General features: G+C 43.5%; 2 protein-coding genes across 2 annotated transcripts; both read left to right on the top strand.

The window, feature by feature from the left end:
* Positions 1–10,031: 10,031 nt before the first annotated feature.
* LOC115200694 (uncharacterized) lies at positions 10,032–15,592 on the top strand. The gene is made up of 2 exons (XM_029763905.1): positions 10,032–13,714; positions 13,805–15,592. Exons 1-2 carry the CDS (start codon positions 10,076–10,078, stop codon positions 14,807–14,809), a joined length of 4,644 nt encoding a protein of 1,547 aa, XP_029619765.1. The 5' UTR covers positions 10,032–10,075; the 3' UTR covers positions 14,810–15,592.
* Positions 15,593–29,970: 14,378 nt separating this feature from the next.
* Positions 29,971–32,667, top strand: LOC115200693 (uncharacterized). Its single transcript, XM_029763904.1, has 2 exons — positions 29,971–30,972; positions 31,063–32,667. The coding sequence occupies exons 1-2, from the start codon at positions 30,037–30,039 to the stop codon at positions 32,065–32,067; spliced, it is 1,941 nt and encodes a 646-aa protein (XP_029619764.1). The 5' UTR covers positions 29,971–30,036; the 3' UTR covers positions 32,068–32,667.
* Positions 32,668–70,054: the final 37,387 nt, after the last annotated feature.

Below are 70,054 nucleotides of genomic sequence, written 5' to 3'. Positions count from 1 at the left end.
TAACTCTACAGTAACCCTATAGTAACTCTACAGAAACCCAAACTCTACAGTAACCATATAGTAACTCTTCAGTAACCCTATAGTAACTCTACAGAAAGCCTAACTCTACAGTAACCCTATAGTAACTCTACAGTAACCCTATAGTAACTCTACAGTAACCCTATAGTAACTCTACAGTAACCCTATAGTAACCCTGTAGTAACTCTACATTAACCCGAACTCTAACAGTAACCCTATATTAACTCTAACATAACCCTATAGTAACCCTATAGAAACCCTATAGTAACTCTACAGTAACCCTATAGTAACTCTACAGTAACCCTATAGTACTCTACAGTAACCCTATAGTACTCTACATAACCCTAGTACTCACATTAACCCTACAGTAAACCCTATAGTAACTCTACAGAAAGCCTAACTCTACAGTAACCCTATAGTAACTCTTCAGTAACCCTATAGTAACTCTACAGTAACCCTTTGTAACTCCTACAGAACGCCTATAGTAATCTACAGTAAACCCTATAGTAACTCTACAGTAACCTATATAACTCTTCAGTAACCTATAGTAACTCTACAGTAACCCGAACTCTACAGTAAACCTATAGTAACTCTACAGTAACAATATATAACTCTACAGTACCCTATAGTAACTCTACAGTAACTATAGTAACTCTAACAGTAACCCGAACTCTACAGTACCCTATGAAACTCTACAGTAACCCTATAGTAACCCTATAGATCTCTACAGTAACCCTATTGCAACTCTACAGTAACCCTATAGTAACTCTACAGTAACCCTATAGTAACTCTTCAGTAACCCTATAGTAATCTACAGTAACCCTATATAACTCTACAGAAAGCCTATAGTAACTCCAGTAACCCTATAGTAACTCTACAGTAACCCTATAGTAACTCTACAGAAAGCCTATAGTAAACTCTACAGTAACCCTATAGTAACTCTACAGTAACCCTATAGTAACTCTACAGTAACTCTATAGTAACTCTACAGTAACCCGAACTCTACAGAACCCTATAGTAACTCTACAGTAACAATATAGTACTCTACAGTAACCCTATAGTAACTCTACAGTAACCCTATACTCTACAGTAACCCGAACTCTATAGTAACCCTATAGTAACTCTACAGTAACCCGAACTCTACAGTAACCCTATAGTAACTCTACAGTAACCCTATAGTAACTCTACAGTAACCCGAACTCTACAGTAACCCTATAGTAACCCTATAGTAACTCTACAGTAACCCTATAGTAACTATACAGAAAGCCTAACTCTACAGTAACCCTATATTAACTCTACAGTAACCCTATAGGAACTCTACAGTAACCCTATAGTAACTCTACAGTAACCCTATACTAACTCTACAGTAACCCGAACTCTACAGTAACCCTACAGTAACCCTATAGTAACTCTACAGTAACCCTATAGTAACTCTACAGTAACGCTATAGTAACCCTATAGTAACTCTACAGAAAGCCTAACTCTACAGTAACCCTATAGTAACTCTACAGTAACAATATAGTAACTCTACAGTAACCCTATAGTAACTATAAAGTAACCCTATAGTAACTCTACAGCAACAATATAGTAACTCTACAGTAACGCTATAGTAAATCTACAGTAACCCTATAGTAACTCTACAGTAACCCGAACTCTACAGTAACCCTATAGTAACTCTACAATAACCCTATAGTAACCCTATAGTAACTCTACAGTAACCCTATAGTAACTCTACAGTAACCCCTATACTAACTCTACAGTAACCCGACTCTATCTACAGTAACCCTATTAGTAACCCTATATCGTAACTCTACAGTAACCCTATAGTAACTATACAGGAAAGCCTAACTCTACAGTAACACTATAGTAACTCTAGCAGTAACCCTATCGTAACGTCCTACAGTACCCCTATAGTAACTCTAGCAGTAACCCTATACTAACTCTACAGTAACCCGAACAATCGACAGGTAACCCTATAGTAACCCTAAGTAACTCTCACAGTAACCCCTAATAGTACTATACAGAAAGCCTACTCTACAGTAACCCTATATTAACTCTACAGTAACCCTATAGTAACTCTACAGTAACCCTATAGTAACTCTACAGTAACCCTATACTAACTCTACAGTAACCCGAACTCTACAGTAACCCTACAGTAACCCTATAGTAACTCTACAGTAACCCTATAGTAAATCTACAGTAACCCTATAGTAACCCTATACTAGCTCTACAGAAAGCCTAACTCTACAGTAACCCTATAGTAACTCTACAGTAACCCTATAGTAACTCTACAGTAACCCAAACTCTACAGCAACCCTATAGTAACTCTACAGTAACCCTATAGTAACTCTACAGTAACCCTATACTAACTCTACAGTAACCCGAACTCTACAGTAACCCTACAGTAACCCTATAGTAACTCTACAGTAACCCTATAGTAACTCTACAGTAACCCTATAGAAACTCTACAGTAACCCTATAGTAACTCTACAGTAACCCTATAGTAACCCTATAGAATCCCTATAGTAACTCTACAGTAACCCTATAGTAACCCTATAGTAACTCTACAGTAACCCTATAGTAACTCTACAGTAACCCTATAGTAACTCTACAGTAACCCTATAGTAACCCTATAGTAACTCTACAGTAACACTATAGTAACTCTACAGTAACTCTATAGTAACTCTACAGTAACAATATAGTAACTCTACAGTAACCCTAACTCTATAATAACCCTATAGTAACTCTACAGTAACAATATAGTAACTATACAGTAACCCTATAGTAACTCTACAGTAACCCTATAGTAAACTCTACAGTAACCCGAACTCTACAGTAACCCTATAGTAACTCTACAGTAACCCTATAGTAACTCTACAGTAACCCTATAGTAACCCTTTAGTAACTCTACAGTAAGCCTATAGTAACTCTTCAGTAACCCTATAGTAACTCAACAGTAACCCTATAGTAACTCTACAGAAAGCCTATAGTAACTCTACAGTAACCCTATAGTAACTCTACAGAAAGCCTATAGTAACTCTACAGTAACCCTATAGTAACTCTACAGTAACCCTATAGTAAACTATACAGTAACTCTATAGTAACTCTACAGTAACCCGAACTCTACAGTAACCCTATAGTAAACTCTACAGTAACAATATAGTAACTCTACAGTAACCCTATAGTAACTCTATAGTAACCCTATAGTAACTCTACAGTAACAATATAGTAACTCTACAGTAACCCTATAGTAACTCTACAGTAACCCTATAGTAACTCTACAGTAACCCGAACTCTACAGTAACCCTATAGTAACTCTACAGTAACCCTATAGTAACCCTATAGAAACCCTATAGTAACTCTACAGTAACCCTATATTAACTCTACAGTAACCCTATACTAACTCTACAGTAACCCGAACTCTACAGTAACCCTATAGTAACCCTTAAGTAACTCTACAGTAACCCTATAGTAACTATACAGAAAGCCTAACTCTACAGTAACCCTATATTAAACTCTACAGTAACCCTATAGTAACTCTACAGTAACCCTATAGTAACTCTACAGTAACTCTATAGTAACTCTACAGTAACCCTATAGTAACTCTACAGTAACCCTATAGTAACTCTACAGTAACCCTATAGTAACTCTACAGTATCCTTATAGTAACTCTACAGTAACTCTATAGTAACTCTACAGTAACCCTATAGTAACTCTACAGTAACCCTATAGTAACTCTACAGTAACCCTATAGTAACTCTACAGTAACCCTATAGCAACCCTATAGTAACTCTACAGAAAGCCTAACTCTACAGTAACCCTATAGTAACTCTACAGTAACCTTATAGTAACTCTACAGTAACCCGAACTCTACAGTAACTCTATAGTAACTCTACAGTAACCCTATAGTAACTCTACAGTAACCCTATAGTAACTCTACAGTAACACTATAGTAACTCTACAGTAACCCTATGGTAACTCTACAGTAACCCTATAGTAACTCTACAGTAACCCTATAGTAACTCTACAGTAACCCTATAGTAACTCTACAGTAACACTATAGTAACTCTACAGTAACCCTATAGTAACTCTTCAGTAACCCTATAGTAACTCTACAGAAAGCCTAACTCTACAGTAACCCTATAGTAACTCTTCAGTAACCCTATAGTAACTCTACAGAAAGCCTAACTCTACAGTAACCCTATAGTAACTCTTCAGTAACCCTATAGTAACTCTACAGTAACCCTATAGTAACTCTACTGTAACCCTATAGTAACTCTACAGTAACCCTATAGTAACTCTACAGTAACTCTATAGTAACTCTACAGTAACAATATAGTAACTCTACAGTAACCCTAACTCTATAATAACCCTATAGTAACTCTACAGTAACAATATAGTAACTCTACAGTAACCCTATAGTAACTCTACAGTAACCCTATAGTAACTCTACAGTAACCCGAACTCTACAGTAACCCTATAGTAACTCTACAGTAACCCTATAGTAACTCTACAGTAACCCTATAGTAATTCTACAGTAAGCCTATAGTAACTCTTCAGTAACCATATAGTAACTCAACAGTAACCCTATAGTAACTCTACAGAAAGCCTATAGTAACTCTACAGTAACCCTATAGTAACTCTACAGAAAGCCTATAGTAACTCTACAGTAACCCTATAGTAACTCTACAGTAACCCTATAGTAACTCTACAGTAACTCTATAGTAACTCTACAGTAACCCGAACTCTACAGTAAACCTATAGTAACTCTACAGTAACAATATAGTAACTCTACAGTAACCCTATAGTAACTCTATAGTAACCCTATAGTAACTCTACAGTAACAATATATTAACTCTACAGTAACCCTATAGTAACTCTACAGTAACCCTATAGTAACTCTACAGTAACCCGAACTCTACATTAACCCTATAGTAACTCTACAGTAACCCTATAGTAACCCTATAGTAACTCTACAGTAACCCTATAGTAACTCTACAGTAACCCTATATTAACTCTACAGTAACCCTATACTAACTCTACAGTAACCCGAACTCTACAGTAACCCTATAGTAACCCTTAAGTAACTCTACAGTAACCCTATAGTAACTATACAGAAAGCCTAACTCTACAGTAACCCTATATTAACTCTACAGTAACCCTATAGTAACTCTACAGTAACCCTATAGTAACTCTACAGTAACCCTATAGTAACTCTACAGTAACCCTATAGTAACTCTACAGTATCCCTATAGTAACTCTACAGTAACCCTATAGTAACTCTACAGTAACCCTATAGTAACTCTACAGTAACCCTATAGTAACTCTACAGTAACCCTATAGCAACCCTATAGTAACTCTACAGTAACCTTATAGTAACTCTACAGTAACCCGAACTCTACAGTAACCCTATAGTAACTCTACAGTAACCCTATAGTAACTCTACAGTAACCTTATAGTAACTCTACAGTAACACTATAGTAACTCTACAGTAACCCTATAGTAACTCTACAGTAACCCTATAGTAACTCTACAGTAACCCTATAGTAACTCTACAGTAACCCTATAGTAACTCTACAGTAACACTATAGTAACTCTACAGTAACCCTATAGTAACTCTTCAGTAACCCTATAGTAACTCTACAGAAAGCCTAACTCTACAGTAACCCTATAGTAACTCTTCAGTAACCCTATAGTAACTCTACAGAAAGCCTAACTCTACAGTAACCCTATAGTAACTCTTCAGTAACCCTATAGTAACTCTACAGAAAGCCTAACTCTACAGTAACCCTATAGTAACTCTACAGTAACCCTATAGTAACTCTACAGTAACCCTATAGTAACTCTACAGTAACCCTGTAGTAACTCTACATTAACCCGAACTCTACAGTAACCCTATAGTAACTCTACAGTAACCCTATAGTAACCCTATAGAAACCCTATAGTAACTCTACAGTAACCCTATAGTAACTCTACAGTAACCCTATAGTAACTCTACAGTACACCTATAGTAACTCTACAGTAACCCTATAGTAACTCTACAGTAACCCTATAGTAACTCTACAGTAACCCTATAGTAACTCTACAGTAACCCTATAGTAACCTATAGTAACTCTACAGAAAGCCTAACTCTACAGTAACCCTATAGTAACTCTTCAGTAACCCTATAGTAACTCTACAGTAACCCTTTAGTAACTCTACAGAAAGCCTATAGTAACTCTACAGTAACCCTATAGTAACTCTACAGTAACCCTATAGTAACTCTACAGTAACTCTATAGTAACTCTACAGTAACCCGAACTCTACAGTAACCCTATAGTAACTCTACAGTAACAATATAGTAACTCTACAGTAACCCTATAGTAACTCTACAGTAACACTATAGTAACTCTACAGTAACCCGAACTCTACAGTAACCCTATAGTAACTCTACAGTAACCCTATAGTAACTCTACAGTAACCCTATTGCAACTCTACAGTAACCCTATAGTAACTCTACAGTAACCCTATAGTAACTCTTCAGTAACCCTATAGTAACTCTACAGTAACCCTATAGTAACTCTACAGAAAGCCTATAGTAACTCTACAGTAACCCTATAGTAACTCTACAGTAACCCTATAGTAACTCTACAGAAAGCCTATAGTAACTCTACAGTAACCCTATAGTAACTCTACAGTAACCCTATAGTAACTCTACAGTAACTCTATAGTAACTCTACAGTAACCCGAACTCTACAGTAACCCTATAGTATCTCTACAGTAACAATATAGTAACTCTACAGTAACCCTATAGTAACTCTATAGTAACCCTATAGTAACTCTACAGCAACAATATAGTAACTCTACAGTAACCCTATAGTAACTCTACAGTAACCCTATAGTAACTCTACAGTAACCCGAACTCTATAGTAACCCTATAGTAACTCTACAGTAACCCTATAGTAAACCCTATAGTAACTCTACAGTAACCCTATAGTAACTCTACAGTAACCCTATAGTAACTCTACAGTAACCCGAACTCTACAGTAACCCTATAGTAACCCTATAGTAACTCTACAGTAACCCTATAGTAACTATACAGAAAGCCTAACTCTACAGTAACCCTATATTAACTCTACAGTAACCCTATAGGAACTCTACAGTAACCCTATAGTAACTCTACAGTAACCCTATACTAACTCTACAGTAACCCGAACTCTACAGTAACCCTACAGTAACCCTATAGTAACTCTACAGTAACCCTATAGTAACTCTACAGCAATGCTATAGTAACCCTTTAGTAACTCTACAGAAAGCCTAACTCTACAGTAACCCTATAGTAACTCTACAGTAACCCTATAGTAACTCTACAGTAACCCAAACTCTACAGTAACCCTATAGTAACTCTACAGTAACCCTATACTAACTCTACAGTAACCCGAACTCTACAGTAACCCTACAGTAACCCTAAAGTAACTCTACATTAACCCTATAGTAACTCTACAGTAACCCTATAGTAACTCTACAGTAACCCTATAGTAACTCTACAGTAACCCTATAGTAAACCTACAGTAACCCGAACTCTACAGTAACCCTATAGTAACTCTACAGTAACCCTATAGTAACCCTATAGAAACCTTATAGTAACTCTACAGTAACCCTATAGTAACTCTACAGAAAGCCTATAGTAACTCTACAGTAACCCTATAGTAACTCTACAGTAACCCTATAGTAACTCTACAGTAACTCTATAGTAACTCTACAGTAACCCGAACTCTACAGTAACCCTATAGTAACTCTACAGTAACAATATAGTAACTCTACAGTAACCCTATAGTAACTCTATAGTAACCCTATAGTAACTCTACAGCAACAATATAGTAACTCTACAGTAACGCTATAGTAACTCTACAGTAACCCTATAGTAACTCTACAGTAACCCGAACTCTACAGTAACCCTTTAGTAACTCTACAGTAACCCTATAGTAACCCTATAGTAACTCTACAGTAACCCTATAGTAACTCTACAGTAACCCTATAGTAACTCTACAGTAACCCTATACTAACTCTACAGTAACCCGAACTCTACAGTAACCCTATAGTAACCCTATAGTAACTCTACAGTAACCCTATAGTAACTATACAGAAAGCCTAACTCTACAGTAACCCTATATTAACTCTACAGTAACCCTATAGTAACTCTACAGTAACCCTATAGTAACTCTACAGTAACCCTATACTAACTCTACAGTAACCCGAACTCTACAGTAACCCTACAGTAACCCTATAGTAACTCTACAGTAACCCTATAGTAACTCTACTGTAACCCTATAGTAACTCTACAGTAACCCTATAGTAACTCTACAGTAACCCTATAGTAACTCTACAGTAACCCTATACTAACTCTACAGTAACCCGAACTCTACAGTAACCCTACAGTAACCCTATAGTAACTCTACAGTAACCCTATAGTAACTCTACAGTAACCCTATAGTAACCCTATAGAAACCCTATAGTAACTCTACAGTAACCCTATAGTAACTCTACAGTAACCCTATAGTAACTCTACAGTAACCCTATAGTAACTCTACAATAACCCTATAGTAACTCTACAGTAACACTATAGTAACTCTACAGTAACCCTATAGTAACTCTACAGTAACCCTATAGTAACTGTTGCGTCAAAAGACTGGTATTGATATTCAAGGCGTTCAGATTTTCAACTGATTTCAAAGATAAAACACCAGCAGGGGGCGAAAGAGTGTATGCATTGTGGAACCCATCATTAGCTTGTGTTTCCCTGGGGAACATATATACTGGTGCACCTTTGTGATAGCAGGTGGTGAAATGTTTGGTGGAAAAGCATTTCACTGGAAGTCCTTCACAGAAGAGGAGACTCATCCATACACATTCAGCTCATTTAGGATTCTGGAGACTCAACCGGTAGGCACATGGACATTGTTGTGTAAAATTGTTGCAACTTAGGTGTTTATTTGTGTTGAGAATTGAGACCAATTGTCTAATTTAGTATATAGTATAATTTAGATAATATGACTACATTGAGATTATGTATTTAATTTGAAATGACCTTACTTGAAGTAATGTATATTTATTTTTGTGTTTTGCCTTTAAAGGTTATCAACCTAATTAACTAATTATCAAGCTAACTAAAGAACTAATTAACTAACTAACTGACTAAAGAAATAAAAGAAGTTAGAAGAAAATTGAGTTGTCCCTTGCGTCCTTCAGTCCTTAAAGGCCTTTTTCAAGTTTGGGCAAAGAGCTGCAGTGTGAACCATACACAACTTGACAGTTGAGAACCGCGTGGCAGTGAAGACAAAAGGATTAACGGCCTGAAGTCAGGAAAGCTGTCGTCGCAGAGAGGAATATTGACTGACGTCTCAACATGGCGGAGGAAGCTCTTGGAATAACAGTGAAGGAGCTGAAGCAAAAAAGAACTTTAGCTAAAAGCACTTTTACCAAGCAGGCAAACTTCCTCAGCAGAGTCGCAAAGCACATGACTAAAAGAGAACTACAAGAGGAGTTCAAGAAGCTCAAGTCGGAGGCGAGGACGGTCAGTGAGACAAATGACGAGTACAGGGCTGGCCTTCTGGCAGACATTGAAGCTGGAACCGATGAGGGTGAAGAAGCTGAACTGAGCAAGGAGAAGCAGAATGAAGTTGAGAAGACGTTCCAAGAATGCGAAGCACGATTGGATGAGGTCAGGGAGATGGTCCAGTCCAATCTATGGCCTAGATATGGCGAAAATGAGGTGAAGTCTGCAATCCATGAAGCCGAGACAGCCTGTGATGGAGTTGCTCAGATACCTGTTTACCGCTGTAAACAGAGATGGCTTTGAGCTACGGTGGGATAGGGTGAAAACACAAGTCCAAAATGCAATCGCAAGCCTAGCAGAGTGGGAGATGTGGATTCCGGTGGCAGAAAAGGAAAGGCTCGGAGGGAGAGTGAAGGATCTGAAGGCATTCGGCAACAACCTTGAAGCAAGGAGGGCAGGATTTCTCACAGCACAAGAATTGCAGAAGAGGAGAGAGTCGGAGGGAGAGTGCCGCAGGTGCCCATGGCAGCTCCACAACCGACACTGAGGATAAAGCCAATCTGTCTACCCAAGTTCAGTGGGTATAAAAGGAACTTCCATCGATGGAGAAGAGACTGGGAGAGTCTGCAAAAGCAGGGGGAACCAACAGGCTCAGTCGAGGTAAAGAGGATCCAACTCATTGACAGTATAGATGAGAGGATATGCAGAGGCCTCCGTTTGTCTTCCTACAACACTGCTGAGGACATGTTCAGGGTGCTGGAGAACAGATATGGAAACAAGTCTACAATTGCCTTGGAGATAATGGAGGATCTGGAGAAAATTCCTGCTTTAAGGGCAAATCAGCCTAGGAAAGTTATCGACATGATCCAAACTATAGAGAAGGCCCTGGATGACCTCACGGAGCTTGGAAACACAGGAGCCATCAACAACCCTCTAGTGATCAGATCCATAGAAAGCAAGTTACCTGACGACATCAAGAGGGAGTGGCTTGTCTTCATGGTTAATCCGAGGAATAATGTCACACCAGATAATCACTTTGAGAACCTTCTTAAATTCCTGAAAACACAAGAGGAAATTCTTGAAAAACTGGAGCAGCTGGGAGTGAGTGAAAGGCCAGAAAAGAGAAATGCTTGCATGGAGAGGAAATATGCGTCCACGCGGTCCACAACGAAAGGAGGCTGTGTTGTGTGTGGTGATGAAAAGCACAGAGAAAAAATATTCTTTTGCAAGCGTTTCAAGGAACTGAAGCCAGTGGAAAAGTTGGCTGCTGTAGAAAAGCTGGGGGCCTGCAAGAGGTGCTTGGTCTGTCATGGAGAAGATGATGAATGCAAAGAGACATACCTGTGCAGGAACAGAAACTGTAAAAAAGACCACCATTTCTTTCTATGCCTGAAGGGAGACTTCAGGAGGAGTGACTCAGAAAGAAGACAATTCAATGTGAGAACGCGGACTGAGGAGCAGGAAGAATTTGTATCTAAACTCTCCCCAGAGATGGTAGACAAATTCAAGAGAGCGTTCACCAACATCACCGCAAAGACAAACTGTGGTGAAAAGATCCAGCTTGGAGAGATTGTGTCAAGTGCAGTAGAAGAATTGCCAGTTATTCTAATGCTGCTCGAGGTAACTGCCAATGCAGGACAAAAAATTGGAACCCTGATCGACTTGGCATCGGACACAAATTATATCACCCACAGAGCTGCCAGGAGATTAAATCTTCGAAGTGAAAACATCACTTTAGTCGTCCATGGAGTTGGGGGGATGGCCATGAAGGTTAAAACCAGAAGATATCTCCTCAGAGTGAGGGTCAAAATGCCTAGAGGCACAGAAAGAGCCCATGAGCTTGTCTGCTATGGTTTGAATGAAATTGCCAACATCCACAGAGTCATCAAACCTGAGCAACTCAAGAAGTTCTTCCCAGAAGTCAGTCTAGGAGATCTGAGGAGACCGGAGAGCATTGAGCTACTGATAAGCCACCGCGAAGGAAGACTTGCTCCGCAAAGAGTGAAGGTGATTGGAGACCTTGTCTTATGGGAGAGCCCGCTAGGAAAGATTGTTGGTGGAGCACATCCAGATCTGTTTGAAGAAGTCGATATGGCCGCGCACAGGTCTGGAACGCACTTTGCTCGATCCATGAGAGCAACCGCTGTCAAGTATCAAGAGATAACTAAAACACAAGAGTTCACAGCTGAAACCAAAAGCACAGTAGCTCGCAGAAAGTTCTTGGATTGGTGGAAATGGGATAGCATTGGAGCAGCTTGCGAACTGAAGTGTGGAGGATGCCGGTGCGGCAATTGTCAACCAGGAGGCAAGGAAATGACTCTGAGTGAGGAAAGGGAGCTGGAGATCATAAGGAAAGGCCTCACCTACATCAAAGCAGATGCTCACAGCGATAAACCGCACTGGGACACAAAATACCCCTGGATTCAAGATCCAAGTTCCCTTCCTTACAACAGGAGTGGGGTTGAAGCCACCTTCTTAAGAACAGAAAGACAACTCAAGAAAGAGCCAGAGTGGAAAATAGCATACACAGCTCAAGTGCATGAAATGGTGGAGAGAAGAGCAGCAAAGAAACTTACCAAAGAGATGATCGCCAGCTGGAAAGGACCAGTATGGTATGTCAGCCACTTGGTGGCGCCAAACCCACACTCTGTCACAACACCTGTGCGACTGGTATGGAACAGCAGCCAGAAGTTTAAAGGGGTCAGCATGAATGACCTGCTGCTGAAAGGGCCTGATGTCCTCAATCCCATCCGAGCAGTACTACTCAGGTTCAGAAGAGGTGTCCATGCTGCTCTTGGCGACATCAGGAAGATGTACAATTCGGTGTGGTTAGAAAACCTGGAGATGCATCTCCACAGATTTCTCTGGAGAAACACTGAGGAGGAAGAGATTGAAGAGTATGCCATCACCAGAGTCAACATTGGCGATCGACCAGCAGGGTGCATTGCACAACTGGCCATGAGAGAGACAGCAAAACTGCCCATGTTTGCTCACCTGGAGGAGGAACGTAGGATCCTTGAAGAGGATGCCTATGTCGATGACATCCTGACTTCCCATAATGACTTACAAAAGCTGGACAAGGACACCAAAAGAGTTGAAGAGATCCTGAGGACAGGCAGATTCTTCCTCAAACCCTGGATCCGGTCAGGCCAAAGTGAGAGGCAGGAGATCGTACCAGGAGAACAAGGAGCGGTGTCAGGGACAGTACTTATTCTCCCAAACCAGATGAGGAAAGGAGACAATAAAGCCCTTGGAGTTGGATACCTTGTTGAAGAGGACAAACTGTACCTAATGACTTCAATCAATTTCTCAAAGAGGAAAAAGAAGATGAGAGTCGGACAAAATCTCCTTGAAGAAGAGGTGAGAGGGAAAACTCCAAACCCACTGACGAGAAGAGAACTGCTAAGCCAAGTAGCTAGCCTGTATGACCCAATAGGCCTCGTCACACCTGCCAAACAAAAGGGCGCCATTCTTGTCAGAAAGGCGTTTCAAGAAGCTGGAGGCAAAACTCTGACCCGAAACACGTGGGACAAACCTCTGTCTGAACAATTGAGAGAAGAAGCCATCAAACTGTTTGAGGAGTACACACGTCTTAGCCAAATCACCTTCCACAGAAGCCTCACATCAGTCAACTGGATTGGTAAACCTTGGGGAATAACATTCTCTGACGGAAGTGAGAAGAGCTATGGAGCCGTAGTGTACTTCAGATGGGAAACCGAGCAAGGCATCCAAGTCAGGTTGGTTGAGTCCAAAGCAAAACTCACACCTTTGGACCAAAAGGGGGAGGCAGTGAAAGCTGAAATCTGCGGTGCTGTCTGCGCAGCACGACTTCGAAAGTACGTTGAAAAACACAGTCGTATAGAAATTGAACGATGGATCCATCTGCTGGACAGTCAAACTGTGGTGGGAGCTATCCAGAGAGACAGTTATGGGTATCAATCTTTCTTCGCGAACAGAGTTGGAGAGATCCAGAAATCCACATCTGTCGAAGACTGGTGGTGGATCCCGGGAGGCCTGAACAGTGCTGACATCATAACAAGAGGGGCAGCCCCGGAAGACCTCCAAGAAGATTCCATGTGGCAAAATGGACCAGCGTTCCTGCGGCAACCCATGGAAGAGTGGCCACAGAAGTCAGCCAAAGAAATTGCAGCTTATGCCAAGGAAGGCATAAACAAACTTCAAAGGAAATATTTCTCTGCAGCACTGACCAGAGCGCAGGCCAAGAGAAACAAGAATGATGTACTTCCTGAAGTGGGAGTTCAGAAGGAAAGTCAGAGTGATGCACAGCAAAGCAGGCAAAATAACCCAGATGAACTTAAGACTAAGATCCGAAGACCACCAGCTGGCTCTGCGGTAACAAAACTGATTGACATCAGGAAATTCAGCAGCCTGACCAGGCTGATCCGAGTCATTGCCTGGGTTTGGAGAGCTGCAACGAAATGGAAAGAAGTGTTGACCAGGAATTCAGCCTCAGATAAACCAAAGTGGGAGGAAATTCTTTCAACAAACTGGAAGTCCAGAGGCAAACAAGCTGTACTCACTGTTGGGGAGTGTGAAGATGCACTAAGAGACCTGTTCCTTGCAGCTCAAGAAGGTATAACCTTTCAAGGCACCACTCTCAACAGACTCGCTGTTTACAGAGATGAAGAGACTGGGCTCTTGGTTTGTGGAGGGAGGTTCAAGATCTTTGATGAGGACGAGACTGCTGTACCAATTCTACCATATGAGGCATGGATATCCACTCTCCTAGCCCAAGAGGCTCATGATGCAAACCATGAAGAAATAGCAGGTACACTCCTCCGGATGAGGAAGAAAGCCTGGGTGATAAAAGGCCGGAAGCTGGCTAAAAAGAGAGTTGACAACTGTGTGGTGTGCAGAAAGGCTAGGGCCAGAAAGTGCCAACAGATCATGAGTGACCTTCCACCCGAGCGTATAACACCAGCCAGACCATTTGAGTATACAACAGTGGACTTATTTGGACCATATGAAGTCAAGGACGAGGTGAGAAAGAAAGTCAAGCTCAAGGTGTGGGGAATTGTCTTCTGCTGTATGGCATCCAGAGCTATACACACAGATGTTATCAGTGACCAGTCAACTGAAGGCTTCTTACTGGCCTACCAAAGATTCACGGCACTGAGAGGGCATCCAAAGAAACTGTGGTCAGATCCTGGAAAGAACTTTGTGGGGGCCAGACCTGCCCTCAAAGAGCTCTACCACTTCCTGGATCAACAAATTACATCTGAGCTTGAAAATTAAGCTTCAAAGCATGGAACAGAGTGGAGCTGGAAGATCCACCCAGCAGACTCCCCTCACAGGAATGGTGCTGCAGAAGCAGCTGTTCGCACTGTGAAGCGGGCCTTGCACAATATGAGAGGCGAAGGACTCTTCACATGGAGTGAGTTTCAAACATTTATGTTCATGGCTGCTAACCTTGCCAATGAAAGGCCCATAGATGCCAGGACTCAGAGCCGGGAGGACTGCATAGAATACATCAGTCCTAATTCTCTTCTGCTTGGAAGGACTGGACCTAGCGGAGACTTAGGAAGCTTTGAGTTTGAAGACTACTCCTACAAACGGTTAAGAGTCATTCAAGCAGAAGTTAACTGGTTCTGGAGGAAGTGGAGTCAGTTGGCTGGACCTAACCTGTTTGTGAGGAGTAAGTGGCACACAAAGCAGCGAAACGTGGCCGTTGGAGACGTCGTCTGGCTTGCAGACCAGAACGCTTTGAGGAGTCAGTATAAGCTTGGTAGGGTCGTCAATGTCAACGCTGACAAGGAGGGCATTGTGAGAGATGCAAATATACGAACCTTCCCAAGTTATCCCATCTCAACTTTGAAGCATGTTTGTGGAGACAAAGCAAAGAAACGTTCAACCAAAATCCCTGCTACAATTCTTCACAGGGACGTCAGGCGATTGGTTGTGTTATTACCTGTAGAAGAGCAGAAGTAAAGCCATCGAAGATGGAGCCGATGTGACCTCCTTGGGTTCAAGAACCAGGAGATCAAGTGGGAGGTGTTGCGTCAAAAGACAGGTATTGATATTCAAGGCGTTCAGATTTTCAACTGATTTCAAAGATAAAACACCAGCAGGGGGCGAAAGAGTGTATGCATTGTGGAACCCATCATTAGCTTGTGTTTCCCTGGGGAACATATATACTGGTGCACCTTTGTGATAGCAGGTGGTGAAATGTTTGGTGGAAAAGCATTTCACTGGAAGTCCTTCACAGAAGAGGAGACTCATCCATACACATTCAGCTCATTTAGGATTCTGGAGACTCAACCGGTAGGCACATGGACATTGTTGTGTAAAATTGTTGCAACTTAGGTGTTTATTTGTGTTGAGAATTGAGACCAATTGTCTAATTTAGTATATAGTATAATTTAGATAATATGACTACATTGAGATATGTATTTAATTTGAAATGACCTTACTTGAAGTAATGTATATTTATTTTTGTGTTTTGCCTTTAAAGGTTATCAACCTAATTAACTAATTATCAAGCTAACTAAAGAACTAATTAACTAACTAACTGACTAAAGAAATAAAAGAAGTTAGAAGAAAATTGAGTTGTCCCTTGCGTCCTTCAGTCCTTAAAGGCCTTTTTCAAGTTTGGGCAAAGAGTTGCAGTGTGAACCATACACAACTTGACAGTAACTCTACAGTAACCCTATAGTTACTCTACAGTAACCCTATAGTAACCCTATAGTAACTCTACAGAAAGCCTAACTCTACAGTAACCCTATAGTAACTCTTCAGTAACCCTATAGTAACTCTACAGTAACCCTTTAGTAAAACTACAGAAAGCCTATAGTAACTCTACAGTAACCCTATAGTAACTCTACAGTAACTCTATAGTAACTCTACAGTAACCCGAACTCTACAGTAACCCTATAGTAACTCTACAGTAACAATATAGTAACTCTACAGTAACCCTATAGTAACTCTACAGTAACCCTATAGTAACTCTACAGTAACCCGAACTCTACAGTAACCCTATAGTAACTCTACAGTAACCCTATAGTAACCCTATAGTATCTCTACAGTAACCCTATTGTAACTCTACAGTAACCATATAGTAACTCTACAGTAACCCTATAGTAACTCTTCAGTAACCCTATAGTAACTCTACAGTAACCCTATAGTAACTCTACAGAAAGCCTATAGTAACTCTACAGTAACCCTATAGTAACTCTACAGTAACCCTATAGTAACTCTACAGAAAGCCTATAGTAACTCTACAGTAACCCTATAGTAACTCTACAGTAACCCTATAGTAACTCTACAGTAACTCTATAGTAACTCTACAGTAACCCGAACTCTACAGTAACCCTATAGTAACTCTACAGTAACAATATAGTAACTCTACAGTAACCCTATAGTAACTCCATAGTAACCCTATAGTAACTCTACAGCAACAATATAGTAACTCTACAGTAACCCTATAGTAACTCTACAGTAACCCTATAGTAACTCTACAGTAACCCGAACTCTATAGTAACCCTATAGTAACTCTACAGTAACCCTATAGTAACCCTATAGTAACTCTACAGTAACCCTATAGTAACTCTACAGTAACCATATAGTAACTCTACAGTAACCCGAACTCTACAGTAACCCTATAGTAACCCTATAGTAACTCTACAGTAACCCTATAGTAACTATACAGAAAGCCTAACTCTACAGTAACCCTATATTAACTCTACAGTAACCCTATAGTAACTCTACAATAACCCTATATTAACTCTACAGTAACCCTATAGGAACTCTACAGTAACCCTATAGTAACTCTACAGTAACCCAAACTCTACAGTAACCCTATAGTAACTCTACAGTAACCCTATAGTAACTCTACAGTAACCCAAACTCTACAGTAACCCTATAGTAACTCTACAGTAACCCTATACTAACTCTACAGTAACCCGAACTCTACAGTAACCCTACAGTAACCCTATAGTAACTCTACAATAACCCTATAGTAACTCTACAGTAACCCTATAGTAACTCTACAGTAACCCTATAGTAACTCTACAGTAACCCGAACTCTACAGTAACCCTATAGTAACTCTACAGTAACCCTATAGTAACCCTATAGAAACCTTATAGTAACTCTACAGTAACCCTATAGTAACTCTACAGTAACCCTATAGTAACTCTACAGTAACCCTATAGTAACTCTACAGTAACCCTATAGTAACTCTACAGAAAGCCTATAGTAACTCTACAGTAACCCTATAGTAACTCTACAGTAACCCTATAGTAACTCTCCTGTAACTCTATAGTAACTCTACAGTAACCCGAACTCTACAGTAACCCTATAGTAACTCTACAGTAACAATATAGTAACTCTACAGTAACCCTATAGTAACTCTATAGTAACCCTATAGTAACTCTACAGCAACAATATAGTAACTCTACAGTAACCCTATAGTAACTCTACAGTAACCCTATAGTAACTCTACAGTAACCCGAACTCTATAGTAACCCTATAGTAACTCTACAGTAACCCTATAGTAACCCTATAGTAACTCTACAGTAACCCTATAGTAACTCTACAGTAACCCTATACTAACTCTACAGTAACCCGAACTCTACAGTAACCCTATAGTAACCCTATAGTAACTCTACAGTAACCCTATAGTAACTATACAGAAAGCCTAAATCTACAGTAACCCTATATTAACTCTACAGTAACCCTATAGTAACCCTATAGTAACTCTACAGTAACCCTATAGTAACTATACAGAAAGCCTAACTCTACAGTAACCCTATATTAACTCTACAGTAACCCTATAGTAACTCTACAGTAACCCTATAGTAACTCTACAGTAACCCTATACTAACTCTACAGTAACCCGAACTCTACAGTAACCCTACAGTAACCCTATAGTAACTCTACAGTAACCCTATAGTAACTCTACAGTAACCCTATAGTAACTCTACAGTAACCCAAACTCTACAGCAACCCTATAGTAACTCTACAGTAACCCTATAGTAACTCTACAGTAACCCTATACTAACTCTACAGTAACCCGAACTCTACAGTAACCCTACAGTAACCCTATAGTAACTCTACAGTAACCCTATAGTAACTCTACAGTAACCCTATAAAAACTCTACAGTAACCCTATAGTAACTCTACAGTAACCCTATAGTAACCCTATAGAATCCCTATAGTAACTCTACAGTAACCCTATAGTAACTCTACAGTAACCCTATAGTAACTCTACAGTAACCCTATAGTAACTCTACAGTAACCCTATAGTAACCCTATAGTAACTCTACAGTAACACTATAGTAACTCTACAGTAACCCTATAATAACTCTACTGTAACCCTACAGTAACTCTACAGTAACCCTATAGTAACTCTACAGTAACTCTATAGTAACTCTACAGTAACAATATAGTAACTCTACAGTAACCCTAACTCTATAATAACCCTATAGTAACTCTACAGTAACAATATAGTAACTCTACAGTAACCCTATAGTAACACTACAGTAACCCTATAGTAACTCTACAGTAACCCGAACTCTACAGTAACCCTATAGTAACTCTACAGTAACCCTATAGTAACTCTACAGTAACCCTATAGTAATTCTACAGTAACCCTATAGTAACTCAACAGTAACGCTATAGTAACTCTACAGAAAGCCTATAGTAACTCTACAGTAACCCTATAGTAACTCTACAGTAACCCTATAGTAACTCTACAGAAAGCCTATAGTAACTCTACAGTAACCCTATAGTAACTCTACAGTAACCCTATAGTAACTCTACAGTAACCCTATAGTAACTCTACAGTAACTCTATAGTAACTCTACAGTAACCCGAACTCTACAGTAACCCTATAGTAACTCTACAGTAACAATATAGTAACTCTACAGTAACCCTATAGTAACTCTATAGTAACCCTATAGTAACTCTACAGTAACAATATAGTAACTCTACAGTAACCCTATAGTAACTCTACAGTAACCCTATAGTAACTCTACAGTAACCTGAACTCTACAGTAACCCTATAGTAACTCTACAGTAACCCTATAGTAACCCTATAGTAACTCTACAGTAACCCTATAGTAACTCTACAGTAACCCTATACTAACTCTACAGTAACCCGAACTCTACAGTAACCCTATAGTAACCCTTAAGTAACTCTACAGTAACCCTATAGTAACTATACAGATAGCCTAACTCTACAGTAACCCTATATTAACTCTACAGTAACCCTATAGTAACTCTACAGTAACCCTATAGTAACTCTACAGTAACCCTATAGTAACTCTACAGTAACCCTATAGTAACTCTACAGTAACCCTATAGTAACTCTACAGTATCCCTATAGTAACTCTACAGTAACTCTATAGTAACTCTACAGTAACTCTATAGTAACTCTACAGTAACCCTATAGTAACTCTACAGTAACCCTATAGCAACCCTATAGTAACTCTACAGAAAGCCTAACTCTACAGTAACCCTATAGTAACTCTACAGTAACCTTATAGTAACTCTACAGTAACCCGAACTCTACAGTAACCCTATAGTAACTCTACAGTAACCCTATAGTAACTCTACAGTAACCCTATAGTAACTCTACAGTAACACTATAGTAACTCTACAGTAACCCTATGGTAACTCTACAGTAACCCTATAGTAACTCTACAGAAAGCCTATAGTAACTCTACAGTAACCCTATAGTAACTCTACAGTAACCCTATAGTAACTCTACAGTAACTCTATAGTAACTCTACAGTAACCCGAACTCTACAGTAACCCTATAGTAACTCTACAGTAACAATATAGTAACTCTACAGTAACCCTATAGTAACTCTACAGTAACCCTATACTAACTCTACAGTAACCCGAACTCTATAGTAACCCTATAGTAACTCTACAGTAACCCTATAGTAACCCTATAGTAACTCTACAGTAACCCTATAGTAACTCTACAGTAACCCTATAGTAACTCTACAGTAACCCGAACTCTACAGTAACCCTATAGTAACCCTATAGTAACTCTACAGTAACCCTATAGTAACTATACAGAAAGCCTAACTCTACAGTAACCCTATATTAACTCTACAGTAACCCTATAGGAACTCTACAGTAACCCTATAGTAACTCTACAGTAACCCTATACTAACTCTACAGTAACCTGAACTCTACAGTAACCCTACAGTAACCCTATAGTAACTCTACAGTAACCCTATAGTAACTCTACAGTAACGCTATAGTAACCCTATAGTAACTCTACAGAAAGCCTAACTCTACAGTAACCCTATAGTAACTCTACAGTAACCCTATAGTAACTCTACAGTAACCCGAACTCTACAGTAACCCTACAGTAACCCTATAGTAACTCTACAGTAACCCTATAGTAACTCTACTGTAACCCTATAGTAACTCTACAGTAACCCTATAGTAACTCTACAGTAACCCTATAGTAACTCTACAGTAACCCTATACTAACTCTACAGTAACCCGAACTCTACAGTAACCCTACAGTAACCCTATAGTAACTCTACAGTAACCCTATAGTAACTCTACAGTAACCCTATAGTAACTCTACAGTAACCCTGTAGTAACTCTACATTAACCCGAACTCTACAGTAACCCTATAGTAACTCTACAGTAACCCTATAGTAACCCTATAGAAACCCTATAGTAACTCTACAGTAACCCTATAGTAACTCTACAGTAACCCTATAGTAACTCTACAGTAACCCTATAGTAACTCTACAATAACCCTATAGTAACTCTACAGTAACCCTATAGTAACTCTACAGTAACCCTATAGTAACTCTACAGTAACCCTATAGTAACTCTACAGTAACCCTATAGTTACTCTACAGTAACCCTATAGTAACCCTATAGTAACTCTACAGAAAGCCTAACTCTACAGTAACCCTATAGTAACTCTTCAGTAACCGTATAGTAACTCTACAGTAACCCTATAGTAACTCTACTGTAACCCTATAGTAACTCTACAGTAACCCTATAGTAACTCTACAGTAACTCTATAGTAACTCTACAGTAACAATATAGTAACTCTACAGTAACCCTAACTCTATAATAACCCTATAGTAACTCTACAGTAACAATATAGTAACTCTACAGTAACCCTATAGTAACTCTACAGTAACCCTATAGTAACTCTACAGTAACCCGAACTCTACAGTAACCCTATAGTAACTCTACAGTAACCCTATAGTAACTCTACAGTAACCCTATAGTAATTCTACAGTAATCCTATAGTAACTCTTCAGTAACCATATAGTAACTCAACAGTAACCCTATAGTAACTCTACAGAAAGCCTATAGTAACTCTACAGTAACCCTATAGTAACTCTACAGAAAGCCTATAGTAACTCTACAGTAACCCTATAGTAACTCTACAGTAACCCTATAGTAACTCTACAGTAACTCTATAGTAACTCTACAGTAACCCGAACTCTACAGTAACCCTATAGTAACTCTACAGTAACCCTATAGTAACTCTACAGTAACTCTATAGTAACTCTAAAGTAACCCGAACTCTACAGTAACCCTATAGTAACTCTACAGTAACAATATAGTAACTCTACAGTAACCCTATAGTAACTCTATAGTAACCCTATAGTAACTCTACAGTAACAATATATTAACTCTACAGTAACCCTATAGTAACTCTACAGTAACCCTATAGTAACTCTACAGTAACCCGAACTCTACATGAACCCTATAGTAACTCTACAGTAACCCTATAGTAACCCTATAGTAACTCTACAGTAACCCTATAGTAACTCTACAGTAACCCTATATTAACTCTACAGTAACCCTATACTAACTCTACATTAACCCGAACTCTACAGTAACCCTATAGTAACCCTTAAGTAACTCTACAGTAACCCTATAGTAACTATACAGAAAGCCTAACTCGACAGTAACCCTATATTAACTCTACAGTAACCCTATAGTAACTCTACAGTAACCCTATAGTAACTCTACAGTAACTCTATAGTAACTCTACAGTAACCCTATAGTAACTCTACAGTAACCCTATAGTAACTCTACAGTAACCCTATAGTAACTCTACAGTAACCCTATAGTAACTCTACAGTATCCCTATAGTAACTCTACAGTAACTCTATAGTAACTCTAACGTAACCCTATAGTAACTCTACAGTAACCCTATAGTAACTCTACAGTAACCCTATAGCAACCCTATAGTAACTCTACAGTAACCTTATAGTAACTCTACAGTAACCCGAACTCTACAGTAACCCTATAGTATCTCTACAGTAACCCTATAGTAACTCTACAGTAACCTTATAGTAACTCTACAGTAACACTATAGTAACTCTACAGTAACCCTATAGTAACTCTACAGTAACCCTATAGTAACTCTACAGTAACCCTATAGTAACTCTACAGTAACCCTATAGTAACTCTACAGTAACACTATAGTAACTCTACAGTAACCCTATAGTAACTCTTCAGTAACCCTATAGTAACTCTACAGAAAGCCTAACTCTACAGTAACCCTATAGTAACTCTTCAGTAACCCTATAGTAACTCTACAGAAAGCCTAACTCTACAGTAACCCTATAGTAACTCTACAGTAACCCTATAGTAACTCTACAGTAACCCTATAGTAACTCTACAGTAACCCTATAGTAACTCTACAGTAACCCTGTAGTAACTCTACATTAACCCGAACTCTACAGTAACCCTATAGTAACTCTACAGTAACCCTATAGTAACCCTATAGAAACCCTATAGTAACTCTACAGTAACCCTACAGTAACTCTACAGTAACCCTATAGTAACTCTACAGTACACCTATAGTAACTCTACAGTAACCCTATAGTAACTCTACAGTAACCCTATAGTAACTCTACAGTAACCCTATAGTAACTCTACAGTAACCCTATAGTAACCCTATAGTAACTCTACAGAAAGCCTAACTCTACAGTAACCCTATAGTAACTCTTCAGTAACCCTATAGTAACTCTACAGTAACCCTTTAGTAACTCTACAGAAAGCCTATAGTAACTCTACAGTAACCCTATAGTAACTCTACAGTAACCCTATAGTAACTCTACAGTAACTCTATAGTAACTCTACAGTAACCCGAACTCTACAGTAACCCTATAGTAACTCTACAGTAACAATATAGTAACTCTACAGTAACCCTATAGTAACTCTACAGTAACACTATAGTAACTCTACAGTAACCCGAACTCTACAGTAACCCTATAGTAACTCTACAGTAACCCTATAGTAACCCTATAGTACCTCTACAGTAACCCTATTGCAACTCTACAGTAACCCTATAGTAACTCTACAGTAACCCTATAGTAACTCTTCAGTAACCCTATAGTAACTCTACAGTAACCCTATAGTAACTCTACAGAAAGCCTATAGTAACTCTACAGTAACCCTATAGTAACTCTACAGTAACCCTATAGTAACTCTACAGTAACTCTATAGTAACTCTACAGTAACCCGAACTCTACAGTAACCCTATAGTATCTCTACAGTAACAATATAGTAACTCTACAGTAACCCTATAGTAACTCTATAGTAACCCTATAGTAACTCTACAGCAACAATATAGTAACTCTACAGTAACCCTATAGTAACTCTACAGTAACCCTATAGTAACTCTACAGTAACCCGAACTCTATAGTAACCCTATAGTAACTCTACAGTAACCCTATAGTAACCCTATAGTAACTCTACAGTAACCCTATAGTAACTCTACAGTAACCCTATAGTAACTCTACAGTAACCCGAACTCTACAGTAACCCTATAGTAACCCTATAGTAACTCTACAGTAACCCTATAGTCACTATACAGAAAGCCTAACTCTACAGTAACCCTATATTAACTCTACAGTAACCCTATAGGAACTCTACAGTAACCCTATAGTAACTCTACAGTAACCCTATACTAACTCTACAGTAACCCGAACTCTACAGTAACCCTACAGTAACCCTATAGTAACTCTACAGTAACCCTATAGTAACTCTACAGCAATGCTATAGTAACCCTATAGTAACTCTACAGAAAGCCTAACTCTACAGTAACCCTATAGTAACTCTACAGTAACCCTATAGTAACTCTACAGTAACCCAAACTCTACAGTAACCCTATAGTAACTCTACAGTAACCCTATACTAACTCTACAGTAACCCGAACTCTACAGTAACCCTACAGTAACCCTAAAGTAACTCTACATTAACCCTATAGTAACTCTACAGTAACCCTATAGTAACTCTACAGTAACCCTATAGTAACTCTACAGTAACCCGAACTCTACAGTAACCCTATAGTAACTCTACAGTAACCCTATAGTAACCCTATAGAAACCTTATAGTAACTCTACAGTAACCCTATAGTAACTCTACAGAAAGCCTATAGTAACTCTACAGTAACCCTATAGTAACTCTACAGTAACCCTATAGTAACTCTACAGTAACTCTATAGTAACTCTACAGTAACCCGAACTCTACAGTAACCCTATAGTAACTCTACAGTAACAATATAGTAACTCTACAGTAACCCTATAGTAACTCTATAGTAACCCTATAGTAACTCTACAGCAACAATATAGTAACTCTACAGTAACGCTATAGTAACTCTACAGTAACCCTATAGTAACTCTACAGTAACCCGAACTCTACAGTAACCCTTTAGTAACTCTACAGTAACCCTATAGTAACCCTATAGTAACTCTACAGTAACCTTATAGTAACTCTACAGTAACCCTATAGTAACTCTACAGTAACCCTATACTAACTCTACAGTAACCCGAACTCTACAGTAACCCTATAGTAACCCTATAGTAACTCTACAGTAACCCTATAGTAACTATACAGAAAGCCTAACTCTACAGTAACCCTATATTAACTCTACAGTAACCCTATAGTAACTCTACAGTAACCCTATAGTAACTCTACAGTAACCCTATACTAACTCTACAGTAACCCGAACTCTACAGTAACCCTACAGTAACCCTATAGTAACTCTACAGTAACCCTATAGTAACTCTACTGTAGCCCTATAGTAACTCTACAGTAACCCTATAGTAACTCTACAGTAACCCTATAGTAACTCTACAGTAACCCTATACTAACTCTACAGTAACCCGAACTCTACAGTAACCCTACAGTAACCCTATAGTAACTCTACAGTAACCCTATAGTAACTCTACAGTAACCCTATAGAAACCCTATAGTAACTCTACAGTAACCCTATAGTAACTCTACAGTAACCCTATAGTAACTCTACAGTAACCCTATAGTAACTCTACAATAACCCTATAGTAACTCTACAGTAACACTATAGTAACTCTACAGTAACCCTATAGTAACTCTACAGTAACCCTATAGTAACTGTTGCGTCAAAAGACAGGTATTGATATTCAAGGCGTTCAGATTTTCAACTGATTTCAAAGATAAAACACCAGCAGGGGGCGAAAGAGTGTATGCATTGTGGAACCCATCATTAGCTTGTGTTTCCCTGGGGAACATATATACTGGTGCACCTTTGTGATAGCAGGTGGTGAAATGTTTGGTGGAAAAGCATTTCACTGGAAGTCCTTCACAGAAGAGGAGACTCATCCATACACATTCAGCTCATTTAGGATTCTGGAGACTCAACCGGTAGGCACATGGACATTGTTGTGTAAAATTGTTGCAACTTAGGTGTTTATTTGTGTTGAGAATTGAGACCAATTGTCTAATTTAGTATATAGTATAATTTAGATAATATGACTACATTGAGATTATGTATTTAATTTGAAATGACCTTACTTGAAGTAATGTATATTTATTTTTGTGTTTTGCCTTTAAAGGTTATCAACCTAATTAACTAATTATCAAGCTAACTAAAGAACTAATTAACTAACTAACTGACTAAAGAAATAAAAGAAGTTAGAAGAAAATTGAGTTGTCCCTTGCGTCCTTCAGTCCTTAAAGGCCTTTTTCAAGTTTGGGCAAAGAGCTGCAGTGTGAACCATACACAACTTGACAGTTGAGAACCGCGTGGCAGTGAAGACAAAAGGATTAACGGCCTGAAGTCAGGAAAGCTGTCGTCGCAGAGAGGAATATTGACTGACGTCTCAACATGGCGGAGGAAGCTCTTGGAATAACAGTGAAGGAGCTGAAGCAAAAAAGAACTTTAGCTAAAAGCACTTTTACCAAGCAGGCAAACTTCCTCAGCAGAGTCGCAAAGCACATGACTAAAAGAGAACTACAAGAGGAGTTCAAGAAGCTCAAGTCGGAGGCGAGGACGGTCAGTGAGACAAATGACGAGTACAGGGCTGGCCTTCTGGCAGACATTGAAGCTGGAACCGATGAGGGTGAAGAAGCTGAACTGAGCAAGGAGAAGCAGAATGAAGTTGAGAAGACGTTCCAAGAATGCGAAGCACGATTGGATGAGGTCAGGGAGATGGTCCAGTCCAATCTATGGCCTAGATATGGCGAAAATGAGGTGAAGTCTGCAATCCATGAAGCCGAGACAGCCTGTGATGGAGTTGCTCAGATACCTGTTACCGCTGTAAACAGAGATGGCTTTGAGCTACGGTGGGATAGGGTGAAAACACAAGTCCAAAATGCAATCGCAAGCCTAGCAGAGTGGGAGATGTGGATTCCGGTGGCAGAAAAGGAAAGGCTCGGAGGGAGAGTGAAGGATCTGAAGGCATTCGGCAACAACCTTGAAGCAAGGAGGGCAGGATTTCTCACAGCACAAAGAATTGCAGAAGAGGAGAGAGTCGGAGGGAGAGTGCCGCAGGTGCCCATGGCAGCTCCACAACCGACACTGAGGATAAAGCCAATCTGTCTACCCAAGTTCAGTGGGTATAAAAGGAACTTCCATCGATGGAGAAGAGACTGGGAGAGTCTGCAAAAGCAGGGGGAACCAACAGGCTCAGTCGAGGTAAAGAGGATCCAACTCATTGACAGTATAGATGAGAGGATATGCAGAGGCCTCCGTTTGTCTTCCTACAACACTGCTGAGGACATGTTCAGGGTGCTGGAGAACAGATATGGAAACAAGTCTACAATTGCCTTGGAGATAATGGAGGATCTGGAGAAAATTCCTGCTTTAAGGGCAAATCAGCCTAGGAAAGTTATCGACATGATCCAAACTATAGAGAAGGCCCTGGATGACCTCACGGAGCTTGGAAACACAGGAGCCATCAACAACCCTCTAGTGATCAGATCCATAGAAAGCAAGTTACCTGACGACATCAAGAGGGAGTGGCTTGTCTTCATGGTTAATCCGAGGAATAATGTCACACCAGATAATCACTTTGAGAACCTTCTTAAATTCCTGAAAACACAAGAGGAAATTCTTGAAAAACTGGAGCAGCTGGGAGTGAGTGAAAGGCCAGAAAAGAGAAATGCTTGCATGGAGAGGAAATATGCGTCCACGCGGTCCACAACGAAAGGAGGCTGTGTTGTGTGTGGTGATGAAAAGCACAGAGAAAAAATATTATTTTGCAAGCGTTTCAAGGAACTGAAGCCAGTGGAAAAGTTGGCTGCTGTAGAAAAGCTGGGGGCCTGCAAGAGGTGCTTGGTCTGTCATGGAGAAGATGATGAATGCAAAGAGACATACCTGTGCAGGAACAGAAACTGTAAAAAAGACCACCATTTCTTTCTATGCCTGAAGGGAGACTTCAGGAGGAGTGACTCAGAAAGAAGACAATTCAATGTGAGAACGCGGACTGAGGAGCAGGAAGAATTTGTATCTAAACTCTCCCCAGAGATGGTAGACAAATTCAAGAGAGCGTTCACCAACATCACCGCAAAGACAAACTGTGGTGAAAAGATCCAGCTTGGAGAGATTGTGTCAAGTGCAGTAGAAGAATTGCCAGTTATTCTAATGCTGCTCGAGGTAACTGCCAATGCAGGACAAAAAATTGGAACCCTGATCGACTTGGCATCGGACACAAATTATATCACCCACAGAGCTGCCAGGAGATTAAATCTTCGAAGTGAAAACATCACTTTAGTCGTCCATGGAGTTGGGGGGATGGCCATGAAGGTTAAAACCAGAAGATATCTCCTCAGAGTGAGGGTCAAAATGCCTAGAGGCACAGAAAGAGCCCATGAGCTTGTCTGCTATGGTTTGAATGAAATTGCCAACATCCACAGAGTCATCAAACCTGAGCAACTCAAGAAGTTCTTCCCAGAAGTCAGTCTAGGAGATCTGAGGAGACCGGAGAGCATTGAGCTACTGATAAGCCACCGCGAAGGAAGACTTGCTCCGCAAAGAGTGAAGGTGATTGGAGACCTTGTCTTATGGGAGAGCCCGCTAGGAAAGATTGTTGGTGGAGCACATCCAGATCTGTTTGAAGAAGTCGATATGGCCGCGCACAGGTCTGGAACGCACTTTGCTCGATCCATGAGAGCAACCGCTGTCAAGTATCAAGAGATAACTAAAACACAAGAGTTCACAGCTGAAACCAAAAGCACAGTAGCTCGCAGAAAGTTCTTGGATTGGTGGAAATGGGATAGCATTGGAGCAGCTTGCGAACCGAAGTGTGGAGGATGCCGGTGCGGCAATTGTCAACCAGGAGGCAAGGAAATGACTCTGAGTGAGGAAAGGGAGCTGGAGATCATAAGGAAAGGCCTCACCTACATCAAAGCAGATGCTCACAGCGATAAACCGCACTGGGACACAAAATACCCCTGGATTCAAGATCCAAGTTCCCTTCCTTACAACAGGAGTGGGGTTGAAGCCACCTTCTTAAGAACAGAAAGACAACTCAAGAAAGAGCCAGAGTGGAAAATAGCATACACAGCTCAAGTGCATGAAATGGTGGAGAGAAGAGCAGCAAAGAAACTTACCAAAGAGATGATCGCCAGCTGGAAAGGACCAGTATGGTATGTCAGCCACTTGGTGGCGCCAAACCCACACTCTGTCACAACACCTGTGCGACTGGTATGGAACAGCAGCCAGAAGTTTAAAGGGGTCAGCATGAATGACCTGCTGCTGAAAGGGCCTGATGTCCTCAATCCCATCCGAGCAGTACTACTCAGGTTCAGAAGAGGTGTCCATGCTGCTCTTGGCGACATCAGGAAGATGTACAATTCGGTGTGGTTAGAAAACCTGGAGATGCATCTCCACAGATTTCTCTGGAGAAACACTGAGGAGGAAGAGATTGAAGAGTATGCCATCACCAGAGTCAACATTGGCGATCGACCAGCAGGGTGCATTGCACAACTGGCCATGAGAGAGACAGCAAAACTGCCCATGTTTGCTCACCTGGAGGAGGAACGTAGGATCCTTGAAGAGGATGCCTATGTCGATGACATCCTGACTTCCCATAATGACTTACAAAAGCTGGACAAGGACACCAAAAGAGTTGAAGAGATCCTGACAGGCAGATTCTTCCTCAAACCCTGGATCCGGTCAGGCCAAAGTGAGAGGCAGGAGATCGTACCAGGAGAACAAGGAGCGGTGTCAGGGACAGTACTTATTCTCCCAAACCAGATGAGGAAAGGAGACAATAAAGCCCTTGGAGTTGGATACCTTGTTGAAGAGGACAAACTGTACCTAATGACTTCAATCAATTTCTCAAAGAGGAAAAAGAAGATGAGAGTCGGACAAAATCTCCTTGAAGAAGAGGTGAGAGGGAAAACTCCAAACCCACTGACGAGAAGAGAACTGCTAAGCCAAGTAGCTAGCCTGTATGACCCAATAGGCCTCGTCACACCTGCCAAACAAAAGGGCGCCATTCTTGTCAGAAAGGCGTTTCAAGAAGCTGGAGGCAAAACTCTGACCCGAAACACGTGGGACAAACCTCTGTCTGAACAATTGAGAGAAGAAGCCATCAAACTGTTTGAGGAGTACACACGTCTTAGCCAAATCACCTTCCACAGAAGCCTCACATCAGTCAACTGGATTGGTAAACCTTGGGGAATAACATTCTCTGACGGAAGTGAGAAGAGCTATGGAGCCGTAGTGTACTTCAGATGGGAAACCGAGCAAGGCATCCAAGTCAGGTTGGTTGAGTCCAAAGCAAAACTCACACCTTTGGACCAAAAGGGGGAGGCAGTGAAAGCTGAAATCTGCGGTGCTGTCTGCGCAGCACGACTTCGAAAGTACGTTGAAAAACACAGTCGTATAGAAATTGAACGATGGATCCATCTGCTGGACAGTCAAACTGTGGTGGGAGCTATCCAGAGAGACAGTTATGGGTATCAATCTTTCTTCGCGAACAGAGTTGGAGAGATCCAGAAATCCACATCTGTCGAAGACTGGTGGTGGATCCCGGGAGGCCTGAACAGTGCTGACATCATAACAAGAGGGGCAGCCCCGGAAGACCTCCAAGAAGATTCCATGTGGCAAAATGGACCAGCGTTCCTGCGGCAACCCATGGAAGAGTGGCCACAGAAGTCAGCCAAAGAAATTGCAGCTTATGCCAAGGAAGGCATAAACAAACTTCAAAGGAAATATTTCTCTGCAGCACTGACCAGAGCGCAGGCCAAGAGAAACAAGAATGATGTACTTCCTGAAGTGGGAGTTCAGAAGGAAAGTCAGAGTGATGCACAGCAAAGCAGGCAAAATAACCCAGATGAACTTAAGACTAAGATCCGAAGACCACCAGCTGGCTCTGCGGTAACAAAACTGATTGACATCAGGAAATTCAGCAGCCTGACCAGGCTGATCCGAGTCATTGCCTGGGTTTGGAGAGCTGCAACGAAATGGAAAGAAGTGTTGACCAGGAATTCAGCCTCAGATAAACCAAAGTGGGAGGAAATTCTTTCAACAAACTGGAAGTCCAGAGGCAAACAAGCTGTACTCACTGTTGGGGAGTGTGAAGATGCACTAAGAGACCTGTTCCTTGCAGCTCAAGAAGGTATAACCTTTCAAGGCACCACTCTCAACAGACTCGCTGTTTACAGAGATGAAGAGACTGGGCTCTTGGTTTGTGGAGGGAGGTTCAAGATCTTTGATGAGGACGAGACTGCTGTACCAATTCTACCATATGAGGCATGGATATCCACTCTCCTAGCCCAAGAGGCTCATGATGCAAACCATGAAGAAATAGCAGGTACACTCCTCCGGATGAGGAAGAAAGCCTGGGTGATAAAAGGCCGGAAGCTGGCTAAAAAGAGAGTTGACAACTGTGTGGTGTGCAGAAAGGCTAGGGCCAGAAAGTGCCAACAGATCATGAGTGACCTTCCACCCGAGCGTATAACACCAGCCAGACCATTTGAGTATACAACAGTGGACTTATTTGGACCATATGAAGTCAAGGACGAGGTGAGAAAGAAAGTCAAGCTCAAGGTGTGGGGAATTGTCTTCTGCTGTATGGCATCCAGAGCTATACACACAGATGTTATCAGTGACCAGTCAACTGAAGGCTTCTTACTGGCCTACCAAAGATTCACGGCACTGAGAGGGCATCCAAAGAAACTGTGGTCAGATCCTGGAAAGAACTTTGTGGGGGCCAGACCTGCCCTCAAAGAGCTCTACCACTTCCTGGATCAACAAATTACATCTGAGCTTGAAAATTAAGCTTCAAAGCATGGAACAGAGTGGAGCTGGAAGATCCACCCAGCAGACTCCCCTCACAGGAATGGTGCTGCAGAAGCAGCTGTTCGCACTGTGAAGCGGGCCTTGCACAATATGAGAGGCGAAGGACTCTTCACATGGAGTGAGTTTCAAACATTTATGTTCATGGCTGCTAACCTTGCCAATGAAAGGCCCATAGATGCCAGGACTCAGAGCCGGGAGGACTGCATAGAATACATCAGTCCTAATTCTCTTCTGCTTGGAAGGACTGGACCTAGCGGAGACTTAGGAAGCTTTGAGTTTGAAGACTACTCCTACAAACGGTTAAGAGTCATTCAAGCAGAAGTTAACTGGTTCTGGAGGAAGTGGAGTCAGTTGGCTGGACCTAACCTGTTTGTGAGGAGTAAGTGGCACACAAAGCAGCGAAACGTGGCCGTTGGAGACGTCGTCTGGCTTGCAGACCAGAACGCTTTGAGGAGTCAGTATAAGCTTGGTAGGGTCGTCAATGTCAACGCTGACAAGGAGGGCATTGTGAGAGATGCAAATATACGAACCTTCCCAAGTTATCCCATCTCAACTTTGAAGCATGTTTGTGGAGACAAAGCAAAGAAACGTTCAACCAAAATCCCTGCTACAATTCTTCAAAGGGACGTCAGGCGATTGGTTGTGTTATTACCTGTAGAAGAGCAGAAGTAAAGCCATCGAAGATGGAGCCGATGTGACCTCCTTGGGTTCAAGAACCAGGAGATCAAGTGGGAGGTGTTGCGTCAAAAGACAGGTATTGATATTCAAGGCGTTCAGATTTTCAACTGATTTCAAAGATAAAACACCAGCAGGGGGCGAAAGAGTGTATGCATTGTGGAACCCATCATTAGCTTGTGTTTCCCTGGGGAACATATATACTGGTGCACCTTTGTGATAGCAGGTGGTGAAATGTTTGGTGGAAAAGCATTTCACTGGAAGTCCTTCACAGAAGAGGAGACTCATCCATACACATTCAGCTCATTTAGGATTCTGGAGACTCAACCGGTAGGCACATGGACATTGTTGTGTAAAATTGTTGCAACTTAGGTGTTTATTTGTGTTGAGAATTGAGACCAATTGTCTAATTTAGTATATAGTATAATTTAGATAATATGACTACATTGAGATTATGTATTTAATTTGAAATGACCTTACTTGAAGTAATGTATATTTATTTTTGTGTTTTGCCTTTAAAGGTTATCAACCTAATTAACTAATTATCAAGCTAACTAAAGAACTAATTAACTAACTAACTGACTAAAGAAATAAAAGAAGTTAGAAGAAAATTGAGTTGTCCCTTGCGTCCTTCAGTCCTTAAAGGCCTTTTTCAAGTTTGGGCAAAGAGTTGCAGTGTGAACCATACACAACTTGACAGTAACTCTACAGTAACCCTATAGTTACTCTACAGTAACCCTATAGTAACCCTATAGTAACTCTACAGAAAGCCTAACTCTACAGTAACCCTATAGTAACTCTTCAGTAACCCTATAGTAACTCTACAGTAACCCTTTAGTAAAACTACAGAAAGCCTATAGTAACTCTACAGTAACCCTATAGTAACTCTACAGTAACTCTATAGTAACTCTACAGTAACCCGAACTCTACAGTAACCCTATAGTAACTCTACAGTAACAATATAGTAACTCTACAGTAACCCTATAGTAACTCTACAGTAACCCTATAGTAACTCTACAGTAACCCGAACTCTACAGTAACCCTATAGTAACTCTACAGTAACCCTATAGTAACCCTATAGTATCTCTACAGTAACCCTATTGTAACTCTACAGTAACCCTATAGTAACTCTACAGTAACCCTATAGTAACTCTTCAGTAACCCTATAGTAACTCTACAGTAACCCTATAGTAACTCTACAGAAAGCCTATAGTAACTCTACAGTAACCCTATAGTAACTCTACAGTAACCCTATAGTAACTCTACAGAAAGCCTATAGTAACTCTACAGTAACCCTATAGTAACTCTACAGTAACCCTATAGTAACTCTACAGTAACTCTATAGTAACTCTACAGTAACCCGAACTCTACAGTAACCCTATAGTAACTCTACAGTAACAATATAGTAACTCTACAGTAACCCTATAGTAACTCTATAGTAACCCTATAGTAACTCTACAGCAACAATATAGTAACTCTACAGTAACCCTATAGTAACTCTACAGTAACCCTATAGTAACTCTACAGTAACCCGAACTCTACAGTAACCCTATAGTAACTCTACAGTAACCCTATAGTAACCCTATAGTAACTCTACAGTAACCCTATAGTAACTCTACAGTAACCCTATAGTAACTCTACAGTAACCCGAACTCTACAGTAACCCTATAGTAACCCTATAGTAACTCTACAGTAACCCTATAGTAACTATACAGAAAGCCTAACTCTACAGTAACCCTATATTAACTCTACAGTAACCCTATAGTAACTCTACAGTAACCCTATAGTAACTCTACAGTAACCCTATAGTAACTCTACAGTAACCCTATAGTAACTCTACAGTAACCCAAACTCTACAGTAACCCTATAGTAACTCTACAGTAACCCTATAGTAACTCTACAGTAACCCAAACTCTACAGTAACCCTATAGTAACTCTACAGTAACCCTATACTAACTCTACAGTAACCCGAACTCTACAGTAACCCTACAGTAACCCTATAGTAACTCTACAGTAACCCTATAGTAACTCTACAGTAACCCTATAGTAACTCTACAGTAACCCTATAGTAACTCTACAGTAACCCGAACTCTACAGTAACAATATAGTAACTCTACAGTAACCCTATAGTAACCCTATAGAAACCTTATAGTAACTCTACAGTAACCCTATAGTAACTCTACAGTAACCCTATAGTAACTCTACAGTAACCCTATAGTAACTCTACAGTAACCCTATAGTAACTCTACAGTAACCCTATAGTAACTCTACAGAAAGCCTATAGTAACTCTACAGTAACCCTATAGTAACTCTACAGTAACCCTATAGTAACTCTCCTGTAACTCTATAGTAACTCTACAGTAACCCGAACTCTACAGTAACCCTATAGTAACTCTACAGTAACAATATAGTAACTCTACAGTAACCCTATAGTAACTCTATAGTAACCCTATAGTAACTCTACAGCAACAATATAGTAACTCTACAGTAACCCTATAGTAACTCTACAGTAACCCTATAGTAACTCTACAGTAACCCGAACTCTATAGTAACTCTACAGTAACCCTATAGTAACCCTATAGTAACTCTACAGTAACCCTATAGTAACTCTACAGTAACCCTATACTAACTCTACAGTAACCCGAACTCTACAGTAACCCTATAGTAACCCTATAGTAACTCTACAGTAACCCTATAGTAACTATACAGAAAGCCTAACTCTACAGTAACCCTATATTAACTCTACAGTAACCCTATAGTAACTCTACAGTAACCCTATAGTAACTCTACAGTAACCCTATACTAACTCTACAGTAACCCGAACTCTACAGTAACCCTACAGTAACCCTATAGTAACTCTACAGTAACCCTATAGTAACTCTACAGTAACCCTATAGTAACTCTACAGTAACCCAATAGTAACTCTACAGTAACCCTATAGTAACTCTACAGTAACCCTATACTAACTCTACAGTAACCCGAACTCTACAGTAACCCTACAGTAACCCTATAGTAACTCTACAGTAACCCTATAGTAACTCTACAGTAACCCTATAGAAACTCTACAGTAACCCTATAGTAACTCTACAGTAACCCTATAGTAACCCTATAGAATCCCTATAGTAACTCTACAGTAACCCTATAGTAACTCTACAGTAACCCTATAGTAACTCTACAGTAACCCTATAGTAACTCTACAGTAACCCTATAGTAACCCTATAGTAACTCTACAGTAACACTATAGTAACTCTACAGTAACCCTATAATAACTCTACTGTAACCCTACAGTAACTCTACAGTAACCCTATAGTAACTCTACAGTAACTCTATAGTAACTCTACAGTAACAATATAGTAACTCTACAGTAACCCTAACTCTATAATAACCCTATAGTAACTCTACAGTAACCCTATAGTAACTCTACAGTAACCCTATAGTAACTCTACAGTAACTCTATAGTAACTCTACAGTAACCCGAACTCTACAGTAACCCTATAGTAACTCTACAGTAACAATATAGTAACTCTACAGTAACCCTATAGTAACTCTATAGTAACCCTATAGTAACTCTACAGCAACAATATAGTAACTCTACAGTAACCCTATAGTAACTCTACAGTAACCCTATAGTAACTCTACAGTAACCCGAACTCTATAGTAACCCTATAGTAACTCTACAGTAACCCTATAGTAACCCTATAGTAACTCTACAGTAACCCTATAGTAACTCTACAGTAACCCTATAGTAACTCTACAGTAACCCGAACTCTACAGTAACCCTATAGTAACCCTATAGTAACTCTACAGTAACCCTATAGTAACTATACAGAAAGCCTAACTCTACAGTAACCCTATATTAACTCTACAGTAACCCTATAGTAACTCTACAGTAACCCTATAGTAACTCTACAGTAACCCTATAGTAACTCTACAGTAACCCTATAGTAACTCTACAGTAACCCAAACTCTACAGTAACCCTATAGTAACTCTACAGTAACCCTATAGTAACTCTACAGTAACCCAAACTCTACAGTAACCCTATAGTAACTCTACAGTAACCCTATACTAACTCTACAGTAACCCGAACTCTACAGTAACCCTACAGTAACCCTATAGTAACTCTACAGTAACCCTATAGTAACTCTACAGTAACCCTATAGTAACTCTACAGTAACCCTATAGTAACTCTACAGTAACCCGAACTCTACAGTAACAATATAGTAACTCTACAGTAACCCTATAGTAACCCTATAGAAACCTTATAGTAACTCTACAGTAACCCTATAGTAACTCTACAGTAACCCTATAGTAACTCTACAGTAACCCTATAGTAACTCTACAGTAACCCTATAGTAACTCTACAGAAAGCCTATAGTAACTCTACAGTAACCCTATAGTAACTCTACAGTAACCCTATAGTAACTCTCCTGTAACTCTATAGTAACTCTACAGTAACCCGAACTCTACAGTAACCCTATAGTAACTCTACAGTAACAATATAGTAACTCTACAGTAACCCTATAGTAACTCTATAGTAACCCTATAGTAACTCTACAGCAACAATATAGTAACTCTACAGTAACCCTATAGTAACTCTACAGTAACCCTATAGTAACTCTACAGTAACCCGAACTCTACAGTAACCCTATAGTAACTCTACAGTAACCCTATAGTAACCCTATAGTAACTCTACAGTAACCCTATAGTAACTCTACAGTAACCCTATACTAACTCTACAGTAACCCGAACTCTACAGTAACCCTATAGTAACCCTATAGTAACTCTACAGTAACCCTATAGTAACTATACAGAAAGCCTAACTCTACAGTAACCCTATATTAACTCTACAGTAACCCTATAGTAACTCTACAGTAACCCTATAGTAACTCTACAGTAACCCTATACTAACTCTACAGTAACCCGAACTCTACAGTAACCCTACAGTAACCCTATAGTAACTCTACAGTAACCCTATAGTAACTCTACAGTAACCCTATAGTAACTCTACAGTAACCCAAACTCTACAGCAACCCTATAGTAACTCTACAGTAACCCTATAGTAACTCTACAGTAACCCTATACTAACTCTACAGTAACCCAAACTCTACAGTAACCCTACAGTAACCCTATAGTAACTCTACAGTAACCCTATAGTAACTCTACAGTAACCCTATAGAAACTCTACAGTAACCCTATAGTAACTCTACAGTAACCCTATAGTAACCCTATAGAATCCCTATAGTAACTCTACAGTAACCCTATAGTAACTCTACAGTAACCCTATAGTAACTCTACAGTAACCCTATAGTAACTCTACAGTAACCCTATAGTAACCCTATAGTAACTCTACAGTAACACTATAGTAACTCTACAGTAACCCTATAATAACTCTACTGTAACACTATAGTAACTCTACAGTAACCCTATAATAACTCTACTGTAACCCTACAGTAACTCTACAGTAACCCTATAGTAACTCTACAGTAACTCTATAGTAACTCTACAGTAACAATATAGTAACTCTACAGTAACCCTAATTCTATAATAACCCTATAGTAACTCTACAGTAACAATATAGTAACTCTACAGTAACCCTATAGTAACTCTACAGTAACCCTATAGTAACTCTACAGTAACCCGAACTCTACAGTAACCCTATAGTAACTCTACAGTAACACTATAGTAACTCTACAGTAACCCTATAGTAACTCTTCAGTAAGCCTATAGTAACTCTACAGAAAGCCTAACTCTTCAGTAACCCTATAGAAACTCTACAGTAACTCTACAGTAACTCTGTATTAACCCTAACTCTACAGTAACACTTTAGTAAGATTGGCTAATCTAATCTGGTCACTCCTTCAAAGACCCCTTCTAGACAAGGTGGTAGATGATCATCAGATGAGAGGATGATGTTTTCCCCCTATCTGAGATGAAAACGCGCTAAGAGGAGGTACAGGGAGGGGGGAGCGGTCACCTGTTGGTCAAACTGAGATGCTTCTCTGTGATTGGACAAGGCCTTGGCTAGGTGGGTTTACCTCAAAGCTCTATCTGCTCTGTGATTGGTTGGACATCTGAGCTCCGCTCTGTGGTTGGTTGGTCTCCTGTTTAGGGGAAAGACACCCAGTCTGTCATCACTGTGGCTCAGAGAAGAAGAGCATCGGCGCGTGACCAAACACTATGAAACACAGGTGTTTCATATCTGAACAGAGATACAGAGATATCACTGAGCTGTTTATTATAAAACAGATTTTAACCAGAGCGGAATTCTACCATCTAGCAACCAGCTGCAGAGCAACAACCAGACCAGTAAATACCATGATGGCAGAAAGTTTCAGATAGTCAGATAAACGCCTCGCTCTTTCATCAGACTTCAACATTGTTTTATTTCTGCAGTGAATAACCATAAAGCAACACTGGAATTTACCGAGATGGTAGTAAAACATCTTATCTTTCCAATCACAGCTGTATCTGTTGTCCATGAGTGACAAGCAGTTAGCCATAGTGCATGAAGCTGGTCTTTCTGCTGTTGTTCTTCGTGGTGGGAGTTTAGGATGTAAACATAACACCAACATGCTCAGAGGAGCTCCACTATAACAACTGTCACACACTCACTCAGCTGCTTCGAAGACTCCACTTACACCCTCCTGTACCCAACTTATTTTAGTTTTTTTATAAATGATGATCTAGAAGAAGCATGCTGTTTAACTCTGTTTGGATTACTAATTAACTGGTTCCAAAAAGGGACAGTCGGGAAGAGTGAGACAAGACAGACAGTCAGACAGTCAGACAGTCAGAGTGTGTAAGGGACAGACAGTTAGACAGTGAGAGCGAGACAGGGACAGACAGTCAGACAGTGAGAGTGTGTAAGGGACAGACAGTCAGACAGTGAGAGCGAGACAGGGACAGACAGTCAGACAGTGAGAGTGTGTAAGGGACAGACAGTCAGACAGTGAGAGCGAGACAGGGACAGACAGTCAGACAGTGAGAGTGTGTAATGGACAGACAGTCAGACAGTGAGAGCGAGACAGGGACAGACAGTCAGACAGTGAGAGTGAGACAGGGACAGACAGTCAGACAGGGACAGACAGTCAGACAGTGAGAGCAAGACAGGGACAGACAGACAGTGAGAGCGAGACAGGGACAGACAGTCAGACAGTGAGAGCGAGACAGGGACAGACAGTCAGACAGTGAGAGTGAGTAATGGACAGACAGTCAGACAGTGAGAGTGAGACAGGGACAGACAGTCAGACAGTGAGAGTGAGTAATGGACAGACAGTCAGACAGTGAGCGTGAGTAATGGACAGACAGGGGAGAGTGGTCCAAAATAGGGGAAGGTTGTGTAAAGGGAGGGTAGTGCATTTTCTCCTGGTTTATATTCCCTCTTTTCCCCTGGTTTATATTCCCCCTTTCCCCCTGGTTTATATTCCCTCTTTTCCCCTGGTTTATATTCCCTCTTTTCCCCTGGTTTATATTCCCTCGTGTCCCCTGGTTTATATTCCCTCGTTTCCCCTGGTTTATATTCCCTCGTTTCCCCTGGTTTATATTCCCTCTTTCCCCCTGGTTTATATTCCCCCTTTCCCCCTGGTTTATATTCCCTCTTTTCCCCTGGTTTATATTCCCTCTTTTCCCCTGGTTTATATTCCCTCTTTTCCCCTGGTTTATATTCCCTCTTTTCCCCTGGTTTATATTCCCTCTTTTCCCCTGGTTTATATTCCCTCTTTTCCCCCTGGTTTATATTCCCTCTTTTCCCCCTGGTTTATATTCCCTCTTTTCCCCTGGTTTATATTCCCTCTTTTGCAGGTTTAACTATATAATGTTTTCTAACCTATCTAAATGAGAGCAACTACTTGCACGCGCTCCACTATGTCTCCCTGTCATGGCTTTTGCGCCGTCAGTGCAGACACCAACACATCCTGACAACAAAAGTCCATTTGATATCACATAGCTTTCCAGTAATTTAAAAATATCCTCTCCTGTTGTCCTGGTTTCCAGTGGTTTGTAGAAGATGATGTCTTCCTTAAACGTAACAGACATGTACCAGGAGATGAGCCAGGCCCGCCACGTCTGTTGATTCATCCAGCTGTAACGCGTAGATTTCATATGGTTGTATGCGAAGCAGTAATTGTTTCAAAACATCTCCTGCCATGTCACTGATGCATACAATAGTATGGAGCTTGCCTGTCCTAGCCCCTCGGTAGCTCACCATATAAGACTCTTGTAGCCCCTCGGTGTCTCACCATATAAGACTCTTCTAGCCCCTCGGTAGCTCACCATATAAGACTCTTCTAGCCCCTCGGTAGCTCACCATATAAGACTCTTCTAGCCCCTCAGTAGCTCACCATATAAGACTCTTGTAGCCCCTTGGTGTCTCACCATATAACACACTTCTAGCCCCTCGGTAGCTCACCATATAAGACTCTTCTAGCCCCTCGGTAGCTCACCATATAAGACTCTTCTAGCCCCTCAGTAGCTCACCATATAAGACTCTTCTAGCCCCTCAGTAGCTCACCATATTAGACACTTCTAGCCCCTCGGTAGCTCACCATATAACACACTTCTAGCCCCTCGGTAGCTCACCATATAAGACTCTTGTAGCCCCTCGGTGTCTCACCATATAAGACTCTTCTAGCCCCTCGGTAGCTCACCATATAACACACTTCTAGCCCCTCGGTAGCTCACCATATAAGACTCTTGTAGCCCCTCGGTGTCTCACCATATAAGACTCTTGTAGCCCCTCGGTGTCTCACCATATAAGACTCTTCTAGCCCCTCGGTGTCTCACCATATAAGACTCTTCTAGCCCCTCGGTAGCTCACCATATAAGACTCTTCTAGCCCTGTCTTATTGATGGTATCTGTTGCTCTTATACATGTATTACTACTTGAAAGTCATCTTTTTTTCTCGCTCATTAACACCTGTGCCTTTATTCTTTCAAATTGTCATGTTTCGTTTCTAAATGTCTGCACAAGAGTGAAGGTTTCCCGTGAGAGAGCAACGGTTAATGTGATTGGATATTCATTATTTCTCCATTATTTCCATGGAGGTGGGTTGAACGCCGCGCCCAGACTGGGCACCGGCACCGAGGAAGGCTCCAGACTTGGAGCCGGACTGGACACCGTGCCTGGACTGGGCACTGGTGCCGAGGAAGGCTCCGGCCTAGGAGCGGGACTGGGGAGGTGCACTGGAGGCCTGGTGCGTGGAGCCGGCACAGGTGGCACCGGACTGGTGACACGCACTTCAGGGCGGGTGCAGGGAGCTGGTACCGGACGTACCAGGCTGGGGAGGCGCACTGGAGGCCAGATGCGTGAATCCGGCACAGACTTCACCAGACTGCTGACAGGCTCTTCAGGTCGAATGTTGAGCAGAACACACTTGACCAACATCTCTCTTTATCTCTCTCTCTCTCCCAACTTCTCCATCGCCTCCCTGATGGTCTCTGGCTCTTCAGGGTGAGTACAGGGAGCTGGCACAGATGGCACCGGACTGATGACCCGCTCTTGCACTCTCCGCTGCTCCGCCGACCACCCCTCGTGCTCCTCCCAAAAACATTCTTGGGGTTTCTGTGGCCACGGTCCCCGGCTTTGTCGCTGTCCTTCCACCTTCCTTGGTGTCTCCTTCCAAGGAAGGGTCTCACATCCGGACATGATTTCCTCCCATGTCCAAAACTCCTTAACCTCCATAACACGCTGCTTGGTCCTTGCTTGGTAGGATATTCTGTCACGGTCGTGAGGAGAGACGGACCAAGGCGCAGCGCGATTGGAGTTCCACATCTTTATTTTAGTGAAACTTAAACAAACCAAGAAACAAACAATGACCGTGAAGTACCGTAGTGCTGCATGCACTCACTCAAACCAATATCCCACAAAGCAGGTGGGAGAAAGGGCTTCCTAAATATGATCCCCAACTAGAGGCAACGATTACCAGCTGCCTCTAATTGGGAACCATACAACCCAGCCACATAGAAAATTAATGACTAGAACACCCCCCTAGTCACGCTCTGACCTAAACACCATAGAGAACCGAGGGCTCTCTATGGTCAGTGCGTGACAGTGTCACAATGCTGAGTGCTCTTGCCAGGCTGTAGAGTGTCACAATGCTGAGTGCTCCTGCCAGGCTGTAGAGTGTCACAATGCTGAGTGCTCCTGCCAGGCTGTAGAGTATCACAATGCTGAGTGCTCTTGCCAGGCTGTAGAGTGTCACAATGCTGAGTGCTCTTGCCAGGCTGTAGTGTCACAATGCTGAGTGCTCCTGCCAGGCTGTAGAGTGTCAGAAATGATTTCATGGCTGTAATTAAATTGGAATAATAATATTACCTGGCAGGCTATAGCCTTGGAATAATAATATAATAATATTACCTGGCAGGCTATATCCTTGGAATAATAATATAATAATATTACCTGGCAGGCTATAGCCTTGGAATAATAATATAATAATATTACCTGGCAGGCTCCTGAATGATTTAGATAGTATGTTTTTTAATAACTTGTTGAGGCTCTCCCTCACTTTTTTCAAATTGAGAATTCACCGGGCTGCATGGTCAAATTAATTTAGAGAAATTATAAATAAATAAAATGTATTAGTCCTAATTACAACTACAATTCCATAAAAATGCTATAATGATAAACTAAATCAACATGTCGGCTATAGCAGCCTATACGTAGGTAGCCGAAATGGTGGTTTCTACCCTGTCTCCTTTCTCTATGGCGTTGGCACGAATGATGAAAATCTGGATCCCTACAAATCAGCTGGGCTAGACAATCTGGACCCTCTCTTTCTAAAATTAACCGCCGAAATTGTTGCAACCCCTATTACTAGCCTGTTCAACCTCTTTCGTATTGTCCGAGATCCCCAAAGACTGGAAAGCTGCCGCGGTCATCCCCCCCTTCAAAGGGGGAGACACCAGACCCAAACTGTTATAGACCTATATCCATCCTGCCCTGCCTTTCTAAGGTCTTCGAAAGCCAAGTTAACAAACAGATCACCGAACATTTCGAATCCCACCGTACCTTCTCCGCTATATGCAATCTGGTTTCTGAGCTGGTCATGGGTGCACCTCAACCACGCTCAAGGTCCTAAACAATATCATAACTGCCATTGATAAAAGACAGTACTGTGCAGCTGTCTTCATCGACCTGGCCAAGGCTTTTGACTCTGTCAATCACTGCATTCGTATTGGCAGACTCAACAGCCTTGGTTTCTCAAATGACTGCCTCGCCTGGTTCACCAACTACTCTTCTCAGATAGAGGTCAGTGTGTCAAATTGGAGGGCCTGTTGTCCGGACCTCTGACAGTCTCTATGGGGTAACACAGGGTTCAATTCTCGGGCCGACTCTTTTCTCTGTGTATATCAATGATGTCGCTCTTGCTGCTGGTGATTCTCTGATCCACCTCTACGCAGACGACACCATTTGAACACTGTGCTAACAAAACTCCAAATGAGCTTCAATGCCATACAACACTCCTTCCGTGGCCTCCAACTGCTTTTAAATGCTAGTAAAACTAAGTGCATGCTCTTCAATTGCTGCCCGCACCCTCCCGCCCGACTGGCCCTCACTACATATCCGTCTCCAAACCCACTGGCTCCAGGTCATCTATAAGTCTTTGCTAGGTAAAGCCCCGCCTTATCTCAGCTCACTGGTCACCATAGCAACACCCACCCGTAGCACGCGCTCCAGCAGGTATATCTCACTGGTCACCCCCAAAGCCAATTCCTCCTTTGGCCACCTTTACTTCCAGTTCTCTGCTGCCAATGACTGGAACGAATTGCAAAAATCACTGAAGCTGGAGTCATATCTCCCTCTCTAACTTTAAGCATCAGCTGTCAGAGCAGCTTGCACCTGTACCGATCACTGTACCTGTACACAGCCCATCTGTAAATAGCCCACCCAACTACCTCATCCCCATATTATTACTTACCCTCTTGCTCTTTTGCACCCCTGTATCTCTACCTGCACATCATCATCTGCACATCTATCACTCCAGTAGTAACGCTAAATTGTAATTATTTTTGCCTCTAGGGCCTATTTATTGCCTACCGCACACACTGTATATAGGTTTTTCTATTTTTCTTTTCTTTTGTCTTATTGACTGTACGTTTGCTTATGTGTAACTCTGTGTTGTTGTTTGTGTCGCACTGCTTTGCTTTATCTTGGCCAGGTCGCAGTTGTAAATGAGAACTTGTTCTCAACTGGCCTACCTGGTTAAATAAATGTAAAATAAAAAAAGAACAGTAGGCTTAACAAGAACATCCACAAAAACAGCTCTACCAGGGGCTGCTAAAACAGCTAATTGTCTGAGTGCTTAGCTTACAAAAACATACCACTTCTGTTGCATATGCAGGCAAACTGAGCCACCTCATGAACCTTATCACACCAACGAGATCTAGGATCCAAATTCACCGAGTTCATAGAACTCCACCTCATAAACCTTATCACACCAACGAGATCTAGGATCCAAATTCACCGAGTTCATTAAACTCCACGGACCCCCTTGAGCAGTGGAACCCAGAACGATACATGACCACTGTCCTTTCATCACCACAATTCGAAGGTCAAATAACCCTAATCAAGATGTTGCTTACATCTAATAGTCCTACTAATAACTCAATATTAGTAGTAAAAATAGAAGATTCACTTCTCACAATGGTGCTGGTTTAGTAAAGTTACATCAAAACTCCATAGACAATGGTGCTGGTTTTGTAAAGTTACATCAAAACTCCATAGACAATGGTGCTGGTTTAGTAAAGTTACATCAAAACTCCATAGACAAACATTGGCAGTAGAATGGCCTTACTGAAGAGCTCAGTGACTTTCAATGTGGCACCGTCATAGCATGCCATCTTTCCAACAATTTCTGTCCTGCTAGAGCTGCCCTGGTCAACTGTAAGTGCTGTCGTTGTGAAGTGGAAATGTCTAGGAGCAACAATGCCTCAGCCACCAAGTGGTAGGCCACACAGCGAAGTGGTAGGCCACACAAGCTCACAGAACAGGACCACCGAGTGCTGAAGCGCACAGAGCATAAAAATCATCTATCTTCGGTTGCAACACTCACTACCGAGTTCCAAACTCCCTCTGGAAGCAACGTCAGGAGCTTCATGAAATGGGTTTCCATGGCCGAGCAGCCGCACACAAGCCTAAGATCACCATGCGCAATACCAAGCGTGGCCTGGAGTAATCATTCACTGTTAATCTACACCTGTTGTTTACTCTCGCTCTGCATTGCTGGGAAGGGCCCGTAAGTAATCATTCACTGTGAGCCTGAACCTGTTGTTTACTAATAATTTGACCAATGAAATGTGATTTGATTTTCAACTTGACAAAAATAAAAAATAAAATAAAGTACAGAGAGATCCTTGATGAAAACCTGCTCCAGAGCTCTCAGGACCTCAGACTGGTGCGAAGGGGTCTACATACTTACCGAAGGCACTGTATATATAAATAAATAGAGGGTGGGGCTTAAGCTGCATCCCTGTCTCACCCCACGGCCCTGTGGATAGAAATGTGTTAGTTTTTTGCCAGTTTTAACTGCACACTTGTTGTTTGTGTACATTGATTTTATAATGTTGAATGTTTATCCCCCAACACCACTTTCCATCAATTTGTATAGCAGACCCTCATGCCAAATTAAGTCAAGCTTTTTTGAAATCATCAAAGCATGAGAAGACTTTGTCTTTGTTTTGGTTTGTTTGTTTGTCGATAGGGGTGTGCAGGGTGAATATGTGGTCTGTCGTATGGTAATTTGGTAATTTGGTAAAAAGCCAATTTGACATTTGCTCAGAACATTGTTTACTGTTTGTTTACTGTGTTCCAATGTGTTCCAATTTCCCCAGAAGTGGTTAGATTCTATGGATTCTTCCATTACATTGAGCTGATTTCTGACGTGCTGTTCTTTCTTTTTCCGTAGTGTATTTCTGTATTGTTTTAGTGATTCACCATAGTGAAGGCGTAGACTCAGGTTCTCTGTTTTTGGTTGGATAGGTTTCTCAATTTCTTTCTTAGATTTTTGCATTCTTCATCAAACCATTTGTCATTGCTGTTAATTTTCTTAGGTTGTCTGCTTGATATTTGTAGATTTGATAGGGAAATATACTGTTTAGGTGGGCACTGCTGCGTTGTACAGGTGGACCTGGTCATAAAGGCTGTTCAAGTCCAGGGTGGAGTGGTGGGCCAGGTAAACATTTGGTTTTGATGCACATTCACTTGTATTTACCCACTGTATGGTAGCAGGGTGGAGATAACCACTTGTGCGTTGGGGAAAGTAGAAGAAGCTTTTTCAATCATCCCTTCAGTGCTGTGGCCACCCTTTTCTGCTGTGTTCTCAGGTCGTTTGTGCCTGTGTGTATTATTATGTGGCTGGTTGACCCTAGTTGGTCCTCAGACAGAAGGTCTAGGGCGTGCTGGGTGAACCTAGTTGGTCCTCAGACAGAAGGTCTAGGGGGCACTGGGTGACCCTAGTTGGTCCTCAGACAGAAGGTCTAGGGGGCACTGGGTGACCCTAGTTGGTCCTCAGACAGAAGGTCTAGGGGGCACTGGGTGACCCTAGTTGGTCCTCAGACAGAAGGTCTAGGGTGGGCTGGGTGACCCTAGTTGGTCCTCAGACAGAAGGTCTAGGGCGTGCTGGGTGAACCTAGTTGGTCCTCAGACAGAAGGTCTAGGGCGCTGGGTGACCCTAGTTGGTCCTCAGACAGAAGGTCTAAGGCGCGCTGGGTGTTTGGACACCAGAGTTTAGACATTGTGTGTTTGGGGAAAAAGTTTTTTCTTGTATATATTTCCCGTTTGAGTCCACAAGGAGTACAATCTGTGGCTGGTGTGTGTCCTCAGTGGGTGTGGGGTTGCCTGGGGGGCTATCAGGGGGTCTGACAAGGGGTCTGACAGGGGGGTGCTAGGAGGAGATGGGGTCCCCTGGGCTTGGGATTCTTTATTCATCTGTTCTGCTGTGATGTTGAGGCTATGGTCAGTGTTGATGTGTGCTGTTCTGCTGGCTTCTCTGCGGAGTGGTATAATGGGTTGTTCTCCATCACACTTGATCTTTCTCACCTCCTCTAGTGCTCTGTTCTTCTCCTGCCGCTGGTCCTTCTTCTTCCACTCCTGCTCTTTCACCTATTGAAGTTGTTTCACCACAGTCCAGAGTGCAGACATGTCTCTCTCCCCCTCCAGCTCTCTGGGTCTGGTTGAGGTGGTGTTGTTGTTGTGTTGGACTGTTGTCGAGGTCTGTGCTGACTGACTGAGTGCGTTCACCAGCTGTTCCATCTCCACCTGCCTTACCTCCAGCTGGGTAAATGTATCCTTCATTTCAGTGAGGGAGTAGTGCTCTGTGCTGGGAGGTTGACTTTCCGCTTGGGGTTGCTCGTCTGCCAGACTGATCCTCTCTACCTCTCTACTCTCTCTCTCTCTCTCTCTCTGCCTCCCTACCCGCTGTGAGACTGATCCTCTCCACCTCTCTACTCTCTCTCTCGCTGCCTCTCTACCAACTGTGAGACTGATCCTCTCCACCTCTCTACTCTCTCTCTCGCTGCCTCTCTACCAACTGTGAGACTGATCCTCTCCACCTCTCTACTCTCTCTCTCGCTGCCTCTCTACCAACTGTGAGACTGATCCTCTCCACCTCTCTACTCTCTCTCTCGCTGCCTCTCTACCTGCTGTGAGACTGGTCCTCTCTACTCTCTCTCTCACTGCCTCTCTACACGCTGCGAGACTGGTCCTCTCTCTCTCTCGCTGCCTCTCTACCTGCTGCGAGACTGGTCCTCTCTACCTCTCTACTCTCTCTCTCGCTGCCTCTCTACCAACTGTGAGACTGGTCCTCTCTACCTCTCTACTCTCTCTCTCGCTGCCTCTCTACCTGCTGCGAGACTGGTCCTCTCTACTCTCTCTCTCACTGCCTCTCTACACGCTGCGAGACTGGTCCTCTCTCTCTCTCACTGCCTCTCTACCCGCTGCGAGACTGGTCCTCTCCACTCTCTCTCGCTGCGAGACTGGTCCTCTCCACTCTCTCTCACGCTGCGAGACTGGTATTCCTTCACTTGAGAGATGTGAGATGTGTGCTTTTCTTTTCATTGATTTGCTAAGTCTGTTGGGCCCTCTTGTGTCATAGGAGGACTGCATCATGGGTAGATGCGCTTGCACATTCTCTACATGGCCACCCAGCCAGGAAACTTGTGATTTTTTAATGTGGAACATGTTTTGTTGAACACTGTGATTGAGGGTCATCATGGGGGGACAATTCAGGGGTTTGTTGTTAAGTTTTACCAAACCCACATCCTAATACTGCCAGAACATTATAGTCCTACAATTCTCCCACGGAAACTTCTGGACACCAAGTTTTGATTGAATTGACCCTTTCCCTTCCCCTGCATTTTCTGGGTCGCTGGGAGACAGGTGTGAGAGTCTCTTAAAGGACAACAGTATTAGCTTTCAGTGCTAACGAGAAACGCCTGGAACGAGTAACGCCTGGAACGAGTAACGCCTGCTGGAACTACAGCGCTGACATTCTGAATAACTCTAGTCCTTTTTAATGGGAAGGTGTATAGACTTGATCAACTTTATGAGAGGATTGTTTCAAAGTGCAGTAAAACAGAGCAGGGATAAAGGATTAAGGGTTGGAGCAAAGACCTGCACCTGAGTGGTGAGGTGAGGAGGTGGAGAGGTGGGGGACCCCAGGAGATGAGGCACCCCCCCTGCACCACTGTTCATCTCCAAGGCTAGCCTCAGCCCTATGCCTATACCGGCCCCAGGCCCAGCCAGTCGCTAGCCCTATACCCCATTCCTAGACCTCTACCCCAGCCCCAGCCTATACCTCATTGAGGGGCTGGCTGATCGTGTTACAGGACAGAGATCAGCAGAAGGTTATGTTGTGATGAAAAGCCAGCATGAACCTGCCGTCTCTGGACTGAGGCACGCAGCCATAATCGACCTGATCCCCATGTGTCCTTCTCTGAAGTCCCTGCCAAAAACTCTGACACCCCTCTCCACCCCTCCATACCCCCATACCATCACTCACCCCCCCACTCCATATCTATCACCCCATACCTCCACCCAATACCCCCACCCCATCACCCCATACCCCCATACCATCACTCACCCCCCCACACTCCATATATCACCCCATACTCCTTCAATCTCACCCCCACCCATCACTCCATACCTCCACCCGATACCCCCACCCCATCACCCCATACCCCCACCCCATACCCCCACCCATCACCCCATACCTCCACCCCATCACCCCATACCTCCACCCCATACCTCCACCCCATCACCCCATACCTCCACCCCATCACCCCATACCTCCACCCCATCACCCCATACCTCCACCCCATACCTCCACCCCACACCCCCACCCCCTCACCCCATACCTCCACCCCATCACCCCATACCCTCACCCCATCACCCCATACCCTCACCCCATACCCCCACCCCATCACCCCATACCTCCACCCCATACCCCCACCCCATGCCTCCACCCCATACCCCCACCCCATCACCCCATACCTCCACCCCATACCCCCACCCCATACCCCCACCCCATACCCTCACCCCATACCTCCACCCCATACCCCCACCCCATCACCCCATACCTCCACCCCACACCCCCACCCCCTCACCCCATACCTCCACCCCATCACCCCATACCCTCACCCCATCACCCCATACCCTCACCCCATACTCCCACCCCATCACCCCATACCTCCACCCCATACCCCCACCCCATCACCCCACCCCATACCCTCACCCCATACCTCCACCCCATCACCCCATACCTCCACCCCATACCCCATACCTCCACCCCATACCCCCACCCCATACACCCACCCCATCACCCCATACCCCCACCCCATCACCCCATCACCCCACCCCATACCCCCACCCCATACCCCCACCCCATCACCCCACCCCATACCTCCACCCCATACCTCCACCCCATCACCCCATACCCCCACCCCACCCCATCACCCCACCCCATACCCCCACCCCATCACCCCACCCCATACCTCCACCCCATCACCCCATACTCCTTCTTCAATCTCACCTCCACCCCATCACCCCATACTCCTTCAATCTCACCTCCACCCCATCACCCCATACCCCCACCCCATACCCCCACCCCATCACCCCATACCTCCACCCCATCATGTACTATTCCCCCACAGATTTGGGGCCGTTGATGTCTTAGACTACCAAGGATGTGGGCATCCTCTCGGGAGCTATCTTTCTTGTTCCACAGTGCTGTGAACTGCTTTTTAGTATCAGGTGCGTCATCCTGAGAAGTCATTAGACATTCCAGGAGAAAACAGTGTGAGATTCCACCATTACAGGTCCTGGCCAGGTGGCTAGGGGTTAGGGCTGGGCGTTATATGAGTGTCTGTTAGGGAGGACTGTGGAGGAATCCTGGGTAAACCAATAAGAACACAGGTTGTTTATACTGGTTGCCACGGCTACTTTTAATTGTACCTGTCAACAATGCACTCAGTTTCTCACTCTGTTTCTGCTGTTGCTCTCTTTCTGACGTTTTTACATCTGTCATTTTAGCTATGCAGCTATAACTGTCATTATGTGCCACAAATCAACAACACAAAAGAGGAGAAAGTCGGTGGTTGTGTTGGATAAAAGTTTTTATAAAAGTATGAATTACAGCACAAACATAGTGTAGGTACAGGCAACCGTTTTCCGAATTAAGATTTATACAAGAGTTGACTGATGGTGACTGAACGTTGTTGCCAGCAAATCGCGCCAACAAAACTCAACTCCACCTTGATATAAGAGAACGGAGCTCCTCAGCTAACAGAGTGTCATCAACCCCGCTTTTCAACAACTAAATTTAGTTGCACCACATTTCTCTACTGCCTGCCTGGTTGCCTCATGAGAGAGAAGAACACAAATGTTCATGGAAAACAAGGTTGGTGTTAATAAAAGCAGTTTAGTCATCCTCTAAAACCAGTTTGAATGATCCAATCCACAGCTAACAAAACGACTAATGTCATCTTTAGTAACCTAGGTAGATAGCTAGCTAACTAACATTAGTTAGCTAGGTTGATGCAATCATGCAGCCAGCAGCTTACATTAAAACTTTTGACTGACTGAATAAATGTGTTTGGGAATAACGAAGATGAAATGATCTCCTGCTGCAACTCAAGGCCAGGTGGTACTGAATTTCCTGGAAAGGTTGGTCAGACAGTTTGTTAGTCCAGCAACGTTGGAATATTATTTTATTGCCACTGCTGATTATTATTCACAAATGTTTGTGGTAAAAATCCTACAAATTCAACAACATATAACCAAAAACGAAAGGGCCGTTCCCCACTTGTGCCATGAGGATTACTGCACCTATTGAAATGTGCATTTTGATAAAGGGAATAAAAAAAAATCTAATTCATATTAACTCCAGCACCATCCCACTATATTAACTCCAGCACCACCCCACTATATTAAACTCCAGCACCATCCCACTATATTAACTTCAGCACCACCCCACTATATTAAACTCCAGCACCATCCCACTATATTAACTTCAGCACCACCCAACTATATTAAACTCCAGCACCACCCCACTATATTAAACTCCAGCACCACCCCACTATATTAATATCCAGCACCACCCCACTATATTAATCTCCAGCACCACCCCACTATATTAATCTCCAGCACCACCCCACTATATTAATCTCCAGCACCACCCCACTATATTAACTTCAGCACCACCCCACTATATTAATATCCAGCACCGTCCCACTATATTACCTCCAGCACCACCCCACTATATTAATCTCCAGCACCACCGCACTATATTAAACTCCAGCACCACCCCACTATATTAATCTCCAGCACCACCCCACTATATTAAACTCCAGCACCACCCCACTATATTAAACTCCAGCACCACCCCACTATATTAATATCCAGCACCGTCCCACTATATTAATCCCTAGCACCACCCCACTATATTAATCTCCAGCACCACCCCACTATATTAACTCCAGCACCATCCCACTATATTAACTCCAGCACCACCCCACTATATTAATCTCCAGCACCACCCCACTATATTAATCTCCAGCACCGTCCCACTATATTAATCCCTAGCACCACCCCACTATATTAAACTCCAGCACCACCCCACTATATTTATCTACAGCACCACCCCACTATATTAATATCCAGCACCGTCCCACTATATTAATCCCTAGCACCAGCCCACTATATTAATCTCCAGCACCACCCCACTATATTAAACTCCAGCACCGTCCCACTATATTAATCCCTAGCACCACCCCACTATATTAATCTACAGCACCACCCCACTATATTAATCTACAGCACCACCCCACTATATTAATCTCCAGCACCGTCCCACTATATTAAGCTCCAGCACCACCCCACTATATTAAGCTCCAGCACCACCCCACTATATTAATCTCCAGCACCACCCCACTATATTAATCTCCAGCACCGTCCCACTATATTAATCTCCAGCACCACCCCACTATATTAATCTCCAGCACCACCCCACTATATTAATCTCCAGCACCACCCCACTATATTAATCTCCAGCACCACCCCTCTTTATTAATCTAAACCATCAACTGTGGAGAAAAAAGTATAAAAGAAAATGGATTAAAATAATTTAAAAAAAACATTTTTTTAAATATGTATAGTGACAAATGTAACCCTGTCTTGTTATGAAGTCTACTGTGTGTAGTGATGGATGTAACCCTGTCTTGTTGTGAAGTCTACTGTGTGTAGTGATGGATGTAACCCTGCCTTGTTGTGAAGTCTACTGTGTGTAGTGATGGATGTAACCCTGCCTTGTTATGAAGTCTACTGTGTGTAGTGATGAATGTAACCCTGCCTTGTTATGACGTCTCAAATCAAATCACATGTATCAAATCAAATTGTATTAGTCACATGCATTGAATACAACAGGTATACAACAAAAATACATAGTCCGCTGCCCCTTGACTTACCAGACGCCGCTGTTCTATCCTGCCGGTACAGCGTATAACCTGTAAAATGCTTACTTACGAGCCCCTAACCAACAGTGCAGTTTTAAAAAATATAGATAAGAATAAGAAATAAAAGTAACAAGTAATTAAATAGCAACAGTAAAATAACAATAGCGAGACTATATACAGGGGGGTACCGGTACAGAGTCAATGTGCGGGGGCACCGGTTAGTTGAGGTAATGTGTACATGTAGGTGAGTTGTTAAAGTTACTATGCATAGATGGTAACAACAGAGAGTAGCAGTGGTGTAAAAGGGGGGGTGGGGGGGGGGCAATGCAAATAGTCTGGGTAGCCATTTGATTAGATGTTCAGGAGTCTTATGGCTTGGGGGTAGAAGCTGTTTAGAAGATTCTTGTGTTCTTGGGCACAGACACTATGGTGGTCTGCTTAAAACATCTTGGTATTGCAGACTCAGACAGGGAGAGGTTGAAAATGTCAGTAAAGACACTTGCCAGTTGGTCAGCACATGCTCACGGTGCACGTCCTGGTAATCTGTCTGGCCTAGCGGCCTTGTGAATGTTGACCTGTTTAAAGGTCTTACTCACATCGGCTGCGGAGAGCGTGATCACACAGTCTTCCGGAACAGCTGGTGCTCTCATACATGTTTCAGTGTTATTTGCCTCGAAGCAAGCATAGAAGTAGTTTAGCTTGTCTGGTAGGCTCGTGTCCCTGGGCAGCTCTCGGCTGTGCTTCCCTTTGTAGTCTGTAATGGTTTGCAAGCCCTGCCACATCCGATGAGCGTCAGAGCCGGTGTAGTACGATTAGATCTTAGTCCTGTATTGCCTGTTTGGTGTCTTAGGCAATAGCAGCTCTAGCCTTTAGCTCAGTGCGGATGTTGCCTGTAATCCATGGCTTCTGGTTGGGGTATGTACATACGGTCACTGTGGGGACGACGTCAATGATCCACTTATTGATGAAGCCAATGACTGATGTGGTTTACTCCTCAATGCCATCGGAGGTCCTGTAGCTTAGCATCTGCTTCATCTGACCACTTTTTTTATTGATATAGTCACTGGTGCTTCCTGCTTTAATATTTGCTTGTAAGCAGGAATTAGGAGGATAGAATTATGATCAGATTTGGCAAATGGAGGTCTAGGGAGAGCTTTGTACGCGTCTCTGTGTGGAGTAAAGGTGGTCCAGAGCCCCCTCCCCCCCCTCTGGTTGCACATTTAACATGCTGATAGAAATTTGGTAACTAATTTAAGTTTCCCTGCATTAAAGTCCCCGGCCACTAGGAGTGCCGCCTCTGGGTGAGCATTTTCTTGTTTGCTTATGGCGGAATACAGCTCATTCAATGCTGTCTTAGTGCCAGCCTCTGACTGTGGTGGTATGTAAACAGCTACGAAGAATACAGATGAAAACTCTAGGTAGATAGTGTGTTCTACAGCTTATCATGATATGCTCTACCTCAGGTGAGAAATAGCTTGAGACTTCCTTAGATATCATGCACGAGCTGTTATTTACAAAAATACATAGTCCACCGCCCCTTGTCTTACCAGACGCCGCTGTTCTATCCTGCCGGTGCAGCGTATAACCAGCCAGCTGTATGTTGATAGTGTCGTCGTTCAGCCACGACTCCGTGAAGCATAAGATATTACAGTTTTGAACGTCCCGTTGGTAGTTTAATCTTCCGCGTAGGTCGTCTATTTTATTCTCTAAAGATTAGCACGTTGCAGAATGGAAGGAAGTGGAGGTTTACTCAATCGCCTACGAATTCTCAGAAGGCAGCCCGCCCTCTGGATCCTTTTTCTCCGCCTCCTCTTCACGCAAATCACGGAGATCTGAGCCTGTTCCCGAGAAAGCAGTATATCATTCGCATCGGACTCGTCAGACTCGTTAAAGGAAAAAAAGGATTCTACCAGTCCGTGGTGAGTAATCGCAGTCCTGATGTCCAGAAGTTATTTTCGGTCATAAGAGACGGTAGTGGCAACATTCAAAAAATAAAATAAGTTACAAACACAAATGAACAAAAAAACACAATCAGTTGTGAACACGTAAAACGTCAACCTTCTTCTCCGGCACCATTGTTACAATGTTACCGTTGTTACTGTGTGTATAGTGATGAATGTAACCCTGCCTTAGATTTAGATTTTAGTCATTTAGCAGACGCTCTTATCCAGAGCGACTTACAGTAGTGAATGCATACATTTCAGAATTGTTTTCTTCTCCGTACTGGCCCCCCGTGGGAATCGAACCCAAAACCCTGGCGTTGCAAACATCATGCAAACACCATGCTCTACCAACTGAGCCACAGGGAAGGCTCAGTTGCTACCTTGTTACAAAGTCTGTGTATAGTTGTAAATGTAACCCTGCTTTACGTAAAGCTGACACAATAATTGCAGAAGAGCAGCTCAGAGTAGGTTTTAGGATGATGTCAACACACTGCCCAGACAAACTCTCATCTCAGAGTAGGTTTTAGGATGGTGTCAAGACTGCCCAGACAAACTCTCAGCTCAGTAGGTTTTAGGATGATGTCAACACACTGCCCAGACAAACTCTCAGCTCAGTAGGTTTTAGGATGGTGTCAAGACTGCCCAGACAAACTTTCAGCTCAGAGTAGGTTTTAGGATGGTGTCAACACACTGCCCAGACAAACTCTCAGCTCAGAGTAGGTTTTAGGATGGTGTCAAGACTGCCCAGACAAACTCTGAGCGAGGAGTAAAATCAACTCAGAAAAGTTTATCTCACCACCATTTGAGGAAAGATGGTAATGATGCTTATTGACATTGTTCCAAATGATGGGGAATAACCAATGAGCCATAGCCAATAACGATGCGGCATGGGCAGCTCTGTGCATTCGGAAAGTATTCAGACCCACTTTTTAAAATATTTTGTTACGTTACACCCTTATTCTAACATGGATTCAATTGTATTTTCCCCCTCATCAATCTTCACACAATACCCCACAATGACATCACAATACCCCATAATGACATCACAATACCCCATAATGACATCACAATACCCCATAATGACATCACAATACCCCACAATGACATCACAATACCCCACAATGACAAAGCAAAAACAGGTTTTACATTTTTTGGGGGGCGAATTGATAAAAAATACAAAACGGAAAAATCCCATTTACATAAGTATTCAGACCCTTTACTCAGTACTTTGTTGAAGCACCTTTAGCAGTGATTACAACCTCGCGTCTTCTTGGGTATGATGCTACAAGCTTGGCACACCTGTATTTGGGAGTTTCTCACATTCTTCTCTGCAGATCCTCTCAAGCTCTGTCAGGTTGGATGGGGAGCGTCTCTGCACAGCTATTTTAAGAGAATTTAAGGTTAATTTCTCTACCATAATTCGCCTCCAACATTGTTTTAGAGAATCTGGCAGTATGTCTAACCTGGCTCCCAACCGCAGACCACGTGTATGGCATCGTATGGGCGAGCAGTTTGTTGATGCCAACGTTGTGAACAAAGTTCCCCATGGTGGTGGTGGGGTTATGGTATGGGCAGGCATAAGCTATGGACAGTGAACACAAATGCATTAATCAATGGCAATTTGAATGCAGAGAGATATCGTGATGAGATCCTGAGGCCCATTGTTGTGCCATTCATCACCTCATGTTTCAGCATGATAAAGCACGGCCCCGTGTCGCAAGGATCTGTACACAATTCCTGGAAGCTGAAAATGTCCCTGTTTTTTCATGGCCTCCACAGTGACCAGACATGTCCCCCATTGAGTCTGTTTAGGATGCTCTGGATTGACGTGTACGACAGCTTGTTCCAGTTCCCGCCAATATCCAGCTACTTCACACAGCAATTGAAGAGGAGAGGGACAACATTCCACAGGCCACAATCAGCAGCCTGATCAACTCTATGTGAAGGAGATGTGTCGCGCTGCATGAGACAAATGGTGGTCACACCAGATACTGACTGGTTTTCTGATCCACACACCTACTTTTTCTTTAAGGTATCTGTGACCAACAGATGAATATCTGTATTCTCCTATAGAGCTCCATTTTTATGGAATGGTCTGCCTACCCATGTGAGAGACGCAGACTCAGTCTCAACCTTTAAGTCTTTACTGAAGACTTATCTCTTCAGTAGGTCCTATGATTAAGTATAGTCTGGCCCAGGAGTGTGAAGGTGAACGGAAAGGCTGGAGCAACGAACCACCCTTGCTGTCTCTGCCTTGCCGGTTCCCCTCTTTCCACTGGGATTCTCTGCCTCTAACCCTATTACAGGGGCTGAGTCACTGACTTACTGGTGTTCTTCCATGCCGTCCATGGGAGGGGTGCGTCACTTGAGTGGGTTGAGTCACTGACGTGATCTTCCTGTCTGGGTTGGCGCCCCCCCCTTGGGTTGTGCCATGGCGGAGATTTTTGTGGGCTATATTCGGCCTTGTCTTCGGATGGTAAGTTGGTGGTTGTAGACATCCCTCTAGTGGTGTGGGGGCTGTGCTTTGGCAAAGTGGGTGGGGTTATATCCTGCCTGTTTGTCCCTGTCCGGGGGTATCATCGGATGGGGCCACAGTGTCTTCTGATCCCTCCTGTCTCAGCCTCCAGTATTTATGCTGCAGTAGTTTATGTGTCGGGGGGCTAGGGTCAGTCTGTTACATCTGGAGTATTCTCTTGTCTTATCCGGTGTCCTGTGTGAATTTAAATATGCTCTCTCTAATTCTCTCTTTCTCTCTTTCTTTCTTTCTCTCGGAGGACCTGAGCCCTAGGACCATGCCTCGGGACTACCTGGCATGATGACTCCTTGCTGTCCCCAGTCCACCTGGCCATGCTGCTGCTCCAGTTTCAACTGTTCTGCCTGCGGCTACGGAACCCTGACCTGTTCACCGGACGTGCTTGTTGCACCCTCGACAACTACTATGATTATTATTATTTGACCATGCTGGTCATTTATGAACATTTTAACATCTTGACCATGTTCTGTTATAATATCCACCCGGCACAGCCAGAAGAGGACTGGCCACCCCTCATAGCCTGGTTCCTCTCTAGGTTTCTTCCTAGGTTTTTGGCCTTTCTAGGGAGTTTTTCTTTGGGAGTTTTTCCTAGCCACCGTGCTTCTTTCACATGCATTGCTTGCTGTTTGGGGTTTTAGGCTGGGTTTCTGTACAGCACTTTGAGATTTCAGCTGATATACGAAGGGCTATATAAATAAATTTGATTTGATTTGATTTGATTTATTCCCAGTCATGTGAAATCCATAGATTAGGGCCTAATGAATTTATTTCAATTGACTTATTTCCTTAAATGAACTGTAAGTCAGTAAAATCTTTGAAATTGTTGCATTGTGCTTTTATATTTTTGTTCAGTATAGTTAGAAAATTCATGGAAAATAGATGTTTGTATGTTTCTAGATGATGCACCGTGCTGCATTGTTGACAACCGAACGGAGCAGATTACTGTTCGACCTGACAAGGCCGTTTTTCACTCACCGTTTTTGCCTGTTCACATCACGGGCTGTAGACCGGTGCCCTACAGCTCACCATAATCGAATCTGCCTACTCCTAACCTCATCTGCTGACCAACCAATGAGAGAATGTATTGGTTCCCGGCCTCCACCAATCACAGCTCAGAGAATGCATTGGCCCTGACCTCAACCAATCACAGCTCAGAGAGATAATGTATTGGCCACAGCCTGCACCAACCAGAGCTCTATCTAGCTATCTCTCTCTCCCCCTTCCCCCCTCTCTCTCTCTCCCTCTCCCCCCTTGTCTCTTCCTCTCAACACCCCCTCCCCTCTCTCCCTCTCCCCCTCTCTCTCTCTCTCCCTCTCCCCCCCTGTCTCTTCCTCTCAACCCCCCCCCCCCTCTCTCTCTCCCATCAGCGTGGTGAAGCTAGCAGAGTCATTCTGATGTGCTGTTTAGTTCTCGGGGCTCCTGTTAAGAGGCTAAGGGGGCCAGATGGTGGAAATTCAAGAACTCATCAAGCTCATTCATCTTGGTGGATGTGAAGGCACCAACGCCAAGCGCAGGATTACACACACCCCACGGATACTTTCCTCACACCCAATCAATCATATCGCATAGCAGGCTGAATAGCAGGCTGAATCAGAGCCATTGAGAACAGATTTGGGCCTATCAATAACGTAGCTGTCCCACCTCCGTTCAGAACGGCTGTGTTTCTACCTCATTACAGCCGGATCAGAGTCCAAACTCTATCTCTCTCTCTCTCTCTCTCTATCTCGCTCTCTCTCCTGCCTCTCCTCTCCTCTTGGCAGCGGCCAGCTAGAGGATACCTCTGGCACAATATCAGACAGGTAGTTGAGGCGATTTACAGGGAGTTGGCTTCTTATGTCGCCCCAGCCACACTGCAAATTGAGGGAAGAAAGAGATGTAAGTCGATACCTCGCAAAACACTAGATCTCAGTGAGAGATTCCAAAACACTAGATCTCAGTGAGAGATTCCAAAACATGGCAGGAGTGTTTAAGACACTGAGCTGAGAGAGGGATGGAGAGAGGGAGAGAGAGATGGGGAGAGAGAAAGAGAAAAGGAGAGAGATGGGGGAGAGAGAAAGAGAGAGGGAGAGAGAAAGAGAGAGGGAGGGAGAGAGGGAGGGAGAGAGAAGGGGAGAAAGCCAGACTGTGCCTGCTGCAGGCGTCAGATGAAAGCTTTGTTTCAGTGAGCTGGATTGATAAAGGAAATAGTTACAGCGAAACCAACCGCAAAGTCATGACCACATTCCCAACTCTTGGCTAACAGCTACGGCTAACTACTGTAAACACACAGCCATGGCTAACTACTGTAAACACACAGCTACGGCTAACTACTGTAAACACACAGCTACGGCTAACTACTGTATACACACAGCTATGGCTAACTACTGTAAACACACAGCTACGGCTAACTACTGTAAACACACAGCTATGGATAACTACTGTAAACACACAGCTATGGCTAACTACTGTATACACACAGCTACGGCTAACTACTGTAGACACACAGCTATGACTAACTACTGTATACACACAGCTATGGATAACTACTGTATACACACAGCTCTGGATAACTACTGTATACACACAGCTCTGGATAACTACTGTATACACACAGCTATGACTAACTACTGTATACACACAGTTACAGCTATGGATAACTACTGTATACACACAGTTACAGCTATGGCTAACTACTGTATACACACAGCTATGGCTATGGCTAACTACTGTATACACACAGCTATGGATTTGGCTAACTACTGTACACACAGCTACAGCTATGGATAACTACTGTATACACACAGCTAAGGATAACTACTGTATACACACTGCTATGGATAACTACTGTATTCACACAGCTACAGCTATGGATAACTACTGTATACACACAGCTAAGGATAACTACTGTATACACACTGCTATGGATAACTACTGTATTCACACAGCTACAGCTATGGCTAACTACTGTATACACACAGCTAAGGATAACTACTGTATACACACTGCTATGGATAACTACTGTATACACACAGCTATGGATAACTACTGTATACACACAGCTATGCCTATGGATAACTACTGTATTCACACAGCTAAAGCTATGGCTAACTAATGTATAGCACAGCTATAGCTAACTACTGTATACACACAGCTATGAGTAACTGTATACACACAGCTATGACTAACTACTGTATACACACAGCTATGGCTATGGATAACTACTGTGTACACACAGCTATGGATAACTACTGTATACATGTAACAGTATAGCTTCCATCCCTCTCCTCTCCCCAACCTGGGCTTGAACCAGGGACCCTCTGCACAAATCAACAACTGACACCCCACGAAGCATCGTTACCCATCGCGCCACAAAAGCCGCGGCCCTTGCAGAGCAAGGGGAACAACTACTTAAGGTCGCCGAGCCAGTGACGTCACCGATTGAAACACTATTAGCGTGCACCACCGCTAACTAGCTAGCCATTTCACATCGGTTACATACACACAGCTACAGCTATAGCTAGCTACTGTGTACGCACACCTATGGCTAACTACTGTATACACACAGCTATGAATAACTACTGTATACACACAGCTATGGCTAACTACTGTATACACACAGCTATGTGTAACTACTGTATACACACAGCTAAGGATAACTCCTGTATACACACAGCTATGAGTAACTACTGTATAAACACAGCTTCAGCTTTGTCTAACTACTGTATACACACAGCTATGGATAACTACTGTATACACACATTTATAGCTATGGCTAACTACTGTATACACACAGCTATGGCTATGGCTATGGCTAACTACTGTATACACACAGCTATGGATATGGCGAACTACTGTATACACACAGCTATGGATAACTACTGTATTCACACAGCTATGGATAACTACTGTATACACACAGCTATGGATATGTCTAACTACTGTATACACACAGCTATGGATATGTCTAACTACTGTATACACACAGCTATAGATATGTCTAACTACTGTATACACACAGCTACGGACAACTACTGTATACACACAGCTATGGTTAACTACTGTATTCACACAGCTATGTCTAACTACTGTATACACAGCTATGGAAATGTCTAACTACTGTATACACACAGCTATGGATATGGCTAACTACTGTATACACACAGCTATGGTTAACTACTGTATACACAAAGCTACATCTATGGCTAACTACTGTATACACACAGCTATGGATAACTACTGTATTCACACAGCTATGGATAGCTACTGTATTCACACAGCTATGTATAACTACTGTATACACACAGCTATGGATATGTCTAACTACTGTATACACACAGCTATGGATATGGCTAACTACTTTATACACACAGCTATGAATAACTACTGTATACACACAGCTATGGATATGTCTAACTACTGTATACACACAGCTATAGCTATGTCTAACTACTGTATACACACAGCTACGGACAACTACTGTATACACACAGCTATTGTTAACTACTGTATTCACACAGCTATGTATAACTACTGTATACACAGCTATGGAAATGTCTAACTACTGTATACACACAGCTATGGTTATGGCTAACTACTGTATGCACACAGCTATGGCTTTGGCTAACTACTGTATACACACAGCTATGGTTAACTACTGTATACACAAAGCTACATCTATGGCAAACTACTGTATACACACAGCTATGGTAAACTACTGTACACACAGCTATGGCTATGGCTAACTACTCTATACACACAGCTATGGCTAACTACAGTACACACAGCTATGGCTATGGCTAACTACTGTATACAAACAGCTAAGGATAACTACTGTATACACACAGCTATGGCTAACTACTGTATACACACAGCTATGGCTATGGCTAACTACTGTATACACACAGCTATGTATAACTACTGTATACACACAGCTATGGCTAACTACTGTATACACACAGCTAAGGATAACTACTGTATACACACAGCTATGGTTAACTACTGTATACATGCAGTTCTGGATATGGCTAACTACTGTATACACACAGCTATAGCTATGGCTAACTACTGTATACACACAGCTACAGCTATGGCTAACTACTGTATGCACACAGCTATGGATAACTACTGTATACACACAGCTATGGATAACTACTGTATACACACAGCTATGGATAACAACTGTATACACACAGCTCTGTGCTTACTGTTGGACTGGAGAGGAAAAAAGAATGACATCTTCAGTGGAGGAGAGGAGGAGGAGAGGAGGAGGAGGAGAGGAGGAGAGGAGGAGGAGAGGAGGAGGAGGAGGAGAGGAGGAGGAGCGGAGGAGAGGAGGAGGAGAGGAGGAGAGGAAGAGATGAAGAAAGAAGGAGAGGAAGATGACCGGGTCTCTTACGTGTTTCACCTCCTCACACAGAAGTTTTCAGACCCCCTCCTAATCTCCCCCTCCTCTCCCTCCTCCTCCTCCTCCCAACCTCCTCTTCCCCACTCCTCATCCTCCTCCTCCTCCCGACCTCCTCTCCCACTCCTCCCCCTCCTCCTCCTCCTCCCGACCTCCTCTCCCCCTCCTCATCCTCCTCCTCCTCCCGACCTCCTCTCCCCCTCCTCCCCCTCCTCCTCCTCCTCCCGACCTCCTCTTTCCCCCTCCTCATCCTCCTCCTCTTCCCGACCTCCTCTCCCCCTCCTCCCCCTCCCGACCTCATCTTCCCCCTCCTCATCCTCCTCCTCCTCCCGACCTCCCCTCCCCCTCCTCCTCCTCCTCCCGACCTCATCTTCCCCCTCCTCATCCTCCTCCTCCTCCCGACCTCTTCCCCCCCTCCTCCCCCTCCTCATCCTCCTCCCAACCTCCCCCTCCTCTCCCTCCTCATCCTCCTCCTAATCTCCCCCTCCTCTCCCTTCTCATCCTCCTCCTCCTCCCGACCTCCTCTCCCCTCCTCCCCGTCCTCATCCTCTTCCCAACCTCTTCTTCCCCCTCCTCATCCTCCTCCTCCCGACCTCCTCTTCCCCCCTCCTCATCCTCCTCCTCCTCCCGACCTCCTCTCCTCCTCCTCCGCCTCCTCCTCCCGACCTCCTCTCCCCCTCCTCCCCCTCCTCCTCCTCCCGACCTCCTCTTCCCCTCCTCCCCCTCCTCATCCTCCTCCTCCTCCCGACCTCTCCCCCTCCTCCCCCTCCTCATCCTCCTCCCGACCTCCTCTTCCCCCCTCCTCATCCTCCTCCTCCTCCCGACCTCGTCTCCCCCCCTCCTCATCATCCTCCTCCTCCCGACCTCCTCTCCCTGACCTCCTGCAGTCACCTGCTGCCGTGACCGTGGCTGATCTCTCTGCTCAGCGGAAAATCGCATCCTTTTAGAAACGCTCCGTAAAGCTGGGCAGGTCAATACGCTGCAGAACAGATACCTAACCCATACCTTTCATTTAACGCTCGGGTGACGCCACTCACAGCCAGGGTTAGTTATACCAAGAGGTTGTTTACACATTCAAAATGTTTCTTAACCTCACATGGAGAGCTAATCTAGGAGGTTTAGAATATGAACATACACGTGTGTGTGTGTGTGTGTGTGTGTGTGTGTGTGTGTGTGTGTGTGTGTGTGTGTGTGTGTGTGTGTGTGTGTGTGTGTGTATATATATATATATACACACATGCTAATGTAAAAAGCTGGTTTTTGATATAAATATGAACTTGATTGAACAAAACATGCATGTATTGTATAACATAATGTCCTAGGAGTGTCATCTGATGAAGTTCATCAAAGGTTAGTGCTGCATTTAGCTGTGGTTTGGGTTTTTGTGACATATATGCTTGCTTTGAAAATGGCTGTGTGATTATTTTTGGCTGGGTACTCTCCTGACATAATCTAATGTTTTACTTTCGCTGTAAAGCCTTTTTGAAATCGGACAATGTGGTTAGATTAATGAGAGTCTTGTCTTTAAAATCGTGTAAAATAGTTGATTGTTTGAGAAAATTTTATTGTGGTATTTTAGTCGGTTTTGTATTTTGCGCCGTGCGATGCCATTGGCTGTTGGCTAGGGGAACGTCTGTCCTTAACAGGTTAACAGTTTTAGAAACTTTAGAGTGTTTTCCATGCAAATCTACCAATTATATGCATATCCTAGCTTCTGGGCCTGAGTAGCAGGCAGTTTACTTTGGACACGCTTTTCATCTGGACGTGAAAATACTGCCCCCTATCCCAAACAGGTTAACTTCCTACTGGAATTGGCTTTAAGTGAGGCAGATTAACCTGGAGCCATATTACTTCATCAATAATTGCTTTACTGGAATGTGGCTCTGAATCAAGACAGTCAATAACCCAAAAGAAAAATCTATGTACAGTTTGTGGAAATGTAGAAGAGTAAGGCAACAAATAGGCCATAGAGGTGAAAGAATTACAATTTAGCATTGACACTGGAGTGATAGATGTGCAGATGATGATGTGCAAATAGAGATAACCCTAACCCTAATCCTCTTGCAAAAGAGCAAGAGGATAAATAACAATATGGGGATGGGGTAGTTGGGTGTGCTATTTACAGATTGGCTGTGTACAGGTACAGTGATCGGTAAGCTGCTCTGACAGCTGATGCTTAAAGTTAGAGAGGGATGTAATAGCCATGTATTGCAACCTCTATATTATCAAAGGTATTATCCGCATAATGCAGATAATAAGAATTCCTTTGTTCCATGGGCTACCAAAATGCTGCAGACGTAGACAAGGGAGATGAGGTGTAGTCCTGGTAAAATTAAGGCGAAGGAAAACCGAATGAATATTGCAGCTTTACAGGCAATATCCGCGCATGGCTAAAGGCTAGAGCTACCGCTTACAAGGAACGGGACATGGACCTAGATGCATACAAGAAAGCCCGCTAAAACATCTGACGAGACATCAAACATGCAAAAGAACAACATAGGAGGAAGGTGGTATCCTATTACACCTGCTCAGACGCTCGTTGTATGTGGCAGGGCTTGCAGACAATAAAGGATTACAAAGGGAAACCCAGCCATGAGTTGCCCAGCAATGCAGTACTCCCAAACGAGCTAAATAACTTTTACGCTCAATGCAAGGAATATAACACTGTTCCTTGTGGGAAAGCCCCTGTTTTTCCGGATGACAGTGTGATCTCGCTCTCCATGGTTGATGTGAGCAAAACGGTTAACAATCACAAGGCAAGATGTAATACCAGAACACATTCTCAAAGCATGTGCACTCACATCTGTAATCATGAAGTGCTTTGAAAGGCTGGACATGGCACACATCAACACCATCATCCCAGACACCCTAGACCCACATCATTTTGCATACTGCCTCAACGGAAATCTCAATTGCACTTCACACTGCCCTCTCCCACCTGTATGTGAATGCTGTTTATAGACTACAGCTCAGCGTTCAACACGACAGTCCAAGCTCATCACCAAGCTAGGGCCTGAACCCCCCCCCCCCTCTGCAAATGGATCCTGGACTTCCTGACAGGCCAGGTGGTGAGGGTAGGCAACAACACCTCCGCCACGATGACACTCAACAGGAGGGCCCCTCAGGGGTGAGTGTTTAGTCCCCTCATGTACTCCCTGTTCACCCACGACTGCGTGGCCACACACGACTCCAACATCATCATCAAGTTGGCTGATGGCATGACAGTGGTAGGCCTGCTCACCGATGGTGATGAGTCAGCCCACATGAAGGAGGTCAGAGACTTAGCAGTGTGGTGCCAGGACAACAACCTCTCCTTCAATGTCAGTAAGACCAAGGAGCTTATCGTGGACTATAGGAGAAAGAGGGGAGAGCACGCCCTATCCACATCAATGGGGCAGTTGTGGAGTGGGTGGAGAGCTTTAAGTTCCATGGTGTCCACATCAATAAGGGCACGGCAGCGCCTCTTCCCCCTCAGGAGACTGAAAAGATTTGGCATGTGCCCTCTGATCCTCAAAAAGTTCTTACTGTGTGTCACGTCCTGACCAGTATAAGGGGTTATTTGTTATTGTAGTTTGGTCAGGACGTGGCAGGGGTGTGTTTGTTCTGTGTTCGGGGTTTGTTGGGCTATGTTCTTGTTAGTCTATTTCTATGGTAGTTCTAGTATGTCTATTTCTATGTGGTATTTATTGGGTTGACCTTCAATTGGAAGCAGCTGCTCCTCATTGCTTCTAATTGAAGGTCCTATTTAAGAGGGGTGTTTTTTCTATGGGATTTGTGGGTAGTTATTTCCTGTTTTGTGTTCGTGCACCTGACGGGACTGTTTAGTGTCGTTTGTTGTTTTTGTATACGTGTTTCTTTTGTTTTCCTTCTTTAATAAAATAAGAAGATGAGTTTACACGTTCCCGCTGCGTTTTGGTCTAATCCCTACGACGCCCGTGACAGAACTACCCACCACCAACGGACCAAGCAGTGGAGGAAGGAGCAGCAGCAGAGCTATAAGGAGTTTTGGACTTGGGAGCAGATACTAGCGGGAGAAGGACCATGGAGGAAGGCTGGAGAGGACCGGGGACACTATGCGGGAACACGGCTGGCAAGGAAGCCTGAGAGGCAGCCACAATAATTTTTTTGGGGGGGGCACACAGGGAGATTGGCTAAGTCAGGGATCAGACCTGAACCAACTCCCCGTGCTTACCGTGGGGAGCGAGTGACTAAGCAAGCACCGTGTTATGCGGCGATGCGCACTGTGTCGCCAGTACGCTTTCACAGCCCGGTGCGATCTCTGCCCGATCTAAGCCCGGAGCGATCTCTGCCTGCGCCCCGCATTTGCCGAGCTAGGTTGAGCATCCAGGCAGGGTGGTGCCAGCTCAGCGCTCCTGGTCAGGCAGTAGACCTGAACCAACTCACCGTGCTTATTATGGGGAGCAGTGGATCAGAAGAGCGCCGGTGTATGCGGAAGTGCGCATGATCTCGCCCATGCACACGCACAGTCCAGTGCGAGCGATCCCAGCCCCTCGCAAGTGTCGTGCTAGAGTGGGCATCCAGCCTGGAAGGAGGATGCCTGCGCAGCACATCTGGCCACCAGTACGTCTCCTATGCCCAGGCTACCCTACGCCTGCTCTACGCACGGCAGCCATCAGGCCGCTGCACAGCCCAGTTCGCCCTGTGCCAGCACTCCGCTCGTGAAGGGCTACTATTACCATCCAGTCAGGACGGGTTGTGCAGGAGGTGCGCTCCAGACCTCCAGTGCCTACTCATGGCCCGGGGTGTATCCAGTTCCTGCTCCTCGCACTAGCCCTGAGGTGCGTGTCTCTAGTCTGGCGCCTCCAAAGCCAGCACCACACATCAGGCCTCCAGTGCGTCAGCCCAGTCTAGCATGTCCTGTTCCCGCTCCTCGCACTAGCCTTGGGGTGCGTGTCTCCAGTCTGGTACCTCCAGTACCAGCCCTACGCACCAGGCCTCCAGTGCATCAGCCCAGTCCAGCTCGTCCTGCTCCTGCTCCTCGCACTAGCCCTGTGGTGCGTGTCCCTAGTCTGGTGCCTCCTAAGCCAGCCCCACGCATCAGGCCTTCAGTGCGCAGTCCCCATCCAGAGCTTCCGACGACAGTGCCCCGTCCAGAGTGTCCGGCAACAGTGCCCCGTCCAGAGTGTCCGGCAACAGTGCCCCGTCCAGAGCTTCCATCTAGAAATGGCCCACAGTCCGGAGCCTGCAGAGACGGCCCACAATCCGGAGCCTGCAGAGACGGCCCACAGTCCGGAGCCAGCAGAGACGGCCCACAGTCCGGAGCCAGCAGAGACGGCCCACAGTCCGGAGCCGACAGAGACGGCCCACAGTCCGGAACCGACAGAGACGGCCCACAGTCCGGAGCCGACAGAGACGGCCCACAGTCCGGAGCCGACAGAGACGGCCCACAGTCCGGAGCCGACAGAGACGGCCCACAGTCCGGAGCCGACAGAGACGGCCCACAGTCCGGAACCGACAGAGACGGCCCACAGTCCGGAACCGGAGCTCCCAGAGTCGCCCTACAGTCTGGAGCTCCCAGAGTCGCCCTCCAGTCCGGAGCCTCCAGCGACGCACATCAGCCCGAGGTCTCCAGCGACGCGCATCAGCCGAGGTCTCCAGCGACGCGCATCAGCCCGAGGTCTTCAGCGATGCGCCATAGCCCAGAGACTTCGGGATGGGTAAAATATAATAAGCATTTAGCGGGGTTGGACAGGTTAGGTTGGGGAGTAAGGCCGGAGCCTGAGCCACCTCCATAGTAGGAGGTTGGGGGGGGGGGGTGTAGCACAAGAACCGTCGGTGACGGTGGCCACCCTCCCTTCCCTCCCTTTAGTTTAGGATTATTTTTGTTTTGGGGTTATTTTTGTGTTTTGTTTAAGGTGCATCCGGGGTCTGCACCTTTGGGGGGGGTACTGTCACGTCCTGACCAGTATAAGGGGTTATTTGTTATTGTAGTTTGGTCAGGGTGTGGCAGGGGTGTGTTTGTTCTGTGTTCAGGGTTTGTTGGGCTATGTTCTTGTTAGTCTATTTCTATGTTAGTTCTAGTATGTCTATTTCTATGTGGTGTTTATTGGGTTGACCTTCAATTGGAAGCAGCTGCTCCTCGTTGCTTCTAATTGAAGGTCCTATTTAAGAGGGGTGTTTTTTCTATGGGATTTGTGGGTAGTTATTTCCTGTTTTGTGTTCGTGCACCTGACGGGACTGTTTAGTGTCGTTTGTTGTTTTTGTATACGTGTTTCTTTTGTTTTCCTTCTTTAATAAAATAAGAAGATGAGTTTACACGTTCCCGCTGCATTTTGGTCTAATCCCTACGACACCCGTGACACTGTGTCCCGTCCACGGGACAGTTGAGCTGACGTAGGCTAATGCGATTAGCATGAGGTCAGCTTTCATGCGATTAGCATGAAAGCTCAAATTCTTGTTAATTGAACTGCACTCTCCAATTTGTGAAAGAATACCATGCTATTGTTTGAGGAGAGTGCACAGTTTTGAAC

This window comes from Salmo trutta, chromosome 9 (genome assembly GCF_901001165.1).
Source record: "Salmo trutta chromosome 9, fSalTru1.1, whole genome shotgun sequence".
NCBI lineage: Eukaryota > Metazoa > Chordata > Actinopteri > Salmoniformes > Salmonidae > Salmo > Salmo trutta.
This window is presented reverse-complemented; position numbering and strand designations above follow the sequence as displayed.

Excerpts from the sequence above, each read along its gene's own strand:
- LOC115200693 (XM_029763904.1), top strand. The coding sequence starts at position 30,037 with ATGAGGAAAGGAGACAATAAAGCCCTTGGAGTTGGATACCTTGTTGAA. Across the intron at positions 30,973-31,062 it reads AAATTGCAGCTTATGCCAAG|GTGGGAGTTCAGAAGGAAAG; the intron begins GAAGGCATAAAC and ends GTACTTCCTGAA.
- LOC115200694 (XM_029763905.1), top strand. The coding sequence starts at position 10,076 with ATGGCAGCTCCACAACCGACACTGAGGATAAAGCCAATCTGTCTACCC. Across the intron at positions 13,715-13,804 it reads AAATTGCAGCTTATGCCAAG|GTGGGAGTTCAGAAGGAAAG; the intron begins GAAGGCATAAAC and ends GTACTTCCTGAA.